Raw genomic sequence first — 72,089 nt, forward strand, 5'->3', positions numbered from 1 at the left:
CAGCCACCATTTTAAATATATTTTATCCAAATGGATGTCCTGAATTTAAACACGCTTGATAAAAGAAGCCATTAATGCTTTTAGTATCCTTTCTTCTTGGAAAAGAGTGTTTTCCACCTGATCTGACAAACAAAGGAGAGACTGAAAATGGCCTTACTTTTTTTCTGGCTTTGTTTCATGCATCGTGTATATAAGGTAACACCCCAAAACCCTTCTTTGTGTCACACTTCAATAAACTTGACATCTGTAATAAAGCTCAGGTTATACTTTACTTCTATTAAAACATTTTTCTGCTCTCAGGATTACATCAGCCAAACTCATAGACTGGTATTGCCAATATGTCTGCTCTGCTATATACAGTAAGTGGAATCGATAAACACTCACCTGTCATCTTTTCACATTTCTGTTAAAGTCAAGACACACTGCTTACTGAGTCTCTCAAGGAAAAGGACTTAGACACATAACGAAACCTTTTCTCAATTACCTAGAGTTTACCTTTAGGCGCTAGCTTAACTAAAAATCCTGCAGAAAACACTTTTGGGCCTGATATTCTGCAATACTCGAGAAGCCTCGTCCTCAGCTCATATAAATCACCACCATTTAACTGACATCAGCTCAGCTAAAACAACATGCAGAAGTCGAGGAACTTACCCCAGGGGGCTGCTGTGCTGTCAATTAAAGTACAGAATTGCAATGTAAAATGAGAATGGGAAGGCATGATTTAACTTTTCTCCATGTTTGTCTCAGAGTTAAAAGGTGTTTGAAAGGCCTCTTCTAGATTTCGTTAACGAGCAGATTGGACTTCTTTTACAACTTGGTGCCTTTGAGCAGTACAAACTAGCTTCCATTAAAAATGAGTGAATAAACAAGCAAAGACAAATCCGAAAAAAATGCAACCTTCCTTTTTGACCAGAATGAACATTTTTTGCTCTCCACACAAGATGTCTTCCCTTATCTACCATCATCAGGTTTAGAGTCTAGTCTTCTACAGTCCTGCCGCTGTAAAGCTACGGTCTTAGTACCAAAGTGTTTCAGTGGACAGACAAAATGAGCAACATACACGAGAGAGGGCTATTGAAGAGGTATGATGGTGAGCATTAAAGACTTCATTGACATTCATTTGGGTGAGCTGCATAATTTTGTAAATAGGCTCATCAGTCATGAGTAAAGCAAATGTTCCAACTGCATACTAACATTTACACGGCACTACCTCAGCCTACAGTACCTTACATGATGCTTAAAGGAATACGTTAAGTCTGCAAAACACCGCATGCAAAAATGCTGGCGTTAATTTAACTCCCTGGTGTGCATGGCTGGGACATAGCTTGTATTTAGGTGATCTCCCCTACCTGGAACTCTCCACTCACAGTGCATGGTAGGGAAATCATTATGGGAACAAAACATGCGTGTGATAGGGTCCTTAACTTGTTTTATTGAGAAGCTGGACATGCCTAGAGCAACCATTCTGCACCATAAGTTCATATGCAGTAGGAACAGTTTCTGTGATCATTTCTAATACAAAAGTCATACAAATTCCATTTGCATCATTTTAAGGAAACAGATGAAATGTGATTGTGAGAGAGCTTTCCAACAGAAATGGTGAACATCATTGCACAGGGAACTAATGAAACTTTGTCTGAAACACCGCATACTGCCTTGATCACCCATGCTCAGAAAGATGAATCTACTACCAGAACAGGTGCAGTGAAAGGCTTCTAGCTTGATCAGAGGAATGAGGCATCCTTTTTTACAAGAGGAAGCTAAAATCTTGCCTAGCCTAGCCAGAGGAAGGCTAAGGGGGATAAGATTGCTGTCTATAAATATATCAGGGAGGGAGAGAAAGGACAGTAGGGAATGAAAAGAATTAATCAAAAGAACCACGCTGGTAGAAGAACTAATAGGTATAAACTTGCCGGAGTAGGTTTAGATTAGAGATTAGAAGAATGCGTCCAATCCCCAGAGCTATGACATTTTTAAATACTAATGAAGGCAAAATAACTAGCCACTTTTCAAAATGGAGTTTTAGAGGTTTCTGTATAGCATCAGATCACAGAGCAGCCTGTGAAGCTCTGAAAACCACAACTTAGGCACCTAAATGGTGTGGAGGATATTGTTCCAAGCAGCATATTTCAAGTCACAGAAGGTGTCTGTGGGGTAGCTGAAAAGTCAACTACTTCTCCCTATTCACCTTTGACATCTCTTCCTGTTTTACTCTCAGATTGCTTTATATTCTTAACTTGCAACAGATAGAAGTTACATATTAGTGGCACATCTGTATTTGTGTACCCTTGAACTGAGAACAACGCATGAACAGGTGAAGATATAAACACAGAAGACAGTCAGAAATCATGGACAAAGAAAGCTGCTGACACTGCAACATTCAGAACTCAAGAATGGATAAGGCCGTCAGCCCCCGAGAAGGAAATCATACAGCCAGCATTGTCATTCAGTCAGAAAATATAATTGTTTCCAGCTTAATTTTTAAAGTTTCTGTAATAAGAAAAATAATAAGGTCTCACATTGCTGAACAAGGGAAATTGTACTTAAGGAAATATAACCTTCTCTGCTGTGGGAAAAAACACAAGCCTTGCTCTGAATGGTGCATTCCAGCCATCCTTACAAAGACTTTACATTTCTCCTGACCTTAAAAGCAAGATTTTCTGCGGGCGAGATGAGCAGATGGAGTCAGGCTTTCCATAGCAGTGGGTTTTACCAAGAAAACAGGGGGCAGCACACTACAGTGAAGCCCTCTGCAAGAATGAAGCAACACTTCCCCTGTTGGGACAAGGCACTTCAGGACTCTTCTTTAGCAATGCTTAGTTGGTGCATTGCTCTGTAAGTACAACAGCCACTTGATTTAAGCTCGAGCTTCTCAAGTTATCTGAATTGAGGGTATGTTGCATAAGAATGAGCGTGCCACAAGCAGCGTTGATAGCAGGACAGAGGGGAGCCCTGTGCCACGCAATTAACCTGGATGCACAGCCATTCACTTCTGACAGATTTAGAGGAAGACAAATATAGAAAGGTCAAAGCAGAGCAGTGGTAGACACTCCTTGATGGCTCTTTCTTTTTCTTTGCAAAAGTCTGTCTCATACTTGCATGCATGATTATGCAGATGTTGTCGTGGTACACACCTCCCTTTCTTTCCTTACACTGCGTATTACCAACTAAGACTGAGGATTCAAGTGAACCCAAAACCTGAAATTCAAGTGCTCTCACTCCTAATAAATGCTAAAGAGTAATCTTACATGCCTCCCACCCTACAGCTTGCTGAGCAGGCGCTGCTTATGTTAAAATGTTTATTAACATGCTCTGCCAGGATATCCAGGAGGTATCCTCTGTATTCCTGAGGTCACATTCTTTGTGACTGTGCCGCCAGACAGCGAGATTAGCTGAAAGCCTCTAAGTGTCATGTCTGAATTCAGAGGCTCAAATATCTTGCAGATGAGGATTTCAAGAGCAGGTGGTCAGCTCATTAAATCCTGATTCACGTCAGCAGGCCTTCTCCTTCCTCGAGATGTTTGTGCCTCTTGCCTCCTCCCCAGCTCTCTGGGTTGGGAATGAGTGTTCCTAGCCCTTTGAAAGCACACCAAACGCACTCTTCAATGCTTTCGGTCCGGCCTCTCGGCAACAAAAATTTGCAGCTGTTCCAGAGATGATGAGGTAGGATTAGGGCTGGGACTAGCCAGATCTGAAACTGTTGTCTTCATTTACAAGACCACCATCATCTACATGCAAACCAGGAGGACTGCCGGTGGAAGGGGAAAAAGAAAAAGGGCAGGGAGAAAGGGCATGAAAAAAAAACAGTATTTTCTCCCTCCTTTTTTAAAAAAAAGTGTTCAGGATTTGCCAAGGTGACTGATGGTGACCTATGAATGAGACCATACTGAAATTACAATGATTGGCAATTTTAGATATCAATTAACTGCAAATTGCCATTACACAGCTCAGAATTTTGTCAGTGGCCAAAACCACAGACACGAGGGATGGCACACACAGAAAGCGACTAGATGCACAACGAAACTGGAGAGGTTACTGAATGCCCAGTTTATCTGTACTCACATGACTCCTAGGATGACTGTACATGCACACAGATATAAAGGCTTTTATTTCTTTACAAAGTTTTTAGCTTTCAATTGTTCCAAGCAGAGCTAACTGAAGGGAGGCATTCGCTGGGGGACAGAAACAAACCACAAAAGCTTCCTCACTTCTTTTCACTCCCCACAAAAAGCTTAACAGCCAACAATTATAATTCCCCCATAGAGCGCAAATACTTTGACATTATTTCCTTCCTTCCTATATTCACTATGAACTTATCTGGGATTAAATGCTACCTAGTCTATTGTTTTCAGAAAGCTGATCACAAACCAGCTGAGATACATTACATAAAGCTCCACAGCCATTAGATTATAGTGTTACTGGCATTAAAAACATGAACCAATAGAAAAAAAAAAGTGTCCCAGGTGCCTAATTTTTTTTTTGGGGGGGGGGGGGGGGGAGAGGGTGTCTTATTTTTTCTTCTTGTTTTTTAGTTTTGTTTTGGTTTTTTTTTTTTTCCAGTAAGGGTGGCTTTTTATTTATGGAGCTGGATTTCAAATTTTTTTTAACATGGTCTGCTTTACATTCAAGTCTGAAAGTAACACACAACTCTTTCTTTTCTAAGTCTGCAAACCCTCCATCTCTCACCTCTTCTCCCGTTCCTGAGGGAGATGAAAGTAGCACAGAGCACGTTTGCTTACTTCCTGATCACTCTGAAAGGTCACATAGCTCTTGCCAACAGGTTTATTGTTAACAAGCCTTTGCTCCCTCTGCTGGCTATGCTGTCCCTTTGTAGCATCACAATTAAGAGCATCTGTGACTCTGATGACAAAGTTTCAAAGAACCTAAGCATAGCTAAATACAAAATCCACAGTCATTCTCTATACAGACTTCAATTATATCCAATTTCCACTTAAATTAACTGGCAGAATCACTTCAACTTTATCCTCGTTAACTTTGCTGGTTACACCTTTATATCTAAAAAGATGCTGCGACGATACTACTTTATATTTAAAATTCACTCTGTTCATTTGCTTTGCTCTTGGTATTTATGCCTGGAAACCAGTCCTGTGTGTGTATACAGTTGCAACACCTGGGTATACTTGTTCAGAGGATGTGCTAAGCACAGATGGATGTGGCCTGTGGTAAATGACAGCGACCCACCATGGGGCCCAGCTTCTCTTTCAACTGTTTCACAAAAAAAAAAAAAAAAAAAAAGGGAAAAAAGAAACCTGGCAGATTTTTCTCTGCTTATGGCAAGAATTATAGTTGCTCTATAAACTAAAGTTTAAAGTGAGAATTTGGCTGGCTGTAATGAAGAGGATTTACAGAAAATACAACATTCTTTTGGCTTCCACAGGACATAAGGAAAAGGGACTACTGCATTTAAATGAAAAAAGAAACAGTAATTGCAGTGGCATCCCACGGAAAATATCATAACAGCAAAATAGTTCATAAAGGGTCAACTACAAGACACAGATGCATTGATTTTTTTTTTTTTCCCAGAACTGGATCAAACTCCTCTCTATTTCATGATGCGTGCTGCTTTTGGTTTTATCCTGGTTTCAGGCAGTTTCACTCGGCATCTCAAATTTCTGAACCCATTGGTTCTTTCCCTTATTCATGAAGATAATAGGGACCCGTACCCAGCAACAACATTTCTGGTCTGAAGACAGCATGGCTTTGGAACCTGCTTACATGTTCCCAAATAATACAGGTTTCTGGAGGATACCAGTATGGGGGTTAAGGCAGAAAGAAGAGAAGAGAGGCCACACAGAAAATTGTTCTGTTGTTTTCCATAAGCAAATTCATCTGCTTAAGACTCAATACAGCATAGATTAAGCCTTGCCAACTTTTTTTGTTTGCGGGCGGTGGAAACCTTCATCTACAAGGACACAAAGTTTGAATAGAGTTCTTCTTGGTCTGACTACCATTGCTAGAAGGAAGCGTCAGCGCCAGTCCGACAGCACAGATTTATGGCTTTGAGTCTAGAATAATCATTGCTCAAGCACCACTACTCTTCCTCCTTAGTGTTTTGGTAAACGGGCGGGTCAAAAACACATTTGGCTCTTGTGCAGATGCATCTATTGTACTTTTAAGAAGTTCAAGTAGACACAAAAAGCAATAAGGCTTTAAATAGATTTAGAAAAACCCAACCATCAACAAAGCACCAAAAAAGAAAAAAAGGCTCCATCAGGATTTGCTCCAAGCTGCTGACAGGATTGAAGTTCCTCCTGCCTGCCCATACATCACAGCAGAGTCACAGGATATTTCAGCAGAAGATGAGAAAAACCACCAGTCACATTTCCCAGTCTCCTTACAGACTTCTCCCTTCGCAGTGGGGACCCAAACTGGATCCCACAGCACGCTGCAGAACTTCTGCTAGAGCCACAGCGTGAGCACGCTCAAGCCCTACGCTAGCACACAGGAAGAAAGGAAAAGAAAGAAGAAAAACGATTCAGATTAGTATCTCCTGAACATGTCATTCATTTGAATTTGTTGTGGTATGCTGCACCGCTGACAAATGGTGAAGTTAGTCTAACCACGGAACAATAAAGCTCATGTGCTATGCAAACAGTATGGTCCACATGCCTAAAAACACAGCTGTATTTCAGGAGCTTTTAAGCAAAGGATATACGCCTACGTATATACGTATTGGTCCTAGAAGGTAAATTTTAGTTATGTATATTACAAGACTAGCTGGTCCTGAAAGTTAAACACAAAATTTTGAAATAAATCCCAAGATCAGTAGAGTCAATAGTAAAAGACAAATGATGCAGTCACAGGATTGCAAGAGATTTATTTCTTCTCAGGTCCACATTTCTCTGCTATCGTACCCACATAGTAAACAATTTATGTAAGTCACATATCACTGCTATACAACCTTATTCACAGCACAAGAAAACACAGCTGCATAACGTGATAGACTGAAAACGAGCCTGAAAAATCCTATATGCAACTGAAACAGGATTTTCTCCATGAAACAGTAAGGAGAACTCAGAAGAACTTGAGAAATGCAATGACCCAGCTGTGATTTCTCCAGAACCAATGGAACCTAACACACTCAATTTCTACAGGAGGTGGACAGAAATATTTACTGTATGTCATCAGAGCCCCGCTTTTAAAACAACCCGAAGAAGTTTAGATCATGCTGTTTCAGCAACACCTGCATTCCCTTCCAAGCATATTGATTCCTGCAGATTCCAGACCAATGATGTTAACAAGTCTTTAAGGTATTCCTGATACCTGGATGTCATACCCTGTGAAAAGATATGCTATCTAACCCACCTGCTACACATACAGGTAATCCCAACAATAACAACTCTTCCTCCCCTACACCCTCTTATTTAATCTTAACATTTCTCATGACAAAAGCCATTAGTTCAGTCTGTTGATGATGATAAACAATTCTAACTTGTGGTTTTGCCAACGAACTCTTTCTGAAGGGTTGGGGGTTTTTTGACACGTCAGACACTGCTCTCTAACATGAGTCTGCACATAAACCCTGAACAATTTTAGCAGATAAGCACGTGAGGCTGCAGTATGTCAGCAACCATTAACAGATGCACTGGAAAAGTCATACAAGGATCCACGAAATGCCATCTCAGAGCAAACAATACACATGCACAGATAAAAGTCTCCTCAGAAACAACAGAGAAAATACATGTTTTGAAACACACCTCCCTCAAAACAGTAATAAAATATAAGTTAAATAAAACTGCAATCCATGCTCAGAAATGAATGTGGGGGGTCAGACAGAAATTGCCTCCCATGGATGTAAATGCATGATTACTTTCATTTAGTAATACAATTTAAGCACATGTCCAAGAATTATTTCGCTATCAGGGTATTATCTGTCTACTCACTTGCCAAGCATGCTTCGGGGCTGTTCTCTGAAAGCCCCCATATCTTAACTGCAGGTTTTAACTGAGCCAAGCCTCTGGGGTCAACGCGTATAAACTGACACAATGCCAGCTCTTTTTTGTGGAATTACACTGATTCAGAGCAGCTGGAGCCACGGTCCCTTGACTTTAATTGGAGCTCATACTTACTCTTTAAGCTGAGTGGCTTTGTCCTATCTTTGGCTGAACTTGGGCCACACTGACTTGTGTAAGCCAGTAGAGATGATGTTACTACTGTAATACTAGCTTTTGCATCTCCTGACCTTAGTTTTGGTGTTAATAGTGCAACTAGCTTGTTACATTTCTGACTTAAAGGGATACATTAATGGGCTAAAACTCAACGCATCCTAAACTGAGCATGGACAAAATCCACCAAACCTAATTAAAATGCTAAAACTGATTTTAAAAAAAAAAAAAAAAAATCATTTAAATAATTAAACAGAAGTCATCCTGATATCCAACAATCACACGTACCCCCCCCTCCTTTGCCCCAAAGACATCCCTTTGACAATGAAATGCCTGCGGCTGGCAGTGAGAAGTCACTACCAGCAGGCAGCCCACCCCTAACAGGGAGTCAGATGCTTGCTAATACCACATCGATCCATTGACAAACACTTGCTCAGTGAAGCAGACATCTTGGTGGAAGTCAATATCTGCTTATTATTTCAGAGTTTGAGCCGTGACAGGACATGCATATGTATACACACAGGAAATCACTAGCAAATTTAAGGGCAATTTTCCAAAAAGCTGAAGAAATGGCTTCTGAACTCCCTTACCTCATCAGCAGGAAAGACTCTGAGTCCTTATTACATCTATATGGGCAAGGGCTGAGGTTAAGAAGCGGTGAGGTCAATACTTCGTAGTGCTACAGAACACGCCAGTTCCCTTCAAAAATCAGGATCATGCTGGAGACAGCTGGATCAAATTTTACAGCCAAAGCCACCCCCTGAAAAATGTTGTTATAGGAGAACTAAAATGCCAATCTTTCAGTTAGACATTTGTGCCAGAAAAAAAAAAAAAAAAATGAAAATCTCTCTCTAGTCAGAAAACTTTCTTCTAATTTTAATTCAAACTTAACTTTTAGGCTTAGAATAGTGTCTATATTTAATTCAAATATTGCTTATATTTATCTTTCCTTAGAATTTATTTGAACATAAATTTTGAATATTTTTTTTTTAAATGCTTTATAGTTCATTCAACCCAAGTCTACTTTTTTACTTTCTTAATGCAATAAAATATCTCAGAGGGAAAAGTTGTTCATTTCAGCTTCCCCGTCCCCCCAAATTTTTTCAGTTCTTAGAATGACCGCAAACTGAAAAATTAATTATTTCCACAAAGTTTGGACTAAACATCATAAGAAAGCATAGAAAAAAAAAATAAAAATCAGTCCCTGCCTCAAAGAGTTTGTAATAAATTACACAACAGGTGGAAAAAAAGAAACACTATTCTCTTGGCATTACTGGAACTGAGCTCAGAATGATTTACTGAGTTGACCAAAGTCACACTGGAAATCAGTGTTACAGACAAGGACTGAAATCAGATTTGCTTTGTTCAAGGAAAAAAAAAAAAATTACCACACAATCTTTATTCTTTATAAAACAAATAAATAATAAAAAAAAAAAAAGCTTGCAGTTGGTAATGGCTTACATCTCATTTTTTTCCAAGAGAGACTTTCTGATTAAGTATAGTATCCTATAATATTAAGCAACTGCAGGAAGGTAAGTGCGACTCCCATAAAAAGCAGCCTTAGCTCTCGCTGAAGTTGATTAAAAACGGAGAGGAGTTGAAGGGGACATTTTATATTCAGTGGTTCCACAGTTTCTGACAAACGTTTGTGTTTCCAGGGAAAATTACCAACCAGGAAATTTCAAAGAAAGAATGAAATTTATTTCTGCTTAGAGAAGAACGAGTTACAAAAAGAAACATATGGTACAAGGGGTGAGATTTCTATGAACCTTCTGCATAGCTATCACCGCAAGAAATAGGAGCAGTTTAATATCAACTAAAGCTGTACAAATACCATTGTTTTCCACTTGCTGTTTGGGTTTGGTTTCAGGTTACCCAAAAGGAAAAAATGTGTGGTTTTCTTGTGAAAATGAGAACATTGTTAAACAAACTTTTGAGGTTGCGTCAAAATTTTCAAATCACCCCATTTTGTTTCTGAGTTGGAGAAGCATTGCTCTTTTCAAAACAAAAGAACTATATTTAAAAACAAAACAGAAATTTAAAGGGTTTTTTTGTTTGTTTTTAAATGAAGCATTCCAGCTCTTTAAATTATTTTTCAGAGTGTACGTTGGATATGGGAGGCAAAGCATAAGTGAGTTCACAAACAGTTTCAGCTAGCCCAGACTGGTAACTTTCAATAAATAAAACATTCAGCAATAAAATGTGTCCCATTTCCTGTATCTTTCCCATTCCAATAATTTCCCTGTTGCGAAACATCACTAGAAAAGGGAGCAATATCACAAACCCTTTCCCTTCCAGCACACAACACAACCAAAAGAGCGGAGGGGTAGAACTGAACAGCCCAAAGTACAAATTTATCCATTCAAGGATGAAAAAATTGAAATGTACTTTGAATGTAAATGATTCAAGATATAAATCTGGGACTCAACTCATCAGCTAGAGGCTTTAAGGAAATGAAGATCTGGTGGTTCTGGTAACTGGCGGATACCCACCATTTGCTACAACAATACAGCTGTGAAAAAACTCATTGTAGTTTTAGGATATTTTTATAAGGCAGGATGTTTTTATAGGGCAATATATTTTTAAGGACAGAAGTAATACTGTATGAAATTGTACGCTGACTTCTTTGGGGACATTAGCTATGGTCAGCTACAGTTACAAAAGCACATTTACACTGGTACTGGTAAAGAAAATACCTAACGCCTGGTTGTAGAAACAGCCATCAAACAAAACATATGATATGAAATTACACGAGCCAATTGTCAAATTTAGTCAAAGGCTGAAATATTATGTGATGATTTCTTATTAATATACTGGGGTAAATATGAATACGGCAGGACAGTGTAAACTGAAGGACAATAACAAGACTATGTTAGAGGTAAATGAATACATAAAACTTCTAATCACCTGGGAAGTGATGAAACAACTAAGAAGAGTCATCAGGAGAAAGTATCTTTGCCATTTGAAGTTGTGATATTGCTAAATTTATGGCAATAAATTTGTGACAAATCCCAGCAAGGAGAAATTAAACTTCTATTCGAGTCGCTGGTATCTGATGTGCAGATATCTCGAATGCCTCTAAGAGGAGACTCAATCATCTTTTGTTTGCATCATTTTTATAGGCAATTGTGTTTGAACCTTCTACCAAATGTCTGGAAAATCCCCCTTCCACAACTGGTTTCTGCTGTTTTTATTTCACTTCCCACTGCAGGACTGGAGTCTGCCACAGCTGGACAGAAAACATTGGACTGAATAAGCTGGTGCACCAGTTATACCAAATTCTTTTAGGCAAACAGTGTCTCAGGAATTAGGTGGAAATCATCTTCGCTAGAAATTTCCCCACAATCAGATTATTTGGTTCAATAAGGATGGTTTTCACATCCACTGGTGTACCCTCAGTTTCCTAACATCATCTGAGGATTTTACCTGATAGGTTTCCTATTCAGGTTCAGGCCCTGGATCACGACCTTAATCTCTCTTGCAGCATATTACATTTATGGCATTAGTTTGAGAGCTGGGAAACGTTAGCCGCTGGGGGTGAGTACTGGGTATGGAATGAATCTTCCTGGGTCCCTCTGCAAGCTTTGCTTTGCCTGTCCCACAATCCTTCCACCCTGCATCTCACCCTTTATTATCCTGAGCTAGATGCAAAGCAGTTTATAAGCAAGAGCATTTCTACCTAACTCACCCAATCCAACTTTATATACATACATTATATATCATCATTTAGGTGGGGACATTTTTCATTACTATGGTAATATACATTCTAGTAGTCCCAATACCGTAAAAAATGACAAAATTACTTTCTGAGTAATTTTTTTTTTCCTTTGGTGAGAAACCTTCTGGCAACAAAAACTTCCAGGAGGGCCATTTCACTCCTCTGATCACTTGCAGAAGTGTTGCTGAGTTTGCAGTTCTATAACTCAGGATATATTTTTCACTCCTATGACAGGTGGCTCCACATAGCCAGGTGTGCTGGGGATTTAGGAGCAGTCTCCTATCAGCTGGTGTAGTTGTCCCACTGATGGACTGCCAGGTCTCCTTTGTTATCATGGTAACAGATTTTTTTTTTCTTTTTTCCTTTTTTTTTTTTTTTTTATTATTTTGAGGAATTACGCTCCTACTGTGAAGAAAGCTGTCGAAAGTAAGTTTTGTTATTAATTCTTCATCGAGTCTGCATGGATGCTCTGGTGTGCTTTAAAACATGCACCTCTCCTCATTAAAACCCCCACAACTCCTGCCTGAACATATACAATGCACGATACATGTTCAAAATACCACTGACCTCCTGGCTCGCCTAGTCAGATGAATTTTCTCATTGCAGTTCTGATTGACAAAGTTTCTTCATTTCTCTGGAATTTTAAAGCCCTTACAACAAAAACAACACCCGGCTTCTCCAAAGGAAATCACAAGCAAAAAAAGAAGAAAACGCTAAAGATGGAGAAACAACCATATATGTTTTTGTTTTGTTCTGCTCTCAAGAGATATGCTTTGGCTACTAGGATAACATACAGAAAAGGTGCGTAGGCAAGTTCAGTATCACCTTAACATGGCTTATTTTGACTTGCTACAACCGACTCAGTGACTTGATAAAAATACACGCTGTATTCCAGGGCAGCATAAAAAATCAGGCTTGAGCTGCTGATTAGCTGATATGCCCCCAGCTGAGTCCCTGGGCCAGATTCCTAAAATCATTTACTGTTTAAACATTGAAACAGTCAAGCTATGATGATTCTAAAAATTATTCTAACCACTAACTGAGCTTGTTTATCTTTTGCCCCTCTGACACAGTAAGATTTGTTACTCCCACAGTATAGGTTATAAGACAACTTCATGACATTAGGTTGTCAATCAATAGTTCTGTTAGAGTTAACCCAGTGCTCCAATATCACTGCAAGAAAAAAAAAAAATAAAAAAAAAAACCAAAACCCACAACATTAAGTGCTCAGAGCAAAAAACCAAAGCCGATTAGCTCCATGGAGACTTGTTTCTGCATCAAACTGCATGGCTTATTGCTTTTGAAAAAGACTGCAGTGCCAGGCTGGTGACACTGAAATTACACAGAAGCACACACAAAAATCAATCTCTGGGCGAAACCAGCCGAAGACTGTATGCAAAATCTGCCCAAAGGGAGGCAGGGAGGAAGCCATTCACATTGCTGCGTCATCAACTGCACTCTCAGGTCTTCGCAATGCGGACAGGGTTGGACGCTTTTTTGGTACCTGTATCTCTGATTACTATATTCGAGCACCTCCCCCTTAAGGTCCTGACTCGGTAATCTTTCCCTATTCAGCAGACACTTAAGCATCTCTTTCAACCTGTTTAAGTGGCACATAAGCAGGTGCTTAAGTGCTTTGCTAAATAGGATGGTTCAAAGCCTGTGCTTAAATGTTTTGCTAAATAATTAAAAATTGGCTTGAGAGCTTGCATAAAGACACTTACTGAAAATTACCAAGTTTTATGAAAACAAAATGAAGCAATTAAGTTTAACTTTCCTATCTCTACTTCCAGAAATGCCTACTAAGTCCCGCACACAAGCTGTGGTTGTTGGAAGTGACAGGATCAGTATGTTTGGGGCTACTTAAAACAACATTTCCTTTTCACGGAAAGACCTTGATACTGACAAGGTGCTTTGTGCATCTCTTCCCTCAAGGTAAACCTGGAAGGCAGGATTTTGAGAAAGAGCCCAACAACATAAAATAAAAATTATTTACGCCTTCGTCTTCCTTAGGATTATATCTTGCAATAGGTGACTATAACTACATAAATCATAGCCTCTTTTCTTGTGGAGGCAAAGCTGACATCCCTATTTCCATTGCACCCCTTCCCTTTTGCACTAGTTCTTCAAAGTCTCTGAGAATTTCATTTTCTATACTCGGGTTAAGCCCCACACTGTAATCTTTCTAAACTTGAACAAAACTGATTTATCTACATAGGAGTTGTTATTCAGACAGCAAAGCTAAATCCAAAACCAGACACATAGGCAAAGTCTACAGGGACAGGAGACTATTCTGTTCTCCAGAACAAGGGCTTGCTAAACGTTGCATTCATTAAAAAGATCTGCAGAAACATTTGAATTCCAGAAAAAAAAAATTGCCAACTGAACGGAGAGTTTAGTTTAACTTACAAAAAGCTGAGTTCATCTTGTGAATCCTATTTCTTTCAATCTGTTTTGCTCAGATCACCAGCACTAAGCCCCAGAGAAGTTTGTGCTTCCCTTGTATAACACCGCATCAAAATCACATGGTAAGAGAGTCCTTCATACTGAAAAATGCATACCATTCTTGGAAGAGAGACAAACATTAGAAAGGTGTTAGGCAATTTTTATGCTACCCCTCCAGGTAAATTAAAAACATGTTTGTGCTTAAATATAAAAGAAAAACGTAATGAACAATGCATTGGGCAGAGCCCTACCACAACACGCGGTTCTGGACGGAGTCTGCAAAGATGCATCACAAGCTGATTACTTATATATACATTCCTTGTATATTCCATTGCCCAGAGAAAGGCAATGAAGCTGGTGAGGGGTCTGGAGAAAAAGTCTTATGAGAAGCACCTGAGGGAACTGGGGTTGTTTAGTCAGGAGAGAAAGCGGCTGAGGGGAGACCTTATTGCTCTCTACAACTACCTGAAAGGAGGTTTGGAGAGAGGTAGGGGTTGACCTCTTCTCACTGATAACAAGTGATAGGACGAGAGGAAATGGTGTCAAGTTATGCCAGGAGAGGTTTAGATTGGATATTAGGAAAAAATTCTTCACAGAAAGGACCCTTAAGCATTGGAACAGGATGCGCAGGGAAGTGGTGGGGTCACCATCCCTGGAGGTATTTAAAAGACAGGTAGACATGGTGCTTAGGGACATGGTTTGGGGGGGTTTTGACAGTATTAGGTTGACAATTGGACTTGACGACCTTAAAGGTCCCTTCCAACCTAGAGAGTTATATGATGCTGTGATATACTCTTGCACTAGCACCCATCCTGAGAGCGGTTGCATAGGTCACCTCTGTCCAGCCATGGGACCATCCCCCAGCCCAGCTCTGCTGTCCAAAGATAGCCCCTGAATTTGGGCGCCTGAGTGCTCCCATTCCAGGATGACTACAAGACAATGCTGAGACTGTTTCTTCTCTCATCACCAAAGGAAACATCTCCCTTGCAATAAGTCCTGCCAGAATGCAATCCCATAAATCAGGCCTCACAGTTTAAAAAGGATGTGAAGGTACTTGAACATGTCCAGGGGAGGGCACCAAAGCTGGTGAAGGGGCTGAAAGGCATGTCCTCTGAGGAGCAACTGAGGACATGGTGCTTGGGTAGTTTGGAGAGGGGGCTGAGGGGTGACCTCGTTGGTCTCTACAGCTTCCTGAGGAGGGGAAGCAGAGAGGGAGGTGCTGATCTCTTCTCCCTGGTACCCAGTGCCCAGATGCATCGGAATGGCTCAAAGCTGTGTCCAGTAGGGGAAGTTCAGACTTGACATGAGGAAACATTTCTTTACCAAGAGGACTGTCAAACCCTGGCACAGGCTTCATGGAGACATGGACAATGCCCTAACCCTGCCAGTCTGACACACTTGGACAATGCCCTTAATAGCATACTTTAACTTTTGGTAAGCCCTGAATTGGTCAGGCAGTTGGACTAGATGATCACTGTGGGTCCCTTCCAGCTGAACTATTCTATTCTCCACGCTCATCCTGAGTCGAATAACAATGAGACCGTTACTTGACTGAAATGCCAAGGATGTTTCAGCTCCAAAAACACTTTGAAGGACACATTACGACAAAGGTTACAAGTGGAAAGAGGATTCTATTTTATGTTATTTTATTTAATTTCATTTTATGTTATTTATTTTTCTGACTCTCTTTCAGAGCTGATGCTCACAAGCATTAACATGATGCACAAGTCTAGCCATGAGCATGCTGATGTATTCTTCAGTTTAGCTTGAAAAAACACCCTTTGCAGCCTGGCAAAGGAAAGTCAGAGAGCTACAGAAAGTAGCAGCAGGAATACAGGCCAAGCAGTCCCTGTTTCCCAAAGACTGAGAATGTGAAGAATGAGGATTAGGCGTGACCACACACAAAACATGAGGAAGACATGTGTGGTACCATGGGGAATTTTCAAAAGCATGACATATATCAATGACAAAGATACTTTTTGCCTTCCAAAATTTGCTCTGCTGTGCTTCTTGGTCAGTGATGCATGAAAAGTGCTTTCATGCCTGCCCTGCGCTTGTATTGCCCGCAAGGAGAGCTGAAAAGTGGCAGCTCCTGATGGTGCAACAAGCCTGGAGCCCTTCCAAGGACAGGCTGTTTTGCACAAACAAGAACCCCCAGGGAAATGGAGCCAAGGGAAGAGCAGAGTGCTCTCCCACTACAAACTTGCAATGGGCAAGAGAGCCAGAGAGAGCCAGGGCATAAGCGGTGCCTTGGAGGTACAAGAACAGCAGGCAAGAACCAAGCTGAAAGGGCACAGAGGAGTCCTGACAAGGGGCTGTGCTCAATGCTACAGAGGACAAGAAGCAACCCCTGAGGGCCACCCTTGGGGCCTGCCCTGGGACTCAAGAAAGCTTCCTTCCCTGGGATGCAGGGCAACAAGAGCCACCTTCATGGAGCAGGAGCGGCAGGCACCTAGCCAAATGGCCCAAAGGAGCCCTGGCAAGGGGCTGTGCTTAATGCTGCAGAGGAAGGCAAAAAAACCCCAGAGACACTTGCTAGCCCACTGTGGGGGGAAAAAAAGCCTTCCTCCCCACAGCTGCAGGGCACAAGAGGCCATCTTCATGGTGCATGGGCAGGTAGTAACCTAGCCAAAAGGGACCAGAGGAGCCCTGACAAGTGGCCATGCTCAATACTGCAGAGGAAGGCAAAACACCCCTGGGGAGCAGTGCTGATCTGCCCCAGGGGAAAATTCCTTCCTGACCCTAGAGCTGGTGATTGGCTGTTCCTTGAGCAAGACCTTGTCCCACAGGCTGGTCACGCCTCCCAGGAGATGCCCAGGCCCTGTTCTCACTCAACCTGCAGCCATCTCAGGGGCTTCCGAGAGTGGCCACATGCCCCTGGCCCGATTGACCTTGGTGGATGATCCAAAGCACTGGGACCCTTTGCAACATCTTTGCATCCCATTTCTTATGGCTGCTGCCACTGGCTCTGCAGGGGACGAAGATGGTGAGCTCTGCAGTGCTCCTCAAGAAGGCATTCCCATGGTCTCACCACTGCTACCCAGCTGAAAAGGACTGATAGCCCCTGGCACCTCCAGGGGTTGGTGTTTCTTCTTATCTCCTGAGGGGCTTCCCAAAGGCTCAAGGAGGATTTGGAATGGAAGGTGTGAACAGAGCAGCATCGAAAAGTCAGGAAAATTTTCGATCATTGTATAGAAAGAGACATGAAAGCAGATGTTAAAATAAAGGATAGAATATGCTGGCCTAAGTTCTCACAGAGTGAATTTAATGCTCTGAAGTCTATGGAGTTATGTAGTTGAGGTTTAAAAAATTAGTCTATTCAAACTGAGAGAGTATAGCTGAGCATTCAAATGACTGCTGCTCTGCTCTGCCTGAAACTCTTGACCTGCCTGGAGTCAGATCTCCAATTGCTGTTGCCAACAGGCAGTCTGGCCTCTTGAAGCAATGCACATCCATATCTGCCACCGACATCCATGAGGAAATGTACTAAATCCCCCCCAACTTTTTTATTTCTCTCTTTTATTATTATTTTTAACAGAATGCTCCTGTGAACAATAAATATTTAATTTTTAGAATTAAAAGGGGCATTGGGTTCAGTAGATGGCCTTAGTCTAGTTAGTATCAGCAGGTTTTCTCCTCTAGGGAGTAATTAAGGGAAAGCTCCCACCACAACGCTAAACTGTGATAATGACAGAATTTAAAATCATTTTCGTACCACATGCTGCATTGCAGTTCATTTCCATATGTTCTGCCTCCAACGAAGGTGTCAAGCTTATAAAGTCTCCTGGGCAAAAGGATGTCCAAAGTCCCAATGCCTGGAAGGAGGCTCAGGGGAAAGACACACATTGTCACACTATATGTGATAAGGTCTCCACTTTACAAAGTTGGCGGGAGGGAAGTAAGAAGGCCCTGGAGATTTTGACTATATTTGTCTCTGCAGCACAGTTAGCACCTGAGATTTGGGATGTTTTGCTGGTGATTCACCTGTGCATAAATTATTTGTTAATACTGGACATTCAGTACATATCTACCGCAACCACCATAAAAATAGATAATGATGAAGCACCCGTAAGAAATTTTCATTTTCTGCAGCACCCTGTAGCAGGGCATAGGGCAAGGATCTTCTGCTACCTGGACTATCCATTCACTGCCTTGCCATATGGAGAAAAAATAGCAGTATAGCCACATTACCTAATAGGTCGCTGTTAACTTGGGTACTGCATTGTCCTGACAGTTATGTTGACTCTAATTCCAGCTCTGGCTTCTTCAGCAGAAATGAAAAGACCCTTAGGGAAAGGTCATTTGCCAGACATCCCATCTGGGCTGGGAAATAAAACTATTGACAAGTGGTGGCACTGAGAGCAGTCTCCACATAATATTTAGATCTAAGAATGGATACAGCTGAAGAAATACTCTGCAAAAAAAAACCCAAACAGTAAAAATTGCAATCATCTTTTTAGTAGCAGCAAATAGACAGGTTTGGATAATAATTCATTCCAGTTTTGTCTCTCACTTTGATCACCTCCAAATTCACGAAAATCAGACCCAACCATCTAATGTGGTAAATGAATAAATATTTATCACACACAGAACCGGTGATCATACCTGAGAGGTCTCACTAGAGGAGGTAATTGAATGAGAGCAGGGAAGGAGGTTGACAAGAGAAATGGGAATTGGAAACATGATTAGCGTGATAACTGGAAGTAGCAAGGAAGGGACACATCTTACAAGAGGAAAGAGTGGAGGGAACTGGGAGCAGGAACGGGGAAGGCCATGGGGAACAACACGAGTGTTAGAAGAGAAAACTTAAGACTTGTAGGAGCAAGGCAAAACTAGAAAGAAAGGTATTAAGCAGTGAAAACAGTCCACTGAAGAGCTGAAAATGGGTCCCCTGCATACAGCTTGGCATGGGAATAAAAAGAATTCAGACAACCCAGAAGCAAAGGAAACGGCAGAGATCTAATCTGGAGAAAATTAGCAGAAAGGCAAATGGCATGCTCCTCCTGGGCTTGGATCAGAAAAAAAAAAGAGCCCTGAGGCTCACCACCCTCAGTCACCAGCTCATCTCCACTCCACTGAGACTGCTTTGCCCCCCCTTTTTGGTACTTGTTTGCACAGGGAGTGATGATGTGCCCCTTTATTCTGGTACCAGGCTTTGGAGCAGTCAGCCTGAAGAGCACATTCTGTTGATGGGTTTTATGGCTGTCAGTATGATGTTATGGGATGAAAAGAAAATGAGGGAATAGAATTGGTTTGCTGTTGTAAGAAGCTTCAAAGCACATCTTAAGTTGGAAGGGCACTACTAAAATAGCATCACTGAGGTTAAAAAGTCAGTCCTCATAAGTTAGGAAATCCTTAATTTTGGTAATTCCCAACTCTAAAAGTTGTTTCAATGTACCCTTATGTTAGTGTTAGCTGTGTCTGGTGCCCGTGTGTGTTGTTCCTGTGAAATCATATCCCATGCTACCTTACACCTGCTAGGACTGGAAGAAATGTGTAAAAAGCCAAGAGCAAATTCTTGAAGAATAATGATGATGTATATTGTTGCTCTGTTACAAAAGCAGAAAATTTTGAACATACCCATTTTAAACTGGAAAATTTGTCATTCAGTTATGCAGACTCAAAATGTTTGCTTCCAGGACAAACCTAGAAAGATATCTGAACTTATTCACCTTGGTGCAAACTTATAATATCTCACTAATTCTTTGAGGTTCCTCCATTTCATCTCAAATCATTCATCTCTAAACAGAGCAAACACAGCAAAACCTGTCACAAAGGCCTGAAAACTTATTTCCTTTGGGTTTTTGTTTGCTTAACATGGTCTGTCAAGGAATCAATACCTATTCTCATATGCACACAAAGACAGGTAATCTTAAGCATGCATATGAATAAAAGGCAAGCAATAGATTTTATGCAACTGGGACACTGCATAATCTAAGTTTGTAAACCCCTTTAAAGACCTTTATAGAGCTAATTAAAAAGGTAGAAAAAGATCTATCTCAATTAGGACCATAGTTGCTTATGTAATGTTTTTGTGCAAATATGATGACAAGGTAAATTTTAAAGTCTGTGTGCAACAAATATATCAGAAAGGAGACAAACATTCTAGCTGCAATGCTTAAGGAAAGGCTTGGCCACTCAGGACCGAGAAACTGGTTGACAATTTTTTCAAAACCTTTATTCCTTCTGTTATCCAGGAGGACAGATTAAAATTCCCAGTGGCATTCCTAAGGTATGTCACTGATTACAAGGATTCTGCTGATAGTCAGGAAGTAGAAACAACAATATGTGATTTGTTGCTACCTCTAACTAGGGGTCAAATTTCCATAACTACCTTTCAAATACTTAAAATCAACAATACAGCAATAGACTTTACAAACAAACAAAAAAAAAATTAAGGAAATTGCACTCTTCCCCAAATACAAGCACTTCCATGAGTGTAAAGGTTATATTTATTGAGCGTATTTTTCCATGCTATTATTCACAAGACCTACCCTCTTTAGTAGAAATGATCCATTTGTAACTTCTTTATAAATTTTGCATTGAAGTCCAAGTTCATGCACATTATGATAACTAATATCGTCCTTCTACTCCTGGAAGACAGACCCCATAATTATATCATTAGCACACTCAGTATAGTTCCATTTTTCTCCAAGAGCAATACTGCATGCATAAGAGCAAAGCCTGGCTTTACTTTGAGAATCTCAAAGTGTCTCTGGACACAAATTACTTCTCACTACACAAATGTGAGATAGGTAAAGATTATACACAGACGGTATGAGCTACACTAGTGTTACGTTAAATGATTTCCTGCCAACAGAATAGACAGAAAGACAGGAATGAAAGGTGAGAATTTTCATCGATAGACTACATTGGCTTAACAGGATTTGGATGTTCTATCCATATAAATTACACCCACATATTCATGGTGTGTGTTACCAGTCCACAATTGCATGAATATTCCCAAACTTGCAGAAGCTGGGGGCTTCTGCATGTCTCGCAACATCAAATCTGAAGCTCATGAAATGGTTTGATAACAACTGAAGCAAACAAAGAACAATTTTTCTCTGAGGAACCAGGAGAAAATCAACTGTTTCATTTTGATCTTAACACACAAGGATGACCCATGTGAATCAACACGAGGAAAAAGTTTGCATGAACTGTGCTCTGTTCCTTGATAACAAACTGTGATCCGGGGACTCGGCTCCTGCAGTGGATCAGGGGTTTTGACTGTGAATTAATCTGGTGACCCACAGGTCAGTAAAAAGCCCTTGTTCTCTGCTAGGACTGTTCTACTGAGCCATTCAGCACATTTCTAGCAGTAAGTAAATAAATCCTATAATTCAACTCACTTCACTTTTAGACCATGAAAAGCCATTTTCCAGGATAAAAGACATCAGACTGGAATTTTATGTTGTGCCCAGATGCAGCCAACCTCTGAAGTGACACACACCTGAACCAGATGCCACGTAGGCAGTACACAGTGGTGTACCAGAATTATTTAGCAAGGAGGTGACAGAGAGCTAGAGACAGGAATGACAAAGAGGGAAGTGCGCTTAACACATCACTGGCTGAATACAAGGCGAGTGGCAGGAGCCAGCTCCTTCTAAATTCCCATTAGTGTCATAATTTTAGCAGAAAGCAGTGGATTCTGATGCCAGAGGTCTGATCCATCCTGTTTTCTTTTTCAAAAGAGTGGAAAGGTTATGCTAACTTTATTGTAGTATAGCACAGAAAGCTAATCCACGGGAAAAGGCCTCAGCAACTGCCTGCAATCAATGGCTTGAATATGGCTAAATGTATTTGCCTCAAAGGTGAATCCCAGAGACTGAATATTTATGTTTGGCAAATACTTCATTTAGCAATGACAATATTAAAGCACGTCCTTTTTATTATTCCCCTGGGTCTCTGGTCTCTCCTTGCCAGTAACTTATTTTCAAAAAGTCAAAGCCACCAGCACGTTGCCACACAAAATTTTCCGAGTCCAAACTCTGACTGAAGGTCATCTTTCACGTTTGCAAGTTTCAAAGAGAACGTGTAATTTATACAGTTCTTTTATATCAGAGCAACTTACACTCAGTGAAGTCTAGGTCACGTAACATCTTTCTGTCGATATTGCATGTGTCTTTCAGGTACAAACACAGCAGTCAAACCAGAAGCTTATGGCTTGAACCTTGCTGCTGCTTGTGCCAGGTGAAGTTCTGTAGCCTATGTCCTGCTGAAACTCAGCCTCCGAGCCCCTTAAATCCTATCATCAATAACTGGAAATATAGCTTGAAAGGCCTACTTTAATTGAAGTAATCATCTGAAATGAAGCTGCAAAGCTCTTCATTAAAAGGCTCATTATTTGCAAACAGCTCTAAAGGGTCTACAAGATCGCAGACATGTAAGTACCATTTCAATAGACTTCAATGATATTTAGAGAAACTGCTTTCAAATCATAGTTTGAAACTTTTCTGTTTGAAACTTATGGTCATTCCTTCTTACTTTTGGAATTTAGGAAATATAAACAAAAAGCAGTGCAAGCCAATGCAAGTGACAAGCCTACCAAATTTTTTAAGCATTACGCATAGCTTTATACGATAAGGCCACCCACTCACCAGCTGCAGCCGAACAAGCCATGTGCTAACAGTACAGATATACAATAAGATACAAGTACCTAATCAAATAATAAGTAAATACACCAAAATCTTAAACCAAAATGTTTTATACTTTGAAAAATAAAGTTAGGATGGGGAATTATTTTACCCATCTTCTTATTGGGATAGTAGAGTCCCACCAAGCCATGCTCTTACCCATGCAGAGATACTGCCCATTAAACAGAAAGCTGTTTGAGGCATCAGAGGCACCGGGAAGCAGCAGGAATACTGATTCCGGCACAACTGCATATGGAAAGAGAACAAGAAATGTAGCACACAGAGGATTTTCATGGAGGCTGTATTCTGCTGGACCAACCCTTTATTAATGATGTAGCCACAGGGGCTCATTAGGCATCTGCAAACTACGAGGATTTTATATATAGCCCAAACAACAGGTAGCTGTAAATTATAACATTTTCCCTTTTATCAGGGAGTTGGAGTTAATTCCATCAGTCAACCTGTTCTTTGACCTCTGTGTTCCTTTGACCACAGCCATGAATAAGCCTTGCCTCTTTCTCTGGCAACTTTCCATTCAGCATAAGTGCCATTCATTACATGAACCTAAAATTCAGCATCACAACCAAGAAGTGAGGCTTTTAGATTTTGACCATAGTTTGCAATATGTAACAAAATCCATCTATTTTCTTGCAGTAACTGGGTGTAAGTGTCATTTCTAAACTTAAGCTCATCTATAAATAATCTGAATAAGGTAATAATTAAAATAACAGTGATAATAACATGATGGCACGGTACTGGCCATGGAACACAGACCATTTCATAATGGGACATAATGGAAAAATTATTCTGTATGGGAATTCTTCTAAATTTAGGAGGCACGTCCCATTAAGGGATGCCTGATTTCTTTCAAATTTTGATCATCTTCTATCCTATGACTTCTGTCTTGTCGTATCAAGCACACCGTCTGATAACAGGGAGGAACTAGAAGAGTTAATCGAACAGCCAGGTGATAAGGACTAATAATTCCCTGGATTTCCACCTGGTGAGTATATTTTAATAGGTAAGGGGAAGTAAGGAAAAGTCAGGCAGGGTGACTCATCAGTTCTAGCAATGTAAGAAAATTAGATTTTAAGTGGAAAAAGATGTTTCCTAGGAAACTGCATGATCTGCTTGTGGAACATCAAACAAGAGCAATTTCCTAACCACAGCCATGGCTAAATTGATCTACTGCACCTCAGACAGCTTTATCAGTAAGAGAGAGATTGGGTCCCTTTTATATTTTCTTAGTTACCATCATCAATTTGTCTATTATTTGACTCCTTCAGCTGTTACCTTTCTGACCTTCCACAAGTACAAGTATGATATTTGCCATTATCTAATTGGAAAGCATGTTTCCCTTTCCCTCATCTTCTCTCTCTCTCTCTCTCTCTCTCTCTTTTTTGCAGCAAGCTCCAAATTCCGCTGTTGCTGCTGCCACTGCGCCAGGAAGATGAGAGCACATACCATGGCATGCAGCAGGCATAAGCCCAAGCAAGTGTCCTGTTTGAAACCCTCCACTTTACAGCAACAAAAAGTGAGCTGCAACATAAGCAACCTCCCGGGCTCCCTGCTCTGAGATGCTCAATCTACAGTATATTCAGCCCACCTATACAATTTACACTGAACCAAAATCAATATCTTTCCCTTTACAGTATGCCATCTACATTTTCATTTCAATAAATTAACCCCCTTAAATTTCTGCTATTGCATACGACACTTTATATTATGCATGAAAGATATCAAGTATTTTAGATGCCAGGGAGGAAAACATTTGTCTTCCTTGAGAAATGCAGATTGTTCAATATGTATAAGCCACAGCCGATGTAATACAGAGACTGTCTTCAGAACATGACCATGGATTTCTGAGCACAAATCTGTGCATGTACTGATTATATGCAGTCATCCAGGGAATTCTAGTACCAGGCAGTTCCTCAGCACTCGTGCTGCACGCACGGGCTTGCACATGTCCTGTGACGCTGAGTAGCAAATGCACATCTGTTCAGCAAAGATGGTCTGAAAGTATTTTGGCTTCTTTACTTTTAATCTGCATGTGCACACTGAATCCCATGTATCACAAAGCAAGTGGATTTACTTTGGGGGGACATACACATTCAAATTCTTCCTAGACAAAATTTCCTGGCAGAAAAGTAAGATATGTCTGAGGAAACCCAAATGCCTGGTAGCTCTAATCCTGGCCACTCTTGAGCTATCACAATGGATAAAGAAGACTGCCAAAATTAAGAGCCAAAATTTAAGTATGCTGCCAAAAGCATTACTGAAACATTTTCAAACATCTGATTGCACAGAGATTTGCAAATGGGGAAAAAATACATATGACCAAATCCATTCATGCTTGCAAACTTGCCTACTATACCAATGGTGAAGAGACCAGAAACAAAGAAACAAAGATATTATAGGTATCTTCCACAACAGTGTCACTCTCCCCAAAATGAACTGTATAAACAGTATTCTCCTACCTAGTATAAGACCACATAAATGCAGTTTTATTATTACTACTGCTACCAGTTTGGAGATTTAGATGCAGACAGAAATTATGACATCCCAAATTCAGAAAGTCTGTTCAAGCACTTACTTAAATTTACTGGCTAAAATATACCAATATATTGTAGAAAACCCGGGTTCTACTTTGTCTGAATTCAGTGGCCAATGGAATCTGTCCCTCAACATGGATTTCTCTTTAAACTCTCCAGAAATATCCACTATAGACTATACATCAGCAAGTCACACATGGAACAGAATCCCACGTGAAAGCCAGAAAAACTGAGAGAAGAGACTTTATGTTCTGGATTTGTGGCTTCAGAGTAAGGAGATGGCACAGGGAGAGTTTAGCCCACTGTAACCAGTCTTCTGGATTTGCAGCAATGATTTTATTGTCACCAAAACAAAGTTGGAAAGTCTATCTCTTTTCCAGCCTACTAAAATTCCCCAAATCTTGGTGAAGCCAATGGCAAATTGTTTAATACCAAGAACAACACCTCCTACCGCCAGCACCACTCCCAGAAAGCTCACATAAAATTCTCTCAGCAAAACTTTTATTCCTGAAGGATTTTCCCCCACCTGCACCTTTGCAATGGAAAAAAAACACCATTCTTTTCCTTCCTCTTGCAGTTTACAGCTTCGTTCTTAGCTTAAGACATATTTAGGATTAATACTTTTATTTTAAAGGAGCAAGATTAAGTATTTTTAGCCCCTGTGAAACAAGATGATGTATGCTGCAATTGTCAAGTCCCTCTTAAATTGCATGTAGCACATTCTGTAGCTCATAAATATTTAAGATGACTAAATAATTATCCCAGGCTCCTCAACCTGCCTTTCTTTATTAGTTCCATGGGGAGCCAGGAAAGCATTTGTTCTTCTTCAGCCATACAGACAATTATTATATTGCAAAATATCCTCTTTCTGTTGTTGGTGGTGCCCCTACATGATTCTCTCCTATTGTGGTGTGATGGAATTAGCCTCTTGCAGAGGACAGAAGAGTCCCCATTTCCTCACCAGATAAATCCAGCAAGCTTGGCAACTTTTCCAAAACATCTCCATCAAAGCAAATCCCATCTCACTTAATTCCACCCTTAGCCTCTTGTTCCCAATAGCAGAAGGGGGGGGTGGGGGTATATATAACTGGGCCTTTATCCAAGCACCCTGAATTATACAGGATTTCAGAGTGTCAAGCAGAGAAGCATCGCTCTGCTTCAAGCAGCTCAGTGGGGAAACGGTAGGGGCTGAATGGATGCAGGTGTGTCTATTTAAACCCATAACTGTAATGACTTGGGGGAAGAGGAGGGTGAGCCAGCAGCCCTCTCACCATGGAACAGCATTGAACAGAATTTTTACAGTTGCTTTACAGCTTATTCTCCTCTCTGTCTCTTTTTAATGCAGCCATATGGTAGCAAGCAGATACTCACAACCTAATAGCAGATGAAGAGCCTGCACGCTCTCGCAGGCAGCAGACCATGCCCTAGCAGTCAGAGTGGCAACACCCACCAGTAAAACCAAGGAAAAGGAGCTGCCTCCCAGATGGCCGGGACCTGGAGCTTTGTCTCAGAGCTTAAGCTTCTTGCTTCTGCACCTGTCAAATCTGTCACCATGGTTCAGTACCCACTGCCACTACTCCCACCTCCTTCCACTTGGGTACACTGCAGAGAAGCAGAGTAGGAGCACAATGCACACCCCCGGTAGGCGCCGCCTTTTGAGTGCCGTTGTCATGTTATCCTGAGATTAACTTGCCTTGGAATGCTATTGTAAAAAAAGGTGCACAGCATCAAGTCAAAATAACCTATGTAGATACTGTAATGCACATCTATGCGGAGCAGAAATGTACATTTGTCTAGAGAAAGCATGATGGCAGTGATCTGCAGCAGCTGTGTTAAGATTTCAGCTTAGACACAGCACCTAGACACTGAGGATGATAAGACACGGTAAGTGCTGCAAACTTTTCAAGCGCTTCCCTAGCTGCACTTGTGTCTTGCAGATTCCCCTTTATTTTTAAACTCAAAATAATGAGAACAATAACATAGCTGGGACAGATCTACATGGGGGACCACTGAGAAGTTACAAGTTTAAAGGCGTGAAATTAGCGTGCAGTAGCTAAAGCACGTTACATACCTATGGGAACACTCTCATTCAGAAGTAAATTGGCTTAAAGTTCACTGTGGCTTAATACTCCCTGAAAGATCATTATTTCCAGTGACTGGGAAAACCAACATGTAAATCAGCATATTTTAGGGTGCAGTTTGACAAGATTGCAAAGCCTGTTTAGTCTTCTTGCTACCACAAGCAGGTGCGGGAGCAGGCAGCTCCCTCCCTTTCTCCCCTGTCACACTTTGCTTTGCTTCCTTTCCTTTTGCTCTGGCTCTGCCGCTTCTCTGACCCCTCAGTGGGCCTGTTCAATTAGCTAATCCAGCAGAAAACTAACAAGCAAAAAATGTGATTAGATGCAATAACCTGAAAGTAATTTTGTAGTCAACATGGGGAGTTTTATACCAGGTCCTTATTATAAACTTTTGCTAGGATAGGTTTATGAGCTACAAGCCTGCAGGGAAAAAAACAAGGGAAAAACAAACACAAAAACACAAACCCAACCCCCACATCCCCACCAGTAAAGCAATACCTGCAAAATGTTAGGATTTAATTTAGGCTACGTCAGTCAGGGATGGCATATAGCTGTGCTATAAGACAGTCTGCTTCCCTTTACCTGGGTTGTAGCTCTGCAAGGAGGATTGTGCCAATACGGTTGTGAGCCATTAGAGACAAGCCTTTAGCACCCTGTCTCACTGCTAATTCCCCGGGGGGAGGGGGGCGGGGGGAGAGTTCTTCACAGATAGTCCAAGCTTGCATACTAAGTTCAGTATAAAAGACATGACACATTCTATTCAAAAGATCTGGAGCTGAGGAAAAACAAGTTCAAAGGAGTGTCTAAAATTAATAATAAAAACCACTCCCTTTACAGCTGTTGCTGAAAGGTGGGAGGGAAGCAGCAACAGTAACAAGGAAATCATTTGACAATGAATCAGGATTTACAGTGACAGTATTCAGATATATTTTGATGAAAGGGAGTGTAATTTCTGCTGCAGCTGCCATATACGGGGGAAGTATTTCATATTCTCCTCATCAATATTGCTGTCCCTGTGCTCAGATTAAACAAGCCAGGCCAGATCAATAGGAAAAGTTTGAGTCCGCAGTATGTAGTGCATAGAGCAAAGAGTCGCAGGGAGGGAAGATTTTTGACAGTACCTACTTTGGAAATGTCAAACTTCTGCATCCTACCTTTTGTTCTGATCAGTATAGCAAAGACTGAAGCAAAATGAGCAAAGATTAATCCAGATAAATGTGAGACTGTGCACTGAAATCAAGCACATCAGCTTCATAAAAGCAGGAATAGTTTTCTATACAAAGATACTACCTCTGCTTAAGAAAGCTCTTGTGACCATCAATTATGAGAAGCTGAGAGATTACCTGGGAAAAAGAGGTGAGGAGGAACAACCGTTACTGTATGCTTGCTTTGTTCTTGTGTTTTTACTGAGGCACTGCTACTGACCACAAGTGGAGACAGGATGGCGGGCTAGAGGGGCACGTTGCCTGACCTGGCACAGATGTTCTTATGTTCTTCGTGTTGTAATTGCCTCCTTCATCGAGCTAGGAAAACAGAAGTGGTGGGATTCTCTTTGGAACCTGGGATAGGAGAAGCATTTGAATAAACCAAATCTTCGCTTTACATAGGCACGTAGAAAACATAATCCCTTGAGGAACACCTAGGCAGGTTTATTGTCTTTGGATTGCCAGTGACGCTTTTTCAAAACAAATAAACCATTGATGATGGAGATTTAGAGCAAGTCATTCTGTTTGACTATAAAATGTACCTTCATACAAAACAGTATCTTGAAAGATTGCACCAGGTGTCACAGATGACATAAACTGAAGATTTGCTGCTGCCAGTTTGAAATTGTTTGTGCTGCAGAGCACTTATGGATGGTAATCAAGGGCCAAAATTAAAACACAGATTATTTGTCAGCAGCTCTGTGTCAAGCTGGGAGACTATTTCAGCTCAGACCCTGCAGAAACCCAGTTCTATTAACTATTTTCATCAAGAAGTTAGGTATGGAGTAGAGAGTACACACAAAACATATAGATGACACCAAGCTGGAATGGTTTGCTATTACTTTGAAAGAAAGAAAAAATAATCCAATGTCAGCAAGGAAAAAAAAAATATGTGTAAAGACAAATGCAAAATACTGCATTTATTAATGCTAAATCGAGTGCAAAACTGAGAAACCAGGGTAGGCAACTGTTCTAAAGAACAGGATTTGAAGAGTTAGAGGATCACAGACCATTGACTCATTTCTAGGATGATAGATAAAGGCAGATAGCACTTTGAGATGTATTAACAGAAATACCCAATGCAAGACAAGGATGGTAATTATTTATACTGTTCAGTACTGTTGAGATTTCAGTTGCAATGCTTCGTTCAGATCTGAGAAGGATGAAGCTAAATGAGAGAGCAGAGGAGAGCTACATGAAACATAAGATCTGTGAGGAAAGAAAAGAAAACTAAAGAGGATCACAGGAGAAGAGATACAGCAACAGAATGCAAAGGGTTGCTTTGAAGAGAAAGGTAACCCATTATTCCCATATCTAGTGGGGAGACAGGACAATAAAGGATTAGCTAAATTTCGAGCAGATAAGTTTTAGGTTAGCTACTGGGAAAAGCTTTTTAACTGCAAGGATTACAATGGATTAAAAAAGATACTCAGGACTCTATGGATTTTTACCCATAGGGATTTTGGGAATAGGTTTAACAAACCTTTGCCGAGACGTTGTCAATTCTAAACACGCTCGGTACTTCCAGAACTTAAGCGTTAGGCTGTATAATCTTATGAAATCTCACATGGCTAGAAATCTCTAAATACCATCTTTTCCCTGCTGAGGATGACGGAAAAGTCTGTATTTAGACATTTGGGATTTTTAAGTAGAAAATGAACTAATAAAGCAAGCTTCAAATACACACAGAAAAAATGTCACTCATTCATAAGAATGAACAATTTCAAATAAGGTGCTGAGAAATAAACATAAATGTGAAGCACATTATTTATGACAATCTAATTTGGTCTCCAGTGGATGATATGATGTCTGAGTCATCTGAGTGGGCTTGGGAATAATTTTAGGTAAACTCACAGCAATTTATTCTGGAAAATAATGTTCATCAATATAATATTTACAGCTAGGTGAAAAGAGAGATAATATCTTGCTCTTTCATTTCTGATACTGGACATCTATATAAGCAGACCTACACTTTAAATACCAAGCATACAAAGATATTTGGTATTAATACCATTTAAGAAAAGTTGAAGCTCGCTAGTAGCTAAAGAAACAGGCCACAGTGAGTTTCCTTTCTTTAGCCAGTAGTCAAGGCAATTCTGCTCAACCAAATACCAAATTCCCTTTCCAAAATTCTCATTTAGCCAGACAATGGGAAGTGAAGCGTCCCTCTCAAAATTTGTCATAAAATGGGATATCGTTCTTAGCTTGCCTTCTCTCCCTTTCAGGAAGATCTGCTTACATCTAGGATTGGTTTTTAATACCAGATGGTTAGAAAGAATCGTGGAACCCACAGTGAACTCAGCCCCAGTTACGTATCTCATTTTTCCAGGAGCCCTAGAATATAGTCATAACGCAAAGTGAAAACTGTATTTCTAGAGTACAGAAGTCAAGCCAAGTTATTAAATAAACCTATATATTGTTTTCCTCTAATTCAAATCTTTGTTTCACACAGTACTAATTACTGGAAAAGATAGACAGACATAGGGAGGGGGGAATGCTCATTACCTCAACCTCTACATTAATTACCAGATAGCTTCAGCTATGTCTGAAGCAAATGGAGAAACGTCAATGCATTTTCAAGAAGGCTGAAGTAATGTTCTTTAGAAAAAAAAAAAAGTCATAATGATCACTTCAGCACGTCTACATACATGAGTAATCTGAAGGCAGCAATGATGCTCAGGTGAGAAAAGTATTATCCCCCAGGACTGAGGGGGGATAAGAAAGCTCCCCATAAGGAAAAAAAAAAAAAGAACACAAACCCACAAGCAAAGAAACAACCAAAAAACCACCCACAGCAGTGTATTTTGCGGTCTTCCTGTCAAAGATTTTCCTCAGTGACAGCCTGCACAGTTTTGAGGTTGTCCCAAGACATTCCAAGAGAATCATTTAAATTAAGGAGGGCTAGAAATGCGCATATTCAAAAATAACCATGAGCTGTGTATTTGTTTAGAACTACGTCCCCCTTGTGGATGAGCCTGGGGAATACAGACATGGATCAAAGGCAAAAAAAGCTTTCTTGCAAACGTCATGTAAGGGCCAGTTCCTACCAGATATAAATCCCTCTGCAATTTTGTAGCAAATTGTGTAGTGGGAAATTCTAGCTCAATTCTACTTTGAAAGAAGCGTTGAGGTCTCAAAATTGGGTTTTCCTCTAGCATGGGAAGAAATTATACTTCTTAAAATAAAAATAATGATAATCAATAATAATAAAGACAAGGTACCCTCACACCAGGGATTCTGCCTGTCAGAAACAACACAATTTGAGATGGGGTCCCCAACAGCCACAGGCCAACAGAATCACTTCCTTCTCTTAATATTAGGGTTTAATCAGCAGGATTTAACCCCATGCTAACCACTTCAGCTGTATTGCCAGTTTCAGAAATACGATCCTATCCTACACCTTCAGTTCTTCCTGGAGGACGTAACACAGCTCAAAGTGCCACGCTGAATTTCCCTACAGTTTGTTACGCGCCAAATCTAAAACAAGTAGAGTCCACACGGCTAGAATATAAGCAGGACATGCTCATGTGACTAGGAAAATAAAAAAAGGCAACATACCTGTAGGGGTACAATCCACCTGCCCGTGGATAACTGCCTCTACAGAAAGAGACTGTTAATGGAGGGAAACAGCAGCAGACTTGTCCACAATGCCGTCTCCATGCGCCCTCAGGAAAATCCTCCCCTCACACCATTACCTAGTACAGCCAAGTGACACTTCTACCAAATTATGTTCCTGTCCATAGCAGAGAGGGAAATTTGGCTCTGTAAAAAGTATCTTATAAACAAGCTTATTTACCCAGATGCATATTGCATGAAGCCAGCTAATAGCCTAGTATTTACATAGTACTACTACTAGCAGAGAACTCTGCTCATGCTACTACCTTTGCTACAGCACTTCAGAACAGTAGCAAAATTATATTCTCCATCTAGAAAACTTATGTTTGGTAATTCTTACATTTAATTTTTAAAATTGGATAATGCCACATAAGCAAGAGAACTCTTATCTTGATCACAGTTGTTATGAAAGTAATTTTGCACTTTTGGAATGATTTCTGACAACTAAATATTGATCATTGGACATATTCCCCGCTATGATGTTCGATTTGAAAGGGCATGGTAGTATTTGTGCCTCCAAAAGTACTAGATTAGAAGAACTCATAAACACTTGGTGCCTGGTTAAGTACTTTTTGAACAAAAATGGGTAAGAATAATGGATTTCATAACTATAGTTATCTATTGCAAATAATGTCACTGTATATTTCACAAAAATATTGTAGAGATTTTATACTTTTCCTTCTGTTTTTCTTTTTATATATTCTCCTCTACATTGTATGTTGATTTAACAGAAATCCATACAAACTGCAGCACATCTAGAACAGAAATTCTAGTGAGGGACAGATTGCTGTGAAGATGTTACTTACACTTAGATCCCTGTGAAAAGGCTCGAAGACAGCATACCTCTACAGTTACAGCTCCACCTTTCCAACATTTATTAAAACACTCTGTGGAGCACAAAATTACTAGCCCTCTTTTTCCTTGTGAAATGTCTCAGGAAGCCTCCCCTGCCTAGCTATGGTGATATATCATTATAAATGCAGAGGGGATCGGCAGAGGCTCCTAGACCAGGATCAGACTTTAGGATGCAGACAAATGGCAAATATATGCACTTGTAGCAAGTGTACAAGCACTGGGGGGTAAGAGGGAGAGGGGAGCCAGGGGAGGGAGAGGGGAGCCAGGGGAGGGTGTGGGGGGCGTGCATATTCCCTTGCAGTACTCCCAGAGAAGCCAAGAGGCAACCCCTGCGTGGGTCAGCAGCCATGAGCAGACAGCAAACATGGCCAAATGTCCCCTCCCTGGGGCCACTTTTGAGCAGCTGCACACATGCAACCATGTCTGTTCAGCGCAGCTTGAAGCCCGTGTCACCACATGGTCAATACGTGCAGGGCGCAAGCCGTACGATTTCTAAAGGTACAAAGGTGAGAAGTCTCTAACCCGTCATACTGCATCTCTCGGGCTCTTTCTGCACAACCAGCTATTTTACTTCATATTTTTTAAAACTGCCCCAAGCTTAAAAAACACAGCTTTTTAAATTTTGACAATTATATATCTTTCATTCCACTGATTGGAATGGATGTGGTTTCTGTTTCTAGATCTAACCCATAACTTTTCAATCCTTTGTTAGATCTGTGCGTATTTGGAACTCCTGAAAAACAGAGAGAGAGAGAGATCTCTTTCATGAAGGTGACACTGCTGTTAATCAGATTGCTGCCCCCCTTCACATAGCAGTATGATGTGAACTTCAACTACCTCATCTTACTTCTTGGAAAAATAAACCAACATTTCTAATATATACTGGAGCTGCTTTCCTCACCTCATATGCAATTTCAGAAGCCCCCTTTGAGCAGAAATCTGTGCTTGGAACACCACCTTCCCTGTTTTATGCTATTTCAACATAAATTCATAATACCATCTTACTGTATATGTACTCATGTAGATAGAAGTGTCTGAACATAGGGCAAAATAGGGAGAACCAGCAAACATCATTTGGCCATTAGTAGGATTTTTGACACTTTCTTGCATAACGTTTTTATATTATGTGGCTAAAAAGACATGGGTTAAATGGAACTGTTAAGACCAGATGTATATATGACAGAAAACCGCGCTCTGACTACTTATCAGCGACTTAGCCTGAACCTAGAAAGTATAGCAAGATGGAACTCCACAAGAGACTAGTCTTGTCTGCTATGGAAGATAATTAATCAAATTTGTATAACGCAAGAAGTATGCTTATTAAATATGCAAATGACATCAGCATAGAGGAGATTTAAACATGTCTGAAGCATGGTTGCCATTCAAAAAAATGGGCAAGATGGACAAGTTATTTAAAGAGTCAAGATACTAATCAATAAAGGCATCTGTTTATAAAAATAATCAAACTGTGCAAAGATAGGAAAGGAAAAGTGGTTTAGTAACTGTTTTGCAGAAGGGTTAGAGAGGATGTCAGTGATTATGGATTACAAGCTAGCATAAGGCAAGAATGTTGTGCTTTTAAGAAAAAGCCAAACACTATCTTGAGATGCATAAAAAAGAGTATTGTTGGCAAGTCACACACAGTAATCATCTTGCTTATTGTGAAGCTGGTCAGATCTCAGCTGAGTATTACATGTTCCAGTTGGACAAAGTCCAGAAGAGAGTGATGAGAAAGAGAGAGGTCTGCAAAATATGATCTATATGGAAAAGGGAAAGGAATAGTAGTTATTTAATCTAGACAAGAGAAGGCTGAAGAGAGGCATAATATAATAAACACAGCTGAAAGGAATGAGAATAAATCGGTCTCCTTGTCTTAATTGCAGATAGGGTAAGTGAAGAATTTAAATTACAGTGAAGGGGGGAAGAAAAAGCTTTGTAACAGTAGGAATGGTTACATATTGTAGGGATTACCTAAGACTTTATGGAATCTCTAGCTGGAGAGGTTTTGGTCTTAAAAAAGATTAGATAAACATCATTCAGAAATTATTTTGTCTTGATCCTCTTTGGGGACAAAGGCATGGATTAGATTACATCTCAAGGTTCTTTCAGTCCTTTGATTCCTTACATTATTGTTGTGTTGCTTTTTGAAATTTAAGGTGATTTCCAACTGGTGATTTCATGCACTACAGTTAGAAGTAAGGCTAAAAATTCCAGTGGATAAGCCATTGATTTTTCAGCACTTGTTACATACACAGATAGGGAAATGGTACCTGTTGAACTTTTGGCTGCCTTCAAGGCCACCTCTTTACACCCAGCATTAGCTCATCATATAGTCCCAGAAAGACCAATGTGATGTATGCTGCTATATACCATCATAAACTGTTTACTCTTTATAATTTCTAGTTAATTTACATCAGTTGCACATCACTTGAAGTTTTATTTCAGTTTGCCCTTGAAGTATTACTTCTGCTTTCCTCAAATGCATGCTTTGTCCTTCGGTTTATCATGCAAGAGCTTCTTTATCATGCAGCTATTTTCCATCCAGCATACATGACTGGCCCAAAGAAATTAATAACTGCGAAGTTTTGTATCCTAGCAGAGTAGAAAGGCATCATCTTCCTATCAGTCATGACTAAACATAGAAAGAGAAGTAGTAAGTTTTCTGCCCCTAGGAAGTTCTTAACTTGAAATAAAATGTTGAAACAGAAATATTCACAGAAATTTAAAAAAAAAGTTTCTTCAAATTGTGTATGAACATTCCGCTTACTTCATAATGAATTCAGTCTAGGAAGGTATAGGTTTCCTTCCTATACAGTAGAGAAGTAAAAGATCGTAAGTCACAGTATAAATACAGTTATGAAGACATTTTCTCGGGAAAGATTCCCATTCAAATGATGGACACCAGATCTACCTTGTTGAGGTGACATGATATGATCAACTGCATTAGAGACATAGTTATCTATTGGTAATATAAGCATCTGGATTACCAGGTGTATTGTGAATTGTGTTTGGAGGGAGGTATGGAAAGGAGGGTACTGGAGCTTTCTTATGAACTCATTCAAGATAAGAGAGAGAGTTCTCAGGTATGTGAAGCTAATCCTCTGTCCCGGTTACAACTTATAACACAGTCAATGCCTAAGTTACCATCAGCTGGAGCAATATATACCAAATGTGTTTTTAGCAGCACATGCTTAAAAATGGCATTTGAATTTGAGAAGCTAAAGCTTCATATCTATATTTTCTTCTCAATAGGAGATCCACAATTAATCCTATACTTATGATTGTTTCCAGTTCATCAGGTTTGCTTGCAGATTCTGAATCCCCTCTAGTGATTTGCACGTGGCAAAAATGGGAGCACTTGTGATGTGTGCAAGACAACATGACTTGATGCTAAAGAATGGATGATTCCACTAGCAGACATTTAAGACATAAAGGAGGAGCTGGAACAAATACCGCGTAAAGTTGCCTTAAAGAGTATGCAAAATAAACTAGTTCCACATTCATTCTCATACCCAGTCACTTAGCAATGGTGCAAAATCTGGTGTAACCGCATTTTTTAGAATGACAGTAGGAGGCCTACAGTATGTCATGACTAATTCTGACAATCACAGCCTACCTGTGGTTGTCATAGAAGTTAATGATGGATTGTTAGAAACCACTTCAGCCTCAGGCAAAGCCCTGGGAAGTTAACTGCCAGGACAATCTCTAATAGGCAGCAAAAAACAATTTATTGGCTATTTTGGGGACAAAATTTACTTCTGCTAATCAAGAGAAACTTTAGTAAGCCATCACCCAGTTTCAAAATCAGGTTCAGATAGCAGCATAGAGACCAGATCAGAGATCAGTGCATTTCCATCCAACACATAATTATAACAGATAGCTAGAACACATCAGAAACATGTTACAGTTCATATTTATCATTATTATGAATTTATTTTAGTAGCTAGAAATAGCAGGTGACTTTGTCAGCAGATTTTCATGAAGGTCATATGCAAATATCACTTCACCTCACTACACTAGGATTTCTTGCTGAAAACCAGCTCTGTACTAATGGTACTTAACATTATTATCTCTTACTGAAGACAAAAATTCTTCCTCTAACCGCTAAAAAGAGTACTCTGGTTTAAGTCATGATGGTCCTGTCCAACTTTAAAAGATGTCAGTCACTCATCATAGCAAATATTCAATTCATATTTTTTAATTTGCCTAAGCTATTATTTTTTTTATTGTTATTACCTGTTCAATATTTACACTATAAAAATGCCTTTGATCCACAACAAAAACAAGTGGCCAATTATGCAGATGCTGTACAATAACTTGGGAACGCACTATGTCTTTATGAGGGCATACCGTTCAGCAACCTGTAGCCTAAGACAGAGATTCCCTAAATCTTACCATACCGACTCCAAAGTTGGTCATTAATGTTGTTAACCTCAGTTAAGACAGAGGTCAGCCAAAGTGAATGTGCAAAAAGCCAGTGTTTCTCAGAGCTGCCAGCACTGGACTGCCATCCAGGTTCATTTTTTTACTTTGAAAATGGGCCCAACTCTACAAAGCCATTTGCTTGTAAGTAATTCCTGTGGTTTTTCAGCTCCGACTAATTCTATAACTGAACCTTGCAGAATAAGTAACTGTCATGGTTTCAGCTGGGACAGAATTAATTTTCTTTCTAGTGCTTGCTGTGTTTCAGATTTGGTATGAAAGGAATGTCAATAATGCATATCTTTTTAGTTGTTGCCAGGTAATGTTTATATTTTTCCAAGGACTTTTTTCAGCTTCCCATAGAAGTCTGAAGGAGCCTAGACAGAATGATGGAATGGCCAATGAGAATATTCCGTACCATAGATGTTGTGCTCTATATATAACTGGGGTTAGCAGGAGGGACAGGTACTCACAACCACGGCATGGAACAGTGCCAATTCGCCAGGTGGTGAGAGTGACTTTTGTTCATTATTATCATTGTTATCTTCCTTTTCTGTCATTGTTTCTATTAAACAGTCTTTATCTCAACCCATGAGATTTTTTTTTCCCTTTCTCCTCCTTTTCTCCCTCTTCTCACCGCCCTTCTGGGGAAAGGGGGAGAACTGCGCGAGTGGCTGCATGGTCCTAGGTGCCAGCTGGGGTTAAACCCCAACAGTAACCTTAAGGAAAAAGGCCTGAGACCTACTAGTAAATCAAGATGTCAAGAAGTTAATCAGTGGAACTCCAGGGCAGCTTACACACTTGAAGACACTCAGGTGTTGTCGACTAATGAGGTAGGATGTCTTGCTTCTGATAACAAATAAAAGAAAAATAAAAAGCAAAAAGCCTAGAAAAGATGTCTCCCCATGGTTTTTGGTTGGTTTGGGTTTTGGGGGGTTTGGTTTTATTTTTACTGGGAGACCCTTACTGCTTTTATAAAAGCAGAGTCATGCTAAAATGAACGTATTTGAAGGATCTGAGTTTATTTGGCATCAAGCCAGGTTTACATGTAGCATGCATAGAAGCAGGAAGAATATCTCAGTAGATAGATACTAGATCACTAGATAGATAGTAGATCACTAATTTGCCATTCTGCAGGCTTGGGCTAACTTCCAAATTCAGCCACAGTTTCTGGGTATGGAACCAGGAAGACCTATTCACTGTTCATAAAAAATTTCGGTGTAAAAAGAAGTGCAGTTAATAACTATTTAGTGAGGTGGAAACAAAATAATCTAATCCTACAAGAAAGTACTTTTGAAGAGCTCAAAAGCAGTGCACCATAAGTTACCTTCAGTTCTTTGTACTACCGCTTTATTGGACAAATATTGTAAGAAAACAAGAGTGTTATCTTGTACTTATATTGATAGAATTGAGAACATAATTTAATTCTCTATTAATATTCTGTTCAAGTATTAATAGTGTTTAATCTTATTAAATCAGATTACCCATATTGTTGAAGATCAGGAAACATACACAAAACAGAATTATGCCAGAAGTTCATAACTGAGCTAAAAATTCAAGATGTCCTAGTTGCATGCTCCATAACAATGAAAAGACTCTTTCTCTTTATTTGCTCATCTGAGTCCTCTTTGTTCAGGTTCTACACGAAGCCTGCACTGTTATTAACTTCAAAGCTGAGTGGAAAAAAAATAGAAACAATTCTAAATGATGTAAATCTATGACTTCTGCTTTATGATTGGTATATCTGTCAAGGAAAAAGATGTAAAGGTCTTTCCTTTTTCAAGAGATCTAATCATAGAATCATTTAGGTTTGAAAAGACCTTTAAGATCAGAGAGTCCAACCATAAACCTAACACTGCCAAATTCACCACTAAACCATGCCCTTAAGTAACATATCTACACGTCTTTTATCATAATTTACAGAAAGACTTGGTGAGACAGATATATTTTTGGTTAGGAGATTACTATAACCAACGTTTTGGACAGATTTTGCCACTAGATGGTACCAATTAAAGTAGTAAAAATATCTTTAAGATGTACCTATGCAGTAAAAAACAACTAGGAAATGACCAGCACAAGATTCACATCATTACCCCACAATGGCATACTTAAATTCGGGTTTATGAGGCATCTCCAGTTGCAACACTGAAGCCTGACAATGAAACACCAACTGTTAATTAATCATTTTCATATCATACCTGCCTATTACCCAGTGTACTTATCCTGTATGCTGTTTTAAGCATAAATTCTACACGAGGAAACAAAAGTGGAAAATCATGCACTGACAAGACTAGAGTCCATCAGAATTGCCCATGGGTGGAATTGGTCTACCCACCTGATACGATTCTCCTTGCACAATTACAAGCTTAGCAGCAGATCATTAAAAACGACTTCACTAAAGGGATGGTTCATGAAAATTAATTTCAAGATAACCATTAAAGCCTTTCACTTTTTCTCTGGGAGAAAGTAAGTTTATCTCAAAACCAACAGTGCTTTGAAAAATAAAGGAGACTTGGAGTCCACAAAATAGAATAACTCTCCCAATAAGTTGTCCATTTTTTAGCTAAGTCAATGTGCAAGTTCCCTATTTCATGATTACACAGTTGAATCCCTTCCAACCCCCCCCCCCCCCCCAAAAAAAAAGAAAAGAAAAAAGAGAGCAAGAGAGAGAAGAAAAGTACAGGTGTAGCTATCATTTCAAGTCTGCTGTTTAATGTGCAAGAATAGCAGGAGTTTCTAAGATATCTTTTGGGAAGCCTCAAAATAAAATAAAAATATGGCTACAAATGCAAAAGCCGCTATTTTTTCAGTGTAGAAGTTCACGGCAAATAAGAAATTAACTTCTGTCAAACTGACTTTCAAGAAACATTTTTAAAGTTTGCCATATTCAATCCAATCCCTCCCTCCCCAAGGACAATGTACTATATAAATTTCCTAGTACAGATTGTTGAATCTATTAATAATCAGTTTGGCAGTCACTTCTTATTACTGTTTAACTGGTAAGTTAAGAAATATTTTGCAATAAATACTTTATTGGACAAATAACAACAGCCTTTTCCAACTTTCTGAACATCCAAGGCTATTTCTATAAGCATATTCATTATTCAAAGTATTAAACGTTTTGTGACCATTAAAAAAATGTAAGTAAATCCATGATCAGATTGGAAACAGTAGTCTACCTGCATTTATTTCTTGGGATATGCCAGTTCTTGGTGACCAATTAAAAGTTTCCTTGAATGGACAAGTGCATCTGTGCTTCCTGTATAAACAAGGACTCAGATGAATATGAAAGTATCTTTTAAAGTTTGTTCAAACAGCAAATATGAAGAGAGAAACAGGATGGAAAACTTCATGACAGTGTTCACTTAAAGGCTAGAGTATATTCTTGCAGCATACTCATATACATTCTTTGAGTGCTTGTATATAGACACATCCCTTTTAATATCTGTATTATCTGTGTGTGTGTATGTAAGATAAAGCATGCATTTTTGTGTCTGACTGACCTACTTTGAACCCATATAGGGAAGACATGAAAAATAAAAATCTATAGTCTAGGAACTTGCTGTAAAGCTATTTCTTCCTTAGCAGTGCTGTTCTTCAGCATTCTGTCTCCTTTGCAATTCCCTGTGGTTTAATCCTTCTTTATTTCCTTCCTCTTCCAAAAATACCCTTCCCTGTTACCAACAGTTGCCAAAGGCCAATTGTGCTGAAAATACAGGCTATTACTCTCAGAGGAAAAAGCGAAAGGAGTTGTTTTATCTGACATTGCTAAATTAGCCACGTTTTTCCAAACTCTTTGACAGATTTCATTCTCAGTACACAGCACTGTACTTCACTCACAAAGTCTCCGATAGGGTAAAAATAACAGCCAAGAGTAAGTTCAGGCCCCTTGGGGTCTTCTTTCCTTAATGTTGTGGCGGAGTCTAGATGAATGTAATATAATGAAACAAATAAGTTTCCAAGGAATTTGCTCCACAAACAAGCTAAAACTGGAGTGTAATAACTTTTAATTGGAGAACAACTAGAAGCAACTTTTTGGTGGCATTTTAAAAGTGCTTTAGCATTTAATAAAAGTCTACATTACATTTTATGATGCTTTTCCATAACAATCTAATCACAATAGCCAAAAACTATATTCTCCTTTACATAGGAATGGAGGCTTCTCTGCCCTTCAGAGCTTGCACAATGAAGACTGAGACTGCTGCAGTTTACTTTTCAATTCAGTAATGAATACCGAACCACCTATCTATGACTGTTTATACTTCCAATATTGAGGAGAAACATTGTGACTCAACAAAACTCTGAGTGCAGTGTTAACATTTGCTTGATAAGTTCACAATAAAGGCAAGGTGTGATAAAGTCAAAACCTCACTGGGATATGGTTTTCAGAGGCAAAGAGGCCGCTCCTAATGCCAAATAATATATTCCACTAATACCCAGTTCCATTTCCATATCTGAAAATCTCCCTTCTAAAAGATCTGATAACTGTGCTAAAGGCAGACAGCCACAAACTCGCAAACTCCCCGTTATAAAACGGTTTCCTCTCAGAGCCATACCTGTTGTAAACATCAATCTTTTCCTTACAAATACCTCCTGCATCCCGTAACAGACTTCAGGGTGGATAAACTGAAATAATAGTAATCCCCACTTGTGACCACATCTGCCACTTGCCATTAAAAAACAATAAAATCACACTCCTTGCCCTAGAACTCCTTCTGTTGAAAATCCTTAATCCTTAGCACCACAGTATCCATTCATTTCACAGCTATCACAGAATGCTTACACTAGACAATCAGTAGGACTTCATAGATCGGACATCCACTGAAGCTACTGATAAGTTTTTCTGACTGGAATGTTGGAAAAACAGGGCACCTTAAAACAAAACAAAACCAAACCTCTGTTGCTTAGCTCAACAAATAAAGCGGCTATTGTTGTATCTCCTGTAGCCATTACAGAGTGCTTTGCAGAAATACCGTAAGATCCCTTTGGTACCAATACTATATTTAATGTGGATCCAAAAGTCCCATGCAAGTCAGTGGCAGCGTAATGCAAAACATCAGCAGAATTGGTTCCAGAGAGCTTAGTCTGAGGGTAGGAATCAACATGACATAAATGAATACATACCTATTCAATCACAAGATTATCTACAAAGTCAGCACCAGAGCTATGGGTTGGGAACAGCAGCATTTATCAAGAGGGCCTTCACTTAACCAAAACTTAATGAGTTCCAACAGAAGATGCCCTCCATTAAAATTTACTTATGGGGCTCTCAAATACTGCAACAATCCAGCAGAAACAGAATATATTCATCAGTCTATTTCCTCAATGATATTCCTGGATTTGATAGCTTTAAGTGTTACCCTTTAGTTCTTAAGAAGCTTTTCTGAGCTCTGAACAAAAGCAACTTTATATACACATATGAAATGCACCTCTGATTTGCATCTTGAAGACTTCTCTACAGGCTTCAGCAAACCTTTCCTTAGGCTGATTGCTAGTAACAGCTCTGAGTTCATAGAATGGTGTGGCTGAAATAAGAGTCAAGATGGTTAAAGAAAATTATTAAAGAAACACTTTGATTTCAGGACAAGATGTCAGTCCAGGAACAATTAAATTCTATTCACAACCTCCATGCACCAGGAAGTCATTGAACGCTCCCTGCTACTTGATTATACATTACTTTAATGATCCCATTGATTAGGTGACTTTTTCAAACAAGTAAGAATGTCCATTTTCAACTGTACTTTTCTGCACTTGATCATTCTCTGTGCTCTGATGTATTTTTATTTTTAATTGAAGAGGCAGGTTGTTAAAATTCTGGGAAAGCATTTAGGCTATATGAATCTTTAACAATGGTCAGTGATTAGCAAGGCTTTTTACATATTTAATGATGCAGTTACTGATAACGATAAGTTGTTCGCCATGCACGTTGAATGTTGAAGTGATTACCTGCCCCTAATATTGTTTTCTTGGTGAATACAGAGAGATAAGTGCAGTGGATGAGCATGACAAAACTCAACAATCAGGCTTTTTTTGTGATTATCGAAAGTAATATACTGAGACGACTCAGAGAATCACAGAATAATTTTACATTGGAGGAAACATCTGGAAATACTCAATTCAACCTTCTGCTTGAAGCAAGACCAGCTTCAATATTAGATTAGGTTGCTCAGGACATTATCTAGTCAAGTTTTGTCAAAACTCTGAGTATGAAGATTTCAAAATCTCTCTGAGCCCTGCTCCAGTACTTAACCAGACTCATGGTGGATTTTTTGTTTTTGTTTTTCCTAACATTATATCCAGTTGCAGCTTCCCCTACTGCAATTTGTGATTGTCATGTCCTGCTTGGACTTCCATCATGAGTTGCTGAGAAGAGTCTGGCTCCACCTTCTCTACAATCTATAGATAGTTGCAGAGAGCAATAAGATATCCCCTCAGTCTTCTCTCCTGGCTGAACAAGGCGAACTCACTCAGCATTTCTTCATATGTTCCAGTCCTAGTCACCTGCATGATTGTCTACTGAACTTGCATCAGTTTGTGAACATCTGTATTGTACTGGAGGGGGCTGGGAAGAACTGGACAGAGTTCTCCAGATACTGTTTTGTGAGTAGCAGAGACGGAAACAATCACTTTCATCAATCCAGACTAGCAACTAGCATGCAGTTAGCTTTTACCTCACAAAGGAGCACCATGGATTCATGTCCACCATGACTCCCAGGTCCTTTTCTGCAATGCTGCTTGTCAGCCAGCTGGTCCCCAGCTTGTGGTGCTGCAGGGGGTTATCCCATCCCACGTGCAGGAACACATTTACCTTTGCTGAACTTCACAAGGTTCTTGTTCACCTGTTTCTGCTGCCTGTCAAGGCTCTCTGAAGGACAGCCCTGCTTATGTTTATGTTGGCGCTCTCCCCAGTTTGGAGTCACCTGTGAACTTGAAGTGTGTTCTAGCTTATTGTCCAGGCTGCTGCTGAAAACATTAAACCCCATTCCAGTATCAACCTTTCAGGAATACTACTTATAACTGACCACCAGTTAGGCTTTGAACCACTGCCATTCCACTTTGAGGCCGGCGAGCCAGCCAGTTTCTCAGCCATCACGTAGTCTGCACTTACAGCCCACACTTCCCCAGTTTGACTACAAGAATACTATGAGGAACCACAACAAGAGGCTTCCTAAGGTCAAGGTATACAGTGTTCATTGCTCTTGGCTTGTTTGCAGAGCAAGTCATCCCACCACAGAAAGCAGTCATGTTGGTCAGGTACAGTTTGCCCTTGGTAAATCCATGCTAGCTGTTCCCAGTTCCCTGATCCATCACTAACCTGGAGGTGGCTTCTCTAAGGACTTCCTCCATAATGTTACATGGCATAGAGGTGAGGCCAATTGGCCTGTAGTCATTCTTGCCTTTTCTGAAGATGGGAGGAATGTTCACCTTTTTTCAGTCATAATGTCCTCTGTTTTGACTTGGAATGCTTTTTATCTCCCAGCTCTGAAGAATTTGAAGACAGGTTTCTTCCTCCTCACTGTGCACTCCCTCCATTTGTAAATTGTTGCCGTAAGCAAAGTGCTGCTTCCTTTCCACCTCAACCTTATATTTTCTTTTCCCCCTCTTGGTATTCTCTATTGTCTATCACCTATTTATGTCTTTACGTCTGCAAAGATGATCTTGCCCTCCCACCAGCTAACTACCTTCTACAGTCCATATTTATCAGGAACAAAGCTGTGGGGTAGTGTTTTCTGCATGGTATAAGACCAAATTCAGCAAATATGTGGGATCTTGGGACAGGACAGCCTCTCACTCCACTGGAAATCTCCTAAGAGTCACGGTAATCTAGCTGAACTAATTGCTTTCTATTGAGCCTGATGAAATCCTAACAAAAAACACACACAAAACGTAACCCATACCCTAAAATAAAAATGATAATACAAAGCAGCACAATGTCCCTCAATACTATTTCTGTGCTCAAATTATTCAGAAAAAAAGAAAATTAAATAAATCCATAGATAATTTTGTAATGATGAAGTAGTAAGTACTTGGCATATTATGTATTTAAATCAAGTACAAAAGTATAGCACTCTGCTGGCTTCTTTCTATGGCAACGCCTAGAAAAGAATGAAACGATCATTCTCACCAGAAAGTCAGTACTTTGGGGAAAGCAGAATTACAAGTGTCACGTCCTGATAAATGACTTCTCTCCAGCTGAATATTTTCCTTTAATGTTATCAGACTTGCATAGAAGCCCCTCTCACTTATAATAAGACCTTGGAGAAAGCTCTCTGTTTTCACAGCCAGCTTTCATACATGAATCACATCTGTCTTCCTTACTGTAAATGCTGTCACTTATTCAAGGAGTCCCACTTTTTTCAGTCTCAAAAAATGTTATGCTTTTATAAAGACTAGATTTTTTATTTTAATAAAAAAAAGATTCATGTTGCAATAATGTCCTACGTGAAAGTAATCTTTGAAATACATAATTCAAATATATTGAAGGTTGTCTCCTGCGGCTCCTACTAAAATAGCTGACTGACTTTCTGTCCCTGATATCCAATAATCCTTTCAATGGTCAGCAGCTAAACACATTTATTATGTGCCATTGAAATAAAGTCTATAATTAAAACTGAAATTTTTCTACTGATTTCAAAATAAGCAAACAAGGAAGGCATTTCTTGGTGCGTCATTTCTAAGGAAAGAAAAATTCAAATAAATCTCTTACTATGCAATCTTAAATTATATTAATTAGACACTCACCTGGTATAACCTATGAAAATATAATTCAGGAAAGAACACAACTCTATTGCCAAGACTGTTATGAGGAAAGACTCTTGAAGGAATACTTGGCACATAGGGAAATGATAAGGTTCATTAATTGAGAGAGAAGATTAGGCTTTCTTGGACAGTACAGATGTAGAGGGGACTTAATTATTTAAAAGGTTATAAAAAGAACTCAATCTCTGTTATATCCAATTTGCCTCCCTTTAAATTTGCCAGAAGGTATGACAAGGAAAAGATATTGAAACTTATAGAAAGAAAGGTCCTAACCCATGAGGAAGAGACTGTTCATCACATTCACAAGAGAAAGGACCAAGAGTAACAGTGAAATAATGTGTATGCATCTAGGGAAAAGTTTCCTCTTAGAATCCTTCAAAAAGTAGAAATCTTGCCATTGTATTATCAATAGACAGTATAAACAATATGAGGAACAAAGTAAAATTAAAATTTATAGGAATCAGGAACTTCATCAAAATCTATCACATATGCACATATCCCAAACACCTCCTTGTTTTTAGTAACAACAATCTGTAGTTACTGTAAGTGCGAATATGGCATCCTATCCTCAGATAACTTCTCTGAATTTCTTACATGAAATATGGTCAAGACTTTTATAAATCTGTGCTTTATTCCTATTTCAGATATTGATGCAACTCAATTTCTTTAAACCATCATGGAAAGCAGAATTTACCGTGCTGCCTTTGTGGACTATTTAATTTTTCCTCATCTTTCCTAATCGCAGATTTAATTATATACTTTGCTTATACTCTGCTTTGTTTGTCATCACTGCAACAGCTCCATCTGCCACCACATCACATCTGTCCTGTACTTACACAGCATCTTCTACAGTGTTCTGTCACACTTCATGCAGTCCTGAGCACAGGTACCACGTGGAGTTCCAGATGCTTTCCAATTCCCTCTCTAAATTCACTGCTCCTTTCCAGATTAGGATTCTCAGCCCTCTGTTGCCCCCATCCCTCCTACTCCCAGATAAACACTTCTTCTCGTTATATTCTACTAAACAGTTGTCACTAATTTAAGAGTCCACATCTCATGAGAAACAATGAGATTAATCACCTTACGACCTAATAAAAGTCACTTTGGAAAATGAAACTTGAGCTCTCTGAAAATGTTTTAAGTGTGTAGGCTAATCACACTACTGCAAGCAGTGTAACACTTATCTTTTATAATTAAAGAGCTGTGGAGCATGCTACTGAATAATACAGACTTCCTGAACATTTTCTGTAGCTGTAAAAAGAAAAAAATATAGCTGCTTTTCTAAGTAATTTATAGCCTTTTGTGAAAAAAAATGAAATTAGTGGATCTTTTTCAGCTAAGTATTGTTGCACAGAGAAGGATAACCTTATAAACACCTAACTGTAGCACTGAAGAGCTGGTATTTCCAATATTCATACAGAGACAGAAAAACAAATCTAAACTCCCAGGAGCTTTTATCACCTAATACAGCAAGCGTATATTCAGCAAGTCCTTGTATATGTGCTCAAACATGAATACGTACCAACACGCACTTATATAAATCCTTCCTTAGTGAAGAGGGAGAGCGTCTAAAATTTTCCGTCAGTTTTTCTCTGCCAGCTGGCTGGGTGAGCTGAGGACAGCAGGGAACACACAAAGATTTTAATATTTTAGAGACCTGTCATTCTGAGGATAAACTTTTCATTGCAGTATTCCGAGAATCAAAAGTGAGATCAGCCCTCATGCACCCAGCAGTCAGAGCAGCAGCACCGCAGCAGAACAGTCTGATACCTGGGCTGTCCCTTAGCTCCACAGCTGCTGAGTGGCCCCAGTGAAGACGGATTCTTGAAAAATTTTCCTGATCCATTCGTTTGCACACATGGTCGTAGGTAGTTCTAGATTCAAGTGGGAGAATTTTATGAGAAATTGGGGTTTAAGTTTACTGCTATACCTTTTAAAGTATAATTAGGGGGATAGCCCATAGGATTGCCATGAACAGAAGGTTTTATCCAGATCGTAAAGAGCTCGCTTAAACTGCAAAGTGAGATAATAGTACAGACACTGGAGCTAGTACAGACCACTCTAGTTCCTAAAACAGCGCAACCTTGTGGTGCAATGTCCCAAGCAGAGAAGCACTGCTGAAAGATGCCAACCTGAAGATACAGGTATACCCATTCTGACCCCATTTTGGAATCTGGAAGATCGCTGCATGGATCCACGGGGACTTTGCCGTTTCAGCTCATTCCATCTCAGGCACTTCTGCATGACCCTCACTTGCATAGTGCAGGCACGCTGAGAAAATGCTGGCATGTAAGACACTGAAAAAATTAGAGCTAAACCTCTTAAATGAAGCAGAAGAGAAAGTCAGCACATGACTTCCAGAGAACTGAGCTGACTGGTAGGCGCAGATTTCAAGGCTAACCAGATCCCAGCTGGTTAGTCCAAGACCATTTCTTAAGAAAGGCGTCCACCTTTTGGAAGGGAATTGGTGGACACAGAAAGAGACAGTCTATGACTGGAAGTCAGATGGTCAATGGTCTGGATGAGACTGGCTGCCAAATGTAGCCAAGGTTTAGGCTGTTTGTTGGATTAATTTTAAATATTCTCAAGGTCCTCCTTTCTCATTTAACCAGGTGGTTTTCAAGTACCTTTCAGTGAATCCTTCAGAGAGAAAGTTCATATCCACTAGTAAAGCAATCCATTTGCAATTTTCATTAAAGATTTACTTATTCTCCCTTGTGCTGAGCACAGTTACCAATTCTGATTAAAAAGTCCTTTACTTTTTAGGCACATGGCACAATGGAGTCTCAACAGACTATATGCACAAAAGGACAGCATTAGAGCTTCTAACCTTCCAGCAGAAACTTGAAGGCAAGTCCTAACCTCAGATTATGCAATACATGAGACCAGCCTGTCCCAGAAAGATTGCCACACTGGAGTATTTGAAGCAGCTTTAGGTCAACGCAAGAAACGGTGGGGTTACAGCCATGGAGCAATCTGACTTGCTTAGTTAAGCTCTGCTTCTGGTATTTGAGATTGTTTTGAGTTTGTTTTGAAGCAGCTCAGTATCCTTAGATGAAATTGAATTTTGTTTTGAAGGGTTTGGATTCAGAGCTTGCTCATGCAAATCCATTTAAAACAGTTACTATAACATGCTCTTGAGAAGGAAGCATCTTAGAAGCTGGCCTTTTCCAGGGTTTCAGAGTCTACGTGCAGGCCGTCAGGAACCTGGTGAGGGTGTCTCCAAGCCAGCAGACATCTGAGAAACCAGGTCTCCCACATTCTGGGCATGTGCTGTAACCACTGAACTACAGTGTACGAAAGTACAAATCCTCCTTCAGGAGTACTTTCAATAAGAAGTGGCTCAATCCTGTCAGTATATTTTAGATCCTGCACTGAGCATATCTCCCAAATAAAGCACATAGGAAGATGAATTTATAATTTGAGAAGCCCAGCTGTTCATCCTTCCTAGCTGATCCACAGTTAAGGCACAGAAACAAATGAAGTGACTCCTTCCAAGTCCCCAGTTCTATGATTAAAGAAAGTTGATTGACCCACCACATTCGCCTTTCCTATATGAGATATACTTTGTGGGTCTTGCAGAGCCCCTACATTCAGACTCAGAAAGTTTGAAACACCCATTCATCATTTTATACAGCATGAACAAACAGGTACCACTAGCAGTACCAGCCTAGCACTCGATAAAATTTCAGAATATATTTTTATTTCCAGAATATGTGGTTTCAGTGAACAGAATCAATGGGCAAAAAGAATATATTATTGTTAGGTTAACTCAGCTGTGTTAGTTAAACATGGTTGAAAATATCCATTAAAATACAGCCAGAAATATGTTCTTAGCTTCTTGCTAGTCCACCCCAAGAAAAGAATGGTTGCATAGGGTTGGCCTGAGAAAGCTACAGTGGGATGACAATATCTATGTTATTACTGTAAAAATTTCTATCAGGTTTGGGATTTTTTTTTTTTTTTTTTTTTTTTGCATAGAAGACAATCACTTAATGCTAAAGGGATTCAGTGTTTTGCTAAGGAAGACAAAACCTAAGTGCGGTGAAAGAGGACAATAGAGGTCAGGCCCATAATCTCTCAGTCACTCCGCTTCCATTATAAACTAAAATGTGAGGCAGTGCAGGAATGGGATTTCTCTCTACTGCACATCTGAACCTTAAAAGAAGTCGTCAAATTCTTCATATTGTGTGTATATATGTACATGCATACATACATATATACATGAAGACTCTCTGGGAAAATAAATATAAATAAGTAAACATTTACTTACTTATTACCTATTTGTTTATTTTCCCAGAGATTCATTCCTTCAGGGCTAAGCTGCACAGGTAGTTCTGGAAGTCTTGAGATCAATACTGTCACACATCAAGAAAAACACATTAAATTCCTGGGCCTCTACATGTATGACAACGTACACACTGTTGGACAAACACCTCTCAACCATATATCAAGTATTTCTTTTGAAAACCCTGTTTATAAAATTAAAAGACCGCAATTAAACAAGTTAGAAAAAGGTATGGAAGGTTGTAGGGGGGAGGGAACCCCTTGGTACTGCTGGGCAACTGCTAATAAGACAAAGGATTAGCAACAAAGTCAGGCATTTCATTGCTTATTCCCTTTACACAGTCACTTGGTACTTAGAGGAAATTAAAAGAAAATCTTACACACTGCAGAGTTTGTTCAATATACCTGCGAACATCTACGATCAGACACACTGCTCCTATCCACGGTGGTAAAATAAATCTCTTTCAAAAGTCAAGAGCAGGCTGGTGACAGAGAGTTGACGTTCCCTGGTTCTGTGAAAGGATTTTGAGAGATTAAATGCATTTGTAGGTTTTGAAATTGGGTGGGATCTACAGATGGGAGCTTTCATGTGACAGTGTATCTAGGCAGAGAAAACACTGACACCCATTGTTCAGGAAACGGAGAACTGAGAAAAATTTCCTTAAAATATGCCTTTAAAAATATTTCCAAAAGCACAGCATTCCTCTAAAGCCTCCACTGCTTTGTTCACTTTCGTCTGCTCTCTGCTTATTACGTTAATTTGCAGGGTCCAGCCATTGCTGCCTTCCCTCAGTCCACAGTACAGAGGATTACCGGGCTTCTGTTTTTATCTTCTGCAGTTTTGCAACATAATCAAAGCAGAGACATTTTGTTTCATCAGCATCAATGATTTGTTTTGCACTAAGTGTCCCTCAGGAGAAGTATTCAGACTCACAAACCTCCTGAAGCCAGGTAGATCAAAAGACGGAATAGGAAGAGGGGAGGGAGCAAGTAACAGGAGAGTAAGTAATTTTGTTCAAAATTAGGAAAAAGTTCCCCAAAACAGTATCAAAAAAAGCATCAGACTTGATATATCTTTTACTTTGCAACTACTACATTAACTGGCAGTTATTTTCTGAGCAAAACTGTGTTGAGATTTCTGGAGTGTTTTACAATGGATAGTGAGGAAAAAACAATTTAAAAAAACTATTCCAGTTTGCATGTAGGAAATATCATTAGTATATGGTAACTTAAAAAGAGTGGGAGTTCTTTCAATAAAAAGGCAATAACATATCCTCCCCATTAAGACATCAAGTTTAATTCTTTTCAATCAGTTTGAAAACAGAAACAAAGTAATTTCATTTTTGTAGTTCTAAAACTAATATTAGACACAAAATTCCAGCTCAGAAAAAATGAAATCCTATAGACAATTTAATGTCCTAGAGAAAAGATTTTCACATAGTACATTTTCACTTGCTTCCCTTTCCTTGTGCTCTACGGTATCACCTCCATACCCAGTAGGTAGTTAAACCTCAACTACATGCCCATCAATGGCACAAAGAATCAGCTAGAATAATTTGAGGACAAGAATGTCAATGTATTATGCTTTCATCTCTCCCCAGGGTTGCTAACTCTTCACAGATTCTTTCAGTAACTGTCTCAGCCCCATAGTAACAACATTAAAAACTGGCTTCTAAGTCCCAAAGTCCAGTTTCTTTTTTTCTTTTTTCCTTTTTTTTTTTTTTTCAGCAGGTTAGTCTTTCCTGTATGATTAATAAAAAAAAAATGGGTTGTTTGGGTTTTTCTTTTGGAGGGGGGGGGGACCTATTTGTTTTTTGTTAACAATTCTTAAATATGAAGTTTCTAAGCAGCCAGCCTGAGGTCTCTTATGAGGAATATTTTTGTTGTTGTTTGGTTAAGTGCTAATGGAGAAGACTTGAAAATCTGGAATTCATTAGCCAGAGACAACCTTTCAGTTTAGCAGTGAGGTAGACTATTAAAAATTATTCTTTCCCTTTCATTTGAGTGGTCTTCTTTCTCTTAGCAAGTTAAAGAACAACAAGAGTACATAAACCTGTTAAGCCAAGGTCTGTGTTGGCAGATCTAGAGAGGAGAGAACTGCACTTAAAATGCACACAATGTATGGAAGAAAGTAACAAGACATCTCTGCTCCTCCTCCTCGACTGATTGTAGCTGATAACCCAACATCCCCCCATCTGACCTGCAAGCCTTCTCACCCTACCCAGTTAGAGCAGTTATTACTGTAGCACAACTCTTGGAGATCCATGCTGCAATACTAAAAATTCAGAGCTCAAGCTCTTCTTCTGAAGAAAGATTTCAAGGGGATAGCAGTGATTAAGCAGTGAAAAGTGTACAAACTCCAGTAGACGTAAATTATATACAAATAATACTGCAGCTGTGAAATCATGAGTAAACAAATAGGAAGCATCCATACTAAACCCTTCCCTGCTTTGTGCACACGCCTCTTATGACCCATTCTGTAACTCCATGATCACACGTGATTTTCCTGTCATAGGGATACATACAAAAATCCTGTTCAGTCCCCAGTCATAAATCTGCTATATTGTAATTTTCAGGTACTTAATTTCATAACCTAGATAATGCTGCTTTATCATGTTGCTTACTTACAATCACATTTCTATTACCAGGCTGGTGGTACATTAGTGATAGCAGTTTAGCACACCTACATAAAGAAAGCAGACTTAAGTATAGTGCTCCTTGGAGCAGCCATATGTGAGTCAATGTGTTTGATTTTAAATGCATGAAATATTGACATGCTTTGCTCTTCCAGCACCTGCTGCTGACTGAACTACGTACAGCAGGGCCATAGGAGTTATCCCCTCAACAGTAAGTAATGTATGATGACAACTCAGTAGTCACCAGCCAAAGAAGAGAGTGAGGTGAACAAGGGGACTAAGAAGGACAGTTACTTCAGCCAGAAAAATAAGCAGAGGAAGAGAAAGGAAAGAAATAAATTCAAAACTCATTTTTTGCACCCTACCCCCAAAATCTTTGTGCAAGTACTGCAGTTCCCTTTTTGTGAGCTCTGAGAGTTAAACTTGCAGAGTTCATAGAGGAGACCGGGTAAGGGAGGACGCTGTGCTCACCCATTCTCAATAGCACAGACCACAGAACTTGCCTGAACAAATTCCTGCCTGAATTCCTTGTGGTATATTTTGCGATACAGAGCTTAGGAACCTATGCTATTCCTGCTTTTTCTAGCTGACATCGCTTCTGCTCCTCTAATTTATATACCAGCTATTGATCCATTAAAGGAACAGCTGATTAAAAATTAAAAGGATACAAGGGCTGAGTATTGAAAATCTACAAATAAACTAAATAGTTTATACAGATACAGCATCTATTTTCAGATGTTCTTCCCACTTTCAGGGTAGGGTAAATGTCTTATCTCAATTCCTTGTCTACCAACAAAGACATTTATATTTTTTTTAATTATATATATTTACCATTAATTATTAGTAGTATATTCTCTGCAAGGTTTTGAAAGTAACATTTGCTTTTCATTCCCATGGCTCACACTTGATTGTACTGGCAGGAAGTCAAGACTCACAAAGCAGCCTCCTGTCTAATCAAAATTAATATACAGTAATAATTGGAAGGGCACTGGAACAAAACACTGAATGGTGCCAATAAGAAGCAAATATCACACTGAGCGCAATGTGTACGTTTTAGTAAGGGCTGGGGAAAGCAGCTTTATTCTCTGTGTCACAGAAGCAGGCTTCTTTTCTGAACAGGAGCAAGAAAAATGTCTGTAATGCCCATCCTTCCCTCCCAGACTGCTGACTCACATGAGAGGGTGTCAGCGAGGCAGGCAGCAAACACATATGGGGAGCCTGGGGCGGTGAGAAAATACAAAACTCCGTGCGCATGTGCACGCGTGTGTGTGTGTGTAACGGTGCGCTCAAAAGAATAAAACTAGAATAATTTTTTACTGCTGTAAGGATTGCTTTGAACTATTTTTTTATGTGTACAAAGTATGCCAGAATGACAGTTCTAGATATTAAGCAGCTCTGTCTTGCCATGGAGGAAGGGCAACCACCAACTGAGAAGGTGGTCCATGCCTCAGGGTGGGCTGCAGGTGACAGGAGAGCTGTAACCAAAGCCAGTAACACCACCGGGGTGCATCAGCCTCGATTTTGAGGGACTTCTACCTACAGCTAAAGGATTGCTAAAGGATTAGCAACATCCACTCAAAAAGGAAAAGATTCTTGCTGAAAATATGGGAAGGTGCCTCCAAGTTTCCAGCTGGCTACATCTCACATGGCTTAGAGTGTTTTACATTGACCAAACTTTGTAAGAAAGCTTATGAAAATATGCTGATGCTTCTCCCTTTTCAAGGGTGTGATTCCTGTTCAGATGATAAAAGTGTAACACAATTTTGTCAAAAGTGAGAGAGCTAATGCAGCAGTAACTTCTGCACAGATGGGAAGAGGGCATCCCTCCATGAAAATCACAAACAAACAAAAAAACTCAAGAGGGAGACTACTAATAAATATAGTGTACTCTACAAAGGTGCCAAAGCTGTTTTTTCCCAGACAAGTTAAATACGCTATTAAATTCTGGATGGAGACTTAGCAGATATTTCAAAAGCTGGCTATTCAAACAGACCAGTGAGCTCTCTAGCCTGTATCAGATAACTCACCACAGCAAACCTTGCAGTGACCAATGAGAGATTTGCACTGAGCACAAGCCTGCCATGCACAGCTGCAGGTTTGGGAGTAAGACAGATGAAGGAATGGAATTTGATGACAAAGAAATAAAGTAATGTGTATGAAGTACAGTTGTCCGTTTTCTTACATGTGTTTCCTTACTAGTGTTAAAGTATTCTTATAAGTCTCTCCAGTAAAAAAAAAAAAAAAAAAAAAAAAAAAAAAGAAAAAGAGATAATCTGCAACATGTACAGCAAAAGCTGCCATGATAGGATTTCACTGGGTTGCTGGAAGACAAAACTGGATACTTTTATTCCAAAACTCTTGCAAATCGTTATTAAATGGTTTATTCATTAAAACACACTTTATTTCAAATGCACAAAACTAAAAGACGACTTTTGCTGGGACCTTGCAGCCTCTATTAGGAAAAGATTAGCTCATCCCTTACTAAACTATATCATCCACTTGTACTGGAACTCAAGAGCAAGGAAGATAACACAGGACATTAATACAGCAGTTCAAGGAAGAGCTGTATTAGCTCTTACTGCCAACGTAACACTGAGGCTTTCAGTGTGCCTTTAAGGAAACAAAGCTTATGTAATAACGTGACATATGTACATATATGCACTGCCTCTTCCCTCCCTTTGTTACTGATTTTTGAACCCCTAACCCTTTATTTTTAATAAAGCAGTAATTGTCTCCAAGATACAAGCAAGCAAATAAGTGAGAATCATTTTTACTGCCCTCACCTAAGGAAAGACTGAAGAGTGAGCTCAACTTATTTGCCACTAGAGAACTCACACAAGAGAGATTACAAGTTGCCTCGCCACGGGAAAGCTACAAGTTCACTTTCTCTTAGACCACAGAGACTCCAACCACAACCCAAAAAAGAAATCCATAAGAAATTTGACTTTGTTAGTTCAATTTCTTAGAGAACAGTTTATTTCCAGGTAGCACAGCCCTTGAAGGAGCAAGATCCTCATAACTGTGAGGGAAACTGTCAACACACCCACATTTCCACCCACCCACCAAAATCCCTCAGCTCTCAGAAACGGGAAATTCAAAATTCAGGCTTCTGAATTTTCAACCAATATCTACATAGTGATCATCTTAAAAAAAAAAAAAAAAAAAAAAAGGAAAACAAAACAAAAAAAAACACAAAAACCCAAACACACAAACTGTTCCCTTTTGAAAGCAGTAGCTGCACAATACTCCCAAATAGCAAAAAACATCCAAAACATCCTTTTACCTCAGTGAGAGCAGGAATGCGTCTGTAGCAGCCGTGAAGCCAATGAAGTAAGCTGGTCTATCTCAATATTATCCACAACAAAATTAACAACTTATTTGAGTTATAATCAACCTTCTTCAATTAAAGCTGCTGCATTTGTTTCCAAGGAGATTTCACTATATGGATGGTACGTAGAGTGAAAACAAACTTTTTTGACCTCATGAGAGACCAAAAGGCTAAAATCCAAAATGAAAAGGGTGGGGTTTTTTAATTTTAAATTCAAATTTAAAGTATACTCCTAGACCAATCCAATGTAGTTTCTCAAACTTTGCAGAAGTGTTTTATGTTGATTAATTTTGTTCTCCAAACCAAGACTTTGGGGTGCCTTAAAATAATGGGGTTTACATTATGGAATCTGGCTGCAATTTAAGCTATAGGAAGGCTAGTTTAATAATATTATTATACTAATTAGTTTGTAACCTTTAGCTAATTGCTTTCAGTTCTCCATTAATTCAAGCTCTGATTATCTAACAGATGTTCCACTGCAACAGAAATTATTATTAATTCTTATGTGTTCAAATGTTAAATGCAAACTCCAAGTCAGTCTGCATCTATTTGCACACCTGACTTCAATAAAAATTGCATTTTTATTCTCCATTCCACTCTCTCAGAACATTTAAGTCAACTTCATAACGGCAAAACTCTCCAAGATACTGCAGCTAATATGGTTAATAAAATCACAGCTGGTATTTAGAGTACGTGATGAGTTGAGTGTCAGAAAATGCACGCAAAGTGACTGAAAGACAAAAAAGGTGTCTCCTTGCTTTAGCACTGGTTTTGCATGGGTTAATCAGGAGCAAAGATCCAACATGGCAGAGGAGGACTGGACATTACAGACAACATTCCATCTCACAGCCATCTCTGATGATCATTTATTATGGGATCTAGTCAGACTGAAAAAAATAATCTTTATGCAATAGCTGTATCTCCTCTTTAAATTATCTTATTCTAATAAGAAATAAATAAATGAGGAGTGGTAGAAGATGTAGGGCAAGGAGTAATTACAGCAGCAACAAATAGGTTTAGGCACTGCAACTGCAAGACACAACATACATACTCGGTTCTCAATTACCATTTTAATTAAAACAATATAAGTGAATACAACTGGACGATGCACTAATTAAATCACTTGCATGTTATGTTGACCTCAAGCACATACACTGGCATTGTTCATGAATAATTGGTATTTAATGATATATTGAAGGATTATTAAGCCTTTTAGATGAGCCTCATTACACCTAATGAGAGCACTGTGTAAGGGACAGCAGGATCGCCATGAAAATACATATGGTCTATCCATATGTCACACAGCCAGTGCTAACATAGCTGCCTTTCCCTTTTTTGGCATAACCTGATGCGAAAGCCAAGGTATCTCCCTCCTTAGAGCACCTATCCACTCTCAAGGTTGTATATTCCTAAAACAGGTCAAATTTTTAAAAGCCTCAAAATAATTGCGCTCAAGAGGTCAGCAAACACAACTGAGGTGATCCTGGCTTTGGTATGATGATGTAGGCTGCTCTTGGCTGCATCAGCTGCAACATGCTACATGTTCACAGAGAAGACACAGGTGCAGGCTGTGATGGTGAGTCGTGTCGACATATAGGCAGGAAACAGGGACTGTATTTCAAGAGTATGATATACCGGATAGTCTTTATACAGTCATAACAGAAACAAGAAACTCTGGTCAATTTTCAAATTGTATTCACCATCCTTACATTTCAAATCTCTTTCATAATCATTTGAGAGTTGTACCTACAGCTGTCGAATGATCTGTCTGCCAATATCCACTCTGTCTAAAGGAGTATTTTTCCATAGGAAAGTGTCAATTCTGGAAACAGGCACACCCCCAACCAAAATACGTCTTCATACAAGAAACATTTTGAAGTAAAAAAAATTTCATCCTCTATCACAGCATGTATAATTTTGTTTCCAGTCTTGTAAACCAGAGAAGCACTGTTAGTATTCATGCATTTTCAGTTAAAACTGAAACTTTATTCATTGTTAAAACAAGGATACAAAAAAAAATTAATAATTTCAGGTTAGTTCAAGACTTCCTAGGGGAAAAAATTATATTTCTCCCCCATTTAATAATTTAACAACTCTTTCTGCTTCGAATTTCTCAGAGAAATATTCATTTTTCCTTTCAGACTGTTTCAATTATTACTCAAAAGTTCCCCCAACTGAACATAAGTCAATTTCAATGTCATAAGTCAGTATAAAAAGATACCTACTAGAACCAAAAGGAAACTTCAGGACAAAAAGATTAATTTTAAATGGGTATTTTATGTAGAACTTGGCTTGTTCATTTGTTTTTTAGGAAATATTCTTCTATATGAGGTCAAATAAAAGGTTTGAATGACATATCAGCAACACCTACAGCTCCAGTAAGGGCAGCATTTTGGAACCAACATTTTATCCCTCTTTCAAACCCAGTATCCTGGGACATTTATAAACTGGTGCATCTGCTGGGAAAAGGTAACATTTTCACAAGGGCCTTCAAATGCCATCTCAATGGCTACAAGAGCATTGGAAACTTTGGTGAGGAAACAGAACTAGAGGAAGCTCTGGAGAATTTTCACAGTGCACAGTTTTTCATTGTGGTCCTTCCTTTCCCTAGCAGACCTTGTCTCTAGTTTTCAGGATTTCAGAATTAAAGAATCATAGAACAGTTTGAGGAGGAAGGAACCTTTAAAGGTCATCTAGTCCAACGCCCCTGCAATAAGCAGGGACATCTTCAACTAGATCAGATTGCTCAGAGTCCCATCCAACCTGACCTTGAATGTTTCCAGGGATGGAGCACCTACCACCTCTCTGGGCAACTTGTGCCAACATTTCACCACCCTCATCGTAAAAAATTTCTTCCTCATATCTAGTCTACATCTTCCCTTGTTTAGTTTAAAGCCATAACCCCTTGTCCTATCACAACAGGCCCTGCTAAAATGTTTGTCCCCATCTTTCTTATAAGCCCTCTTTAAGTACTGAAAGGCCACAAGAAGGTCTCCCCAGAGCCTTCTCTTCTCCAGGCTGAACAACCCCAACTCTCTCAGCCTGTTCTCAGAGGAGAGGTACTCCAGCCCTCTGATGATTTTTGTGGCTGTCCTCTGGATTCTCTCCAACACGTCCATGTCTTCCCTGTGCTGAGGGCTTGTCGTGGTTTGGCCTCAGCCAGCAACAAAGAACCACGCGGCCATTTGCTCAATCCCCACAGCCATGGGGGAAAATCAGAAGAAAAAGGCAAGACTCATGGGTTAACATAAAGGCAGTTTAACAGAACAGCAAAGGGAAGAGAAAAACAACAATAACAACACTGATAAAGGAATATCCAGATGTGATTACAGTACCACCACTCACTGACCGGACTCAGACCACCCCAGCCCGCCCCAAGCCCCAACTTCCAGGCCCTTCCTCTGGCCAGGTTCCCCTATAGCCTAGGTATGGCTCACATAGTATGGAATACCAGTGTTCCCTGCCGGATCCTTAGGAAAATTAACCCCATCCCTGCTGGAACCAGGACAGGGCCCCAGATCTGGATGCAGTACTCCAGATGGGGTCTCAGGAGAGCAAAGCAGAGGGGCAGAATCACCTCCCCCGAGCTGCTGGCCATACTTCTTTTGATGCAGCCCAGGATATGGTTTGCCTTCTGGGCTGCAAACGCACATTTGTCAGCTCATGTCCAGCTTTTCATCCACCGGTACCCTCAAAGTCCTTCTCAGCAGTGCTGCCCTCAATCCCTTCTTCCCTCCAGCCTGTACTGATATTGGGGGTTGTCCCAACCCAGGTGCAGGACCCTACACTTGGCCTTATTGAACTTCATGAGGTTCGCACAGGCCCACTTCTTGAGCTTGTCCAGGTCCCTCTGGATGTCATCACGTCCCTCAGGCACGTCAACCTCACCACTCAACTTGATGTCATCTGCAAACTTGCTAAGGGTGCAAGATGGGGAGGAAGAGGCAAGGAAGGCTGCAAAGAGCTGCGCTTCATATCACATGCTGTCCTCCCACCGTTATGTCCAGCTGGCTCCACTTGCCAGGTGTTAAGACGAACCTGTTGAATATATAAGCTGACATTTTGGGTAAATGCTGCACAAACCTCTCTCCCCAGACCTTTTCAGAACTGGAAATTCAGGTCATTACTTTGCCTCATTAATTCTGCTTCTGGTTGTGACTATGCAAGAACTATCTTTTCCAAGTTTCTAATTTTATATACGCAGCAAACCTTTTACAATTGAGACAAGCTCAGGATGATAGAACAGTTCATTCAGGTCAAATATGAACAGATACCAAATCCAATGGTGTTTTCATGTGATAAAATATAAGAAAAGAAAATATCATATAGAAATAGGCTTCTATTTAGAAAAAATACTTGTATAGTGACATACATATATGCATAACATTCATTGCACTGCATGACTCTTCGAATACAAGCAGTTTCTCCCTGTCCCTAGAAATTTGAAACCTAAAGTAAGCAACATAAATTTACATTCAAAACAAACAGAATAAGAAGATGAGGATCTAATCTCTTATAAGAGCAGGATGCTGTTTTATCATTTAAATCATGAGTCATTTTATGGAGGCTTAACAAACACTTGAAAGCTTTCTGGAAAATGGGTTTTAAGACTGATTCCAGACTCTGGTTATTTGAGGGGAAAAAAAAAAAAAACCAAACAGCTCAGATATTCCAACTGTATCTTCATCCTTCCCTCCCAGAACCAAAACACAACAAGCTCACAGATTCTCCTGGGGAACTGTAATTCATTTAATGGTGCAGGAAACTAGGAGAAAAAACACAAGCGGAATTACTCTCAGAACTTGAGCAATAGAAGGAAACCTTCCTGTGGAAAGGCAGGTGATACTGGGGGGGTTCTCATCATCAAGAAAGAATGCAAGATGAGATTCAGAAAGGGCAACTGCAATCCAAATCCACATCAACCTAAATTTTCAAGGCCATTAAGGATTAAAGTGCCTAACAAGGAATAAATTAAATATACTTGATTTAAAGAACAAAGATATCACAAAAACTGGGAATGTTTAAAGTATGTAAAGGTGGGCATCAAAAGATAAATAGCCCAAATTTACTTTCTCTTGGGAAAATTTAAGCTGAGATACTTGGGCACTAGGAAAAACTTACAATACAGAGAGAAGAAAGGGAAAACTAGGGAGGCACAAATCAACTGTACTTTTACTGAGCTGTCACAGAAGCTCCAAAAAGACATTGGAAAGAGCAAGCAAGTGGAAACAAAGCAATGCAGAGAAGCCAGCCATAGGTTCTCTCCTGTAAACAGAGGATGATGACAGAAAATAGTATGCATCTATTGCAGGCTAGGGAGCAGGTCAGAGCTGCAGGACAAAGTATACTGCCAAACCAAAACCAACTCAAGCATTTTGCAACTCATTATGGTCCCCTCCCCCCATTCCCATTCTTAACTACATTTACATGTTTGCTGTTAAATTATACTGCCAGATTAAAAAATATTATGGAAGATAGGCAGGTTCCTACACTGGGGGGAGGGAAGAGAGAGAGGGTAAAGAGTTTCAGCTGATATCAGTTATGGATGATCAAAACTTTAAAATAAAATCATGCCTGAGATTAAGGAGCTATCAACAGCAATTGCTTAAAGAACTAGTCTGAAATAGAGAGCATCATGAGAGAAAACTAACATTTTTAAACATCTGGTGGTAGTCAGTGAATTAGTGCTCATTATCTTTTCTAGTATTATTTGATACAGTCCAACTTTAAAGAAAGTGAACAGTTATCAATATTGCCATCAACTCTCCTCCAAAACAGCCTAATGTCACCAACTCAGAAATGACATAAAATAATCTTTTCATAGATCTGGTCTGCTCCTTCAGTCAAGAGCTCACTCAAAGTCTAACCCAGCAACAGCTTTTTTGATATTTGAGAGCATCTAACTTCTTCTCTTGCTTTTGATATTCACTTTTGTACATTCTCATTTTAATGCTTAGTCTCAACACTTGATAAAAACAGAAGGACTATTTTAAGATTCAGATCTTCTAGTTCAGTGACGCAGATCAAACAGCTTTCAACAATGTTTGGACAGTATCCAAACATTTGGTTACCAAACTGAGAAAGTTGGGGGGTTGACTTGGGTGACTGACCCATTGCAAATTTCTAGCAAGTAAAGATAGAGCAATTCTTTTTCTTTACTTTTCTTAAATAATTGGTGAATTTTTATTTAAGATATAGTAGTTAACTTAATAACAAACAGATAATCCATGTCCTATCCATATCATTCATAATGGCCTACATTCTTTGCTGATGATACTCCTGTAATCAGTGGGTCTATACAAATTTACATTGGCAGAATCTGGCCCAATATTGTAGATAGGCATTAGTCAGAATCACAGATTCAAGCACCCTGTAACTTTGGGGAGGGCAAAAATCAATGTAACGTTTACACCTGCAATTAACCTCTAGAATTTATGCAGATTGGGATAAGTGTGAAGTTCTTTCTAATCAGTTCAGAATAACATTACTTTTTCCCCAATATATTGCCATTGTGGTTTCAACAACAGAAAGATTTTTCTTCTGTTAATTTATTTAATTTTTAAAGACTTACTCAATATTAAGGAGTTTTATAGCCTGAAGACAGAAAAAGAATAGAAAAGAGAAACCCATACAGTATTATTGAATTCTTATCTTTGAATGTTCCTGCTTTGTTTACAACTTTTAATTTATTTTGATGGCGGCCAAGATGGATGGGAATGTCACAAGCTATCTATAACAAATATTTTAAGCCTCCTAAATAACAGCTGCCTTCAAACAGGATTTCAAAGGATATTCACTAAACTCTGCTCAGTTGCAACAGGCTGATACCCCAGGCTACTGAATTACCTACTGATCTCTCCTAGGCCAATGAAAGCTGCAGGTGCCAAAAACATCTCAAGACCTGGACCAACAAAGAATCCTCAATATGTGGATAAAAGACCACAGCCCGTACCGAGGGAAAACTTCAACCGGCATCACAGTTTTACTCAAACTAGAAAGTTGTTGTTTGTTTGTGTACCTCAAAGCTATGGATGATCAATGACAGATAAACATAGTCCAGTCAATTCTTTGAAAACTTTTCCAATTGATAATTTGTTTTCAATTTTAATTCTTAAAATGCAATACGGTGCTATTTAGAATTTTTTTTTTTTAAACTAAAAGAAGTCACAAAGAATTTTCCCACGGTGAAAATGTAAGATTATCTCCATTCCTACAGGTACCTCTACACTAAATAAATCATGACAAGACAACAAGTACTGAAGCTTGAAGCTGCAACTTTCAAACATGACTTCAAAAGTCTCACCTGAATTATGACTATCTGTAAACTGGTATGGTCCAAATTTAGTTGACGTACATCACATTCCTCAAAAAAAATGTATATATTTATTTAAGGCTGCCATTTTCTGAAACATTTGAAATTTTTCTTCATCAGCTATGACTTTTATAACAAATTTGCTAAAGATACATACATATTCATCATATTTGCAGAATGCTAATCACAGCATCTACAAAGATTTTCCTTATTCATATTGTGTATCTGAGATGTAGCGAGGTTATTTTATGTGTAATTGCCCTAGGATGCCTTGCTTTTACAGGCTTTATTATTGTAACAGTATGATATGTAGCATTTTAAGCTGTAGAATTCGTGATCATTAGTGTCTCAATTCTGCACAGAGATAAAAACAGCTATGACTTTTTAGGTGCATTTTTTGTGGCATAGGCTCAGATAGAAACAGTATTTTCTTCATGCATGCAAAGGAAGATCATCTTACCTTTCAAAAACCAGACAAATTAGTATTAAAATAAATACTAAAATATACGTTAATAGCACAGTAACCAAGAAATCCTTTTGTATGTGTGTCTCATTGGGACATCAGGACATAAACCAGCAGTTACCCATGTCCATCTTCCTCTAAATTCAGAGAGACTTATAAAACAGGGACTGATGATTGCTTTTCCAAAAGGGACTATTTTAACATAGGTAGCAGATCCCTCTGCAAAAGAGCACTGATACATCTCTGCTACCTGCAAGCAATAATTATTGAAGCTTAACTCTTAAGATACTCTTATGATAAAAACTGAACAAAGCAGCAATACCGTGCTCTGTAGGGTTCCCCTGTATTTTTCTTCACACAAATAACTTACACAAGTGCTTGGTAGCCAGTCTTCGTGGCAAAGAAAACAAATAGTAAAAGCTTAATTATCTGCAACTCCCTGAAGTCAACCAGAATCCCATTTGTGCTTGGTTCAAACGTCATAGGATAGCCATTACCTGCAGGATTAGTATATTTGCATCTAACAAAAAAAACAAAGAAGAGGAAGGCACCGTGCCTGTTTTGGACAGCCCCAGTTGAGCTGGTAAGAGAGGCTGTAATTTGAACCAAATTGTAGGATCCTCTTTTCATCATCTTGCTTCTCAAAATAGAGCACCAGCTGCAGGGCTAAGATGTAGCAGAGAACAACATCCACTTTATACAGCCTGTGGCTGCCTGAAGTGTCTTCCGTTGGGCTCCTGCACTTACCCAGGTTGAGCAACACTGCTAGTTACATTAGTCATCCATCTACAACCACATGTAACATATAACCAGTAGGGAAGCAGCAAGAAGGATAACTCCACTTTTTGATGTCCCAGACGAGGCAGTGCAAAGAGGACAGACTGTATTACCCAAGTCCATGAGGCAGGCAAACCATATCCCACAGTGGACTACCTCACCAGTGTTAAAAGGAAAAATGAACTTCAAGAAAGGCAGTCCTAGGAAAGGAAATCTAGGACAGAACCAGATAGAAGCAGAAACAGCCAAGGTAGACGGGGTTTTTGGAGGGAGTGTTTTTTGGTTTTTTGTTTTGTTTTGTAAAAACATACCTCTTACTTTTTTATCAGACTTCTCACTGACAGTCATTTGTTCAGACTGTCTCCCATTACCTGCCATGCAGCATCTTCAATTCATTTCCATTTAGATCTCACCAATTACTTGCTTGTTCTCTACTCCTCTCCCCCATCTTCCTCACCTTGCAACTTCAACCTTATGTTCTTTTCCTCTGAAATTTATCCCCTCCTAACGAAATGTTGCCACTATCTTCCTCAGAAGGTCTTAATTTTCCCCCATTTAGCAACATGCTACAAGCTCTGCAGTGCATACAGTGTCTGCAACTTTGTCCTTTTACTTCGCCAAGGGCAACAACTATTCCTTAGGCACTGCTCTCAAACACCATGAAAAAAAAAAAAAAAAAAAAACCAAAAAACAAATGCCATCTACAGTGCTCACCTAACAAACATTGTATTCAAGTCAGCCTCCAACATGCAAGTGCTTGGTAGGCAGTCTTTGCTGTAGAGTATCTCTGAGAAAACATCCCTATTTGGTTGCATCATACTTGACTAATGGAGATGCTCTTGATGAAGAATGACATTTTGAATGATGGAACCAAAACTCCTAGGGAATTCACTTATTTCTAAACATCTCTAAATAAATTGTTTAACTTGCCAGAAGCATTTACCTTCAACATTTTTAATGTTAAAAAAAAAAAAAGAAAGAAACCTTCTGAAATGAAACAGCCTTGGAAAAAAAAGAGGTTATGACAAAATGGTTAAACAACCTCAGAATAAGATGTTTCACTTCATTAAGTAAAGGCTTTCAACTCAGCCAAATTGGGCTGGGGTGGGGGAAACAAGGAAAATAGTGCAGCATCAGAAGAGAGAGAGAGAGAGAGCACTGTTTCATCAAAAAGAAATAAGTTACACCTAAGAAAATGTTCCTTTAGAATAAAATTGATTTAAAAGAAAAAAATATCATATCAGTTCAGCCAGCAAACTGGAGAGGCTGTTACTTATGTAGTAGATGTTACCAATACTTGACTGACTTGTTGACATTTCAGTGTGGCTACCTGGCCCAATGCTCATGCATTTTTTCTTTGCGGACATCTTCTCTGGAGAGAACCCTGGATAACAGATTAGAGAGAACTGGCTTTGCCCCCAAAACAATTTAGGTCTCCATAAAACAAATCTTTTACATCACTTAGATGCTGTCCTGGATATCCTGCTTATCTATTATCCTCTAAATACCAAAGGCTTTGGGAAGGAGATGACGAAAGTTCACGGCTGGGGCTTATCTCTAAAGTCAGTTTCAGATGCCAGTTCAAGGTCTTGACTTTAATCTTCAAAGCAATTAACAGATGAGCCTCTGCTACACTGGAGACCAAATTGCTATCTATAAATTTCCTAAACAGTTGTGCTTCTTTGGGACAATGCTGATCACAAAGCCCAGACCAAGCTGCATGAGTGCTGTGGCAAAGCATTTTCTGTCATAGGAATCTGGCTATGAAACAAGTCTCCACAGGAGAATTCAGAGCTTCACTCTCTTTTGAACCACTTTAAGCCTCTTCCTAAAGAAAGAAAAAAAAAAAACAAAAGGACCAATGACACCCTTAAAAAAAAAACAAACAAACAAACAAAAAAAAACCAAACCCAAAACCCACAACTAAAAGGCTGAAACACAAACACATCATTTAATATTCTGTTTTCCTGCGTGCCTCATGTCCTCACACAGTTCATGTTGACACAGTTATCTATCACCCTATAGTTGTTACAATAATGTACGAAACAATCATCTCTTACCTTCCCATACCTGCAATACAGTAGCAGGAGTGCCAACAAAAAAGCATATCCATCATCAGTATGATTGACATGTTGGTGGATGACAAGATTAGTAAAATAGTTTGGATGGCACTATATCATCACAAGATTCCAGATTCTTTTTAGCTCTCTGACACGCAACAATTCCCCTCAGCACTTACTTATTTTTATGGCAAGTAGCACTTCCTAAACGAGGTCTGCAATACCATAAGCTGTCATTCCAAGTCATTATCAATATTACCAAGACCAATAACTTGTATTACCAATCCATACATGAAATGATTACAATTGTTGTTATGCTGGGTTTTGGTAGCTTGGCTAACAGTTGGGGCATGGGGCCTTGAGTTTAGGGAGAGGGATATTTTTAAGTTCCACAATGGTTCCCTTTATTTGACTTGGTGTGCGTCGTTTCAGCTGACTACCAACAGTTAAGCCTACATATACACATTGAGCATTCAAGATATTTTACTTGGCCAAGCTTACAGAGCTGCTGGCATTGTAAATACATGTAGTTAAAAGCCAGCCACAACATAAAAGCTAGGGGAAACAGGTACGACACTGCCTCTGCAGACAATGTATAAGGTGGACAGCTAAAAAGCATGGGACCTGTGGGAGACATGGATTGTAATTTTCCCTGATTCTCTGCAGGATTTAATAAATCCTTATCTTCATTTTATTATTTCTTTATGCTCCAGGTGCAGTTCCTGAATTTTATCAGGCAGTCACATCCCAGTATCTCTCCTATTTTTAAACACATTTGTGAAAAATACCTGAGTCAACCTAAACTCTGAAGATAAAAAAATACACCTAACTATACAGTCAGAGAATTTCAGTTCTGGTTGGTAGCCATATATACAGAATAAGAACTCCTTCAAATCCTTGACTGTATTACCTAGCCAGAAGTCTAATATTCCAAGGATAAGAAAACACAAATTATGAATAGATTTCATGCTGTACAAAAGGTTGTTTTAACTATCAGAGTGTGAAAGCTGACCAAAATTCTGAATTTCTGCTTTGTGGGAAATTCCAAACTAAACAAAAACCGGTTTTCATTCCTATGAATACATGAAATGGCAGTTCTGAACAGAAAACTGTGCTGAACTTTCAGAAGTACTACATCAGAACCTCCAATTATTTCTTCTACATTTGGCAAGGACTTTCATTATTTCACAACAAATAAGTAGTAGTGTACAATTATATGTTACTATTATTGATGCCAGTATATAGATATTCCATTATTTCCAATGTCCTCTAGGGCAATATCTAATTAGTACTGTTTGGAGAATCTCATCTATTAAATGTTTTAACACAAAACTGTATAAAATAAAATAAAATGTTCCCATATCTGTAGCAGCAAAGATGACAATATAGTAAAAACAAAAAATAAATATGAACATACTTCAGAAGTTTGCCAATTTTTGTTTGGGAAATTTCACCATTTTTCCCCCCCTCTAATTCCTTATTAACACAGGTAAAATTTTGTCAGAAAAGCGAGTTCCAACAAAACAAACTTTGTATGACCAAATTCACCTAGACAAGGCTAATATGTAAATAAATCTGACGGCTATATACACATCCAGCGTATACAGCCAGCAAGCAAAGCTGAGATGCAAGCATGCCGAACGCAAGCAAGCCACTAATCACCATTGGGCAAAAGGAATTCTCAGACACTTAACAGCTGAGGAGGAGGACATCAGCTCCACACATGCCTGTGTGTTTCAAGACCTCCCCTCCTTCCAGCAGCCGCTTGTGCAGCCAGACTCTTCTCCAATATATTAGAAGAAGGAGATAGATTCCAAAATTACATGCCACTAAACACGTTCCCAGTGTTTAGCTACCACCTACTAAACTTGTTTAAAAACACATTTACAGGAACAGTGTAGTACATTGGACTGGATAAACAACCATTAGTGCTCGGGTATAGCCTCCATTCTCATTAAAAGTTTAAGCAGCGAAGGGGAAAAAACCCAGAGCGCAGTTAGATCTTTAGCCAAAGTCTCTGCTTGCTTTCTACAGCACTGCCTCAGCACAAACCAAGATCCCACCTCTCCCTGGCCCCTGCTCTGCAAGTCAGGCACAAAAACCAGAGGTGGTTAAGGAAATATTTATTATTTTTTTTTCCCCCAGAATCAGCACAATGTTGCTTGGCACAGGTGCACTTTAACGATGATGAATCTGGAAAGTTCACATTGATTAATTACTCTCAGATTTTCACATTCACCATCGCACACAAAGAGAAGGCGGATCAAGCTGTTAGAAGTATTTCTCCCTTTCTCCCTCCACCCCTTTGATATTTTGTGCTGCCCTTTTTTTTTTTTTTTTTAACGGAAACAAACAAACAAACAATAAAACCCTGTTTCTCAGCATCTATTTTTAGCTGTAACATTTTGGGGCTTAAAAGCAGAATTGGATTATCTTAAAACATAGCTCTAAGGAAGGCAAAGAAGGATTTAGGAAAGCTTCTGAAACACTTAAAGTAGTTGTTGAAAGACAGCCACTTCCTTATCTATGGGGGATGTGCCACCCACCCGTCTTCATAATATCTAGGCATTTTCTATCTGATAGACACAATTATTGCCAACATCCTTAATATTCTTCAGAGTAGTAGAGACTTTTCAGGTCACAAGCCAACAGTATGAGGAGTGAGTGGTAGATATTCCAGAATAAACGCTTTCTCAGAAGCAAAAGGCTTAAAAGAAGTCCTTAAAGGGCTCAGATTCAAGTGAACTCCACATCAGATCTGATTCACCACCAGTTCCCCAGACCCACTGCCTAAGGGATATCAAGCAAGTTCAAAATTGTAACATGTTCTACCATAGCTTCCACAAAATAAGGCTTTCACGACTTAAGTGAATAATTTTGTAACTGCTGTCAAAACTTAGACCTGCAAATCCACAGCCCACATAACGCAGATGAGTCTAAAAAAAAGTCAGACCTTTCAATTCAACTGTTACTAAATTCAAGGTCATCTACATACAGGTCTGAGGTGATGTTGTCATCTTTTATATACGAAACATTTACCTCCTGCATGGAACAAAACACGACAACGATGGCTCCTCAATTACCAGTCTCAAGTTCAAAACGAACAATCCACCAGAGTAAGACAAATGTGACTTTAAATATAAATAAAAACACGGATGGAAAGCACACTTACTTGCTTAACATTACAAGCCTCAACTAAGTACCCTTAATTAAATAAATGTGGTTTTTCATATCCTTTGTGTCATCTAAGCTAGCCAATAGCCATCAATTCGACCACAGGAAGCTGACGAATCTGACAGTATCATTTTTATTAGCAAAGTTACTTAGCTACCAGTATCAGAGCATCCTTGTTGTTGTACCATACCAAGTCCAGTTAGACATTTTGGAGGGGGATGTATTTTGATTTCACCACCACGACCACAAGGTAAAGTGAGCTAGACACAACTACATGATTTCACAAAATTGCAGGAAAGAAATGCATAATATATATGAGAACACATAGACAGTATTGCCCAGACATTTTGTATTCTTCACTCTAATTAGCTTCTTTGGAGCAGATTGCTTTCAATAAGCTCAAGAAAATTGAGCTTGATTCACTGGAGACAATCTGGGTTCAGTTGTTAACCTTTTCGCCTTTAAACAAGGAAGCTTCTTTAAAACGTACAACATTAACAAGTACACTTGTCAATAGAAATCAGAGTAGCATCAAGATGTGAATTTTATTTATTTATTAAGTACCAAAACAACTCAAAAGAGGACAAGCGCTACATATTTTGTCACTGATTGACAGTTAGAATCTACCTGAATAAGGCTGGAGCAAAGATATCAAGTTCTAACGCGCTGCAACAGTTCCTAAGTTTTTATAGAATTCAAAATACTATTAAACAAGTGCAGATTTATCCCCAGGCCCCAGGGACGTTGCTGGCCAGCACTTGGTGGGGGAGGGAGGTAAGAAAGACAGGCATCCAATCCCCATGCCAGCTGATGTGATTAGGGCTGGTCAGCCTGCCCATTCCTGCAGAGGCTGCATCTGTTCCTGAGAGCAGTTGCATTGACACAGAGAGTCATATTCCTGCTTACCAACTCCATGCTCCTTTCTAGTTGAGGTGAGCCAAGTCCTGATAATTTTCAAGCATCTCCTGTTGCCTCAAATGACACTAGAAATGGGGAAAGTGTGCCTGTCCCAGAGGTCAGAGGACTGAGATCATCAAGCAGAACCATATACCAATTTAATAAATTTTTCTAACAGTTTCAGAATTGTGTTTCTATTTTTGTTTTGAATCAACTTTTCCACTATAACACAGAAAAAAAAAAGCAAATAGGAAATAAAAAACTTCTGCTGACTCAGATGCAGTTAGGTAGTTTCAAATTTCCCTTTGGGGAACTCTGATCTTCTTCCTTAGTACCAGTTCAAAATAAAGCTATCAAAAGAATCAAAACATTTTCAAAATAAAATTTTAATCTCAATGCAGAGAACTATATGAAAGATAAATTTCAGCTACATCAAGAAAACAACTACCTGACGCTGGTAAGATTGATTTTGTTCCATACTTCGCAGTTTTCATCCACTACAATTAAATTGGCTTATATTTTTCTTTTATATGCTCAAAGATCTCAGCCTTTTTAGTCTCCGAGGGTCCACACAAGGTATAATGGACTACTAAAATCAATGTTACGGTCATCTATTAGTCAGCTAATAACAGGCACAAGCAATTATCCTACGTAAGGTATGTAGCACATAAAGGGGAAAGTAAAACCCTGCCTCTGATTAGAGGGTAACAAACTGCAAAAATACTATTTTACAGATGCTTAAG

The sequence above is a fragment of the Vanellus vanellus genome (genome assembly GCF_965231255.1).
Source record: "Vanellus vanellus genome assembly, chromosome: 2".
In the NCBI taxonomy this organism is placed as follows: domain Eukaryota; kingdom Metazoa; phylum Chordata; class Aves; order Charadriiformes; family Charadriidae; genus Vanellus; species Vanellus vanellus.